Raw genomic sequence first — 72089 nt, 5'->3', positions numbered from 1 at the left:
TTTTGACTTATTTTATAGACTAGCACATTATTTAAAGAATGTCACATGTTGAATATATTCTATGGTTGGTAGAATGTTCAATAATTGTGATTAATGTTTAAGTCTTCTAAATTCTTGCCAATTTCCTCAAATTATTGAGAATAGGGTGCTGAAGGGGGTGTTGAAATCTCCATCTTATTAACTATTTTGTCCTCCAATTTTTTGTTTCATGTATATGGTGTCTTGTTTTAGGGGCATATTTGTTCACACTTTTTAATTTTACTGGGGGAGTTACCCTCTTATCATTAAAGAATGTACCGCTTTATCCTTAGTAGCTTTTTAAAGGCTATTTCACCTTGTATTAGTATAACCATCCCTGCTGTCTTGTCACTATTTGAATGGTTTATTTTTTCCTTTCATTTTCCATCCATTAATTTCAGCCTCTTATTGGTTATTAACAAGGCTCAATTTATTATGTCTGCATTTTGCTATTTGTTGTACATGTCTCATGTCTCTATTTCCTGTTCTTCCCTTATTGTCTTCTTTTGTGTCTAACTAGCATTTTACAGTGCATCTTCTGTGGGGGTGTGTGTGGTGCTGGGGGAACGAACCCAGGGCCTCATACATGCCAGGCAAGGGCTCTACCTCTGAGCTACACCCCCAGTCCTTTAGTTCTCTTTAACTTTGGGGTAAAGTTACGTTCTTCATGGTTACTTTAGGAATTTCAATATGTACATTATCTTAAAAAAAAAAAAAAAAAGAAAACAAATTTTGGCTCCTGTTTAGCTCCCTTGCTTCCTCTCCTTTCTGCCATCACTAATAACAAATGTGACACAATTCCATCTTGATATATTAAGGGTCCAATAATTTCATAATTACTTCATGGTATTGTTTTTACCAGTCACGAATATGGCTATATTTGTATTTTCTATTTACCTAAGTAATGACCTTAATAAATCTTCTTTTCCTCATGTGGATTCAAGTGGCTATCTATTAGTACCTTCTTTCAGCCTCTAAAAATTTTTTGATAACTTAATTTTCCTTGTTAGGTGTGTCTGAGAGCAACAAATTAGTTCAGTCTTAATCTGAGACTGTCCTTAGCTCTTCTGTATTTTGGGAGTTTGCTGGATATACATTTCCTGGTTGGCAGGTTTTTCCTTCTTCAGTGCCTTAAGTTCATTCCACTGCTTTTTGATCAGTTTCTGATCAGAAACTGACATTCTTATTAAGAATGTTATGAGAGAGTTTTTCTCTTGCTGCTTTCACGATATTCTTCATCCCAGGATTCTGACAGTTGGGCCTTGTTGAGATGCTTGTGTGTGTAGGTGTGTGTGCAGGTGCGTGTGCTTAATCAGCTTTGGGAAGGTCTGGCCACTATTATTTTGGTGCCGAGGATTGGATGCAAGTCTTCCCTAAGCAGGTGCTTTACCACTGAGCTTCACCCCCAGCTGGTATTATTTTTTCAAACTTTTTTTTTAAAACTTTTCCCTCTACCTTGCCCTTCTACTATGTACATGTTGTTATGGCTGATGTCTTACAAGTCTTTGAAGTTCTGTTCATTCTTTATTCTTCCTATTTTTCAGACTGCATAATTTCTATTCACCTATTCTCATGTTTACAAATTCTTTTCCCAGCTCAAATCTACTGGTGAGAACTTTAGTGAGTTTTTCCTTTTCAGATCCTACACTTCTCAACTCCAGAATTTCTATTTGGTTCATTTCTGAATAATTTCTATTTGGTTTCATTTTGAATTTCTATTTTGGTTCACTAATTTGTCTCTCCATCTACATTCTCTATTTAGTGAGATATCGTGGCTCTACTCTTTAGTTCTTTACACATGGCTTCTTTAGTTCTTTGAAGATATTTGTAACAGCTACTTTCAGGTCTTTAACTTAATTCAATACCTGCGTACTCTCAGAGGAAGTTTCTTACTGCTTTTTTTTTTTTTTTTTTACTGTGAATGAATTGTATGATGCTCCTTGACTTACAATGGGGTTGCTTCCTGATAAACCCATGGAATATACCACAAGTTGAAAAGGCATTTAATATACCTAAGCTATCAGACACCATAGTTTAGCAACACTACAATACACAGCACTGGTTGTTTACCACTGTGAACAGTGTGGTCAATGATTTGCTAAGGCTCACTTCTGCCCAACATCACGTCAAAGTACAGTCATATCTGGCTAGCCTAGGAAATGGATCAAAACTCAAAATTTGAAACATAAGTTCTATTCAATACATATCACTTGAACACTATTGTAAACTGGAAAAATTGTTTGGGGCTGTCGGTACCTCACAACTCTGGAATCTGTCCACACCCACCCACACCCACCATATACACCCAGGAACTGTTTTCATTTTTGTTCTTTAATGGCTTTGCTGAATCAATTCTATAGTATTTCTTGCAGTGTGTGACCACAGACATTTCTGCTATTATGTTATTTTTTTATATTCCAGGGATTCTGACCTGATTTCCTGTAAGTCACCTCTACATCAGCATAGCTAAGTGGTCACCTTCAGATATGAAGTGTCTCAGGAAAAGTTCATGCGTTTGAAACAAGGTATTCTCTACGGGAATGTTTGTAGGTGTAGTGATTAGATTATGAGAGCTATAACCTCATCAGATTAATCCACTTGATGATAATGTGAATGATTGCTGCGTGGTAACTACAGACAGGTGGGGCATGACTGGAGGAAGTAGGTCACTGGGGGGAACGATTTGGGGAATTATATTTTGTCCCTGGCTATTTGTTGTTTTTTTTTTTTTCTCTCTCTCTCTCTCCTCCCTGGCTTTTATGAGCTGAGTATCTTTCTTCCACTACATCCTTCTGCCATGATGTCCTGCCTCCCCTCTGTCCCACAGCAATGGAGTTGGTTAAACATGGAATGAACCTCTGAAACTGTGAGCCCAAATAAACTTCCTCTTCTAAATTGTTCTTTTCAGATACTTTGGTCATAGCAATAGAAAGCTAACACATTGCCCAATAATTAGTTTTCTTTAAGTGTCTTGAGCCAGTAAGTCTCCCCCGCCCTTGGCTGAGGGCATCTAAGATTGGGGCATACCTTTCAAGTTCATAATTTTCAAGTGTGCCAGAGCAGAGAAACATGGTAATTATAGAACCAAGCATTTCAATGATCTATTTCTGTGTAACAAAATGTTCCAAAACTTAGTTTCTTAAGGCGATATTTATTTCATCTATGCATCTGTAATTTGGGCAGGCAGGGGAATACTGTCTCTGTCCCACTTGGTACCAGTTGGGCTGGTTTGAAGGTTTAGGGTTAGAAGCATCTGGAGGTGTGCACACTCACATACTTGGTGCTTCATGGTGTCTGTTCTCTGGGACATTAGCTAGGCCTCTAGTCAGAACTGTTATCTGGGCCTTTCTGAGGGCTCTACCATCCCAAGCACGTCAGTCAGAAGCTCTATTGCCTCTTGAGAATTAGTCTTGGAAACCATGTAGTGTCACTTCTGTCACAAACACAGGCCTGCATGCCCAAATTCAAAGGAAAGACCAAGGACCCTCCCTCTTGATGGGGGAGTGCACTGTCACATGGTAGGTGAGCATGTAGAATGGGATGCATTGGTGTGGCCATCTTTGGAAAGTACCTTCTGCTACTTCAAGTGAATCAACGAAGGAGAGTGTAGTGGTGTGACACTGTATGCCACTAATGGGTCACAACTGAAATACAAATGTCATCTTTGAAGTATTCCTGCTGAAATATACAATCTGAACCTGAGTTTCTAATCCTAAATTTCAGTTCATGAGAAATAGTGGGGATAAAGGAGCACATTAAAAACACTTTGAAAAACAATGAGAAAAATTTAGAATATAATATTCTATAAGACAACTATTCTGAACTTTAAAAAAAAAAGTCAATGTGATATCTTTGGGGAAAAGGACTGTTATTGAAGTGTTCACACAAATGAAAAAATATAGACTGAATGTTAGAGATTATAGAATTATTAAGTGATTAATTATTAATTAAGTGATTAATTATAGAGATTATAGAGTTATATAGTGATTAGGAGGCAGCTTTTACTCTTGAGAAAGGTTGACATGCCATGATATCCATAATTTATACTCAAATATTACAACAAAACATGTAATTATTATATTGAAACAAACCAAACATGATTATATATTAACAACTGCTGAACCTGGAGAAGACACACCAGGGTTCACTGTACTATCTCAATTTTTCCAAATGAACAGTAGTCTTTGGGTGGTTTCTAATTTATCAAATAAGGGGCAGAAATTACAGATCCTAGCCTGCTTTTTTTTTTTTTTTCCCCCCGCGGTGCTGGGATTCGAACCCAGGGCCTTGTTTGCAAGGCAAGCACTCTACTGACTGAGCTATCTCCCCAGCCCACCTATCTGCTTTTTTAGTTTATGAAAAGACATTATAGGTTTCCTGATTCTTTAAAAGCTTTATTCTTATAATCTTTATGCTCATGAAATCTAGAGATTTCTTTCTTATATTTTTATAAGAAAAATAAGAGCTCTGATTTATTGGATTTTATCTGGGTTATTCATTTAGAGAGTGAAAGGTAATGGAGGGTTCTTAAGTCCACCCAAATAGTATTCCTCTCTTGTGAATTTACTGAACAGTATGATTAGTGATTAAAAATAACTACAGTGGAGCCTGGGGTTGTGGCTCAGTGGTACAGCGCTTGCCTAGCATGTGTGAGGCACTGGGTTCGATCCTCAGCACCACATAAAAATAAATAACAAAAGGTATTGTGTCCATCTGTAACCTAAAAAAAAAAAAAGAAAGAAAAAAACCTATATTAAGCACACGCTGTGTGTCAAGTACTCTTCTAAAAGTTTCAATTTTTATTAATATTTCAAACTCACAAAAATGCTGTTAAGGTAAATATTATTACTGCCATTTGAAAACAGGCACGGGGGGAAGTGTCTTGCCAAATGCCACACAGGCAGAAGCGGAATCGGGAATGAGACCAGTGGTGCACTGTGGAGAGATCCTTCCCACACTCCTTTCACTAACAGAATCATCTTGTTCTGTGGTTCTGAAAGAAGTGTGGACCCTGTGCTGACCGGTCCACACATTGTTTGCTTCTGGTCTGCCATGAGTTAAGGTACAGATGCTGGGAGCAAGTATTTAAAAACTTTTATAGTAATTCGACAGATGATTTATGGCATTAAATAAGAAAAATGGAGCTTTTAAAGTGTTTCTTTTCATTTATTTCCCCCCTCGGGAACCCAATGTTCTTGCATTTTACAGAAGTACTGCTCAACATCGGTTCGTGAGGGGAAACAGTTCTTGATGGCTTGAGATGCACTGCACCAGAATCAATCTGCTGAAATTGAACCACACCCAAAGTGATGCTATAGTTCTGAAACTTTTGAAACCAACATGTAAAACCATTTGTTATGAGTATGAAGCAAAACTGATTCCTACATGTTCCCGAACATGTAAAAACATATTATGAGTTCTTGGTGTAAGAGGCATTTCCAAGAGGCCCTCATATCCTCTACATCACGCACAGTGTTTCCTCACTAATATGATTTCTCTGATGTAAAGTAAGTTGGTCACTACGAATAAAGGCCTTCCCACACTCTTTACACTTATAAGGCTTTTCACCAGTATGAATTCTGTGATGTCGAGTAAGTTCTGAGTTAACACTAAAGGCCTTCCCGCAATCTTTACATTTATAGGGTTTCTCTCCAGTATGAATTGTGTAATGTCGAGTAAGTTCTGCTTGAAGGCGAAAGGCATTTCCACATTCCTTACACCCATAAGGTTTCTCACCAGTAATGAAGTCTGAATGTTGAGTGAGATGATAACGACGACTAAAACGTCTTCCCACACTCCTTGCATTCATACGGAATCTCGCCAGTGTGACTCCTTTGATGTAAGGTAAGCTGGTAACTACAAATAAAAGCATTCCCACATTCATTACAGATGTAGGGCTTCTCGCCAGTGTGGATTCTGTGATGGTTGAGTCAGACGATAGTGACGACCTAAAGGTCTTCCACACTCCTTACATTCATAGGGTTTCTCGCCAGTGTGGATTCTGTGATGCTGAGTAAGATGATTGCTACGAACAAAGGCTTTCCCACATTCTTTGCATTTATAAGGTTTTTCGCCAGTATGAATTCTGTGATGTTGAGTAAGTTCTGTCTGAAAACGAAAGGACTTTCACATTCTTTACAGTCATAGGGCTTTTCAACCAGTGTGGATTTTATAATGTGAGTAAGATTATAACGACGACTACAGATCTTCCCACATTCTTGACATTCGTAGGTATTGTCATTAGTGTGAATTCGCTGGTGTGAAATAAGTTGACTGCTACGAATAAAAGCCTTCCCACATTCCTGACATGCATAGGGTTTCTCACAAGTATGGATTCCTGAAATGCCGGTTAAGCTCCTGCCTGAAGACGGAAGGCTTTTCCACAGTCATTACACCTGAAGGGTTTCTCACCAGTGTGAATTCTGTAGTGTTGAGTAAGATGATAGCGACTACTGAAGGTCTTCCCACATTCCTTACATTCATAGGGAATCTCGCCAGTGTGAGTTCTCAGATGTAAAGTAAGTTGGTAGCCACAAATAAAATGCCTTCCCACATCTTTACACTCATAGGGCTTCTCACCAGTGTGAGTTCTGTGATGCCGAGTAAGTTCTGTTGGAGACGAAAGGCTTTCCCACCAGTCTTTACATTCGTAGGGCTTCTCACCCGTATGAATTCTATGATGTCGAGTACGTTTCTGCATGAAAACTAAAGGACTTGCCACAGTCCTTACATTTATAGGGTTTTTCACCAGTATGAATTTCTGATGTTGGACAAGGTATGAACTATGACTGAAGGCCTTCCCACATTCATTACACTTATAGGGTTTTACACCAGTATGGATTTCTGATGTTGACTGATGTGTCGTTGTACCCTAAAGGTCTTTCCACAAACCTTACATTCATAAGGCCTCTCACCAGTATGAATTCTTTGATGTTCAGTAAGTTGATAATTAAGTCTAAAGGCCTTCCCGCATTCTTTACATTCATAGGGTCTCTCCCCAGCGTGAATTGTCTGATGTACTCTGAGGTCCCTAACACGACTAAAGGCCTTCCCACATTCCTTACACTCATAGGGGCTCCACCAGAATGTATTCTCTGATGTTCAGTAAGGTGATAGTGAAGTCTAAAGGCCTTCCCACATTCTTTACATTCATAGGGTCTCTCTCCAGCATGGATCGTCTGGTGTACCCTAAGGTCTCCCACTCGACAAAAGGCCTTTCCACATTCCATACATTTATAAGGTCTCTCACCAGTGTGAATTCTCAGATGTTGAATAAGGTAAGACTGCTGTCTGAAGGCCTTCCTACATTCTTTACATTCATATGATTTCTCTCTAGGATGAAGGTTCTGATGTAGAGGAAGAGATATTTGGTTTTGGATTATTATTTGACTAATGCAACCCATCTGATGTTCTTCTTTTCTCTCAAATTCATGTTTGTTCTGTAAACCATTTCTGAAAATGGTATCCCCAGGGATATAGGTTTTACTTTTTTCCATTGTCTGCAATTGAGATAAATACATTTCACAAACATCCTTTTCTGGAAATAACTTCTTGGTAGCATATTTGTACTCCAAATCTGTTAAAAAAAAAAAAAGCAAACAAAGATAAAGATATTTTCTGTGTTGAGGGTGCAATGATGGACTACATCCTTCAGTAGAAATAAAAGGTGGTCTGAAGGAACAGACATTAGAAGGAAAAGGTTTAAAGCAGACTCAGCAAACTTTGCTGTAAAGGGTCAAACAGTGAAGATTTTGGGTTTTGTGAGGCATGTTGTATCTGTCATAATTACTTAGCTCTGCTGTCACAGCTCAAAGGCAGTCACAAACAGTCTATAATTGAATGACTATAGCTGTGGTAAAATAACCCACTTGAATTTTTTTAAAAATTAAGTCTAAAAAACACCTTTTCTCAAACATTTAAAAACATAAAAACCAGTTATAACTCATGAACCCCAAAGCAGGCAGAGTGCTATTTGGCCCATTGGCTGGAGTTTGCTGGCTCTTGGTTTGGAGAACTCTACGTTATTGTAAAGCAATCATCTGCAATAACAGGTGTACTTAGGAGTGTGAGATGGAGATTAGACACCAGACACAAGGGAAGATGATGTAAAGATGAGAAAGCCAGGCCAAGGAACACCAAGGCTTGTCACTAACCACCATGCATTTCATAAATTGTCAGATTAACAGGGCTAATATTTTGTTCAGAATTTCTGCATCTGTTTACAAAGGATATTGATTTTTTAGATTTCTCATAATGTCTGGTTTGGGTATGAAAGTAACACTGGCCTTGTAGAGTTTGGAAGTATTAATCTTCAAGTTTCTGGAGACGCTTGTGTATCATTGGTACACAAATATAAAAACCTACAACTATAAAATTTCTATAACATTCCTCCAAAAGGAAGAACCGAAGCAACAGGTATATAGTCTGAATTTGACTGTTCTAGAGGACAAACCCTTGCATATTTCCATCTCTGGGTCCCCACAAACATTCCACTGAAATGGCGTTGCAGATAGCTGCCTCACAAACCAAACCCCTCAGTAACTTCCACACAAACCTGAGTGTGTCACATTGTAGGGAATGGGTATTATAAAATAGAGGGGAACAGAGGCTGCAAGACTCAAGCAAAGGGGGATCTGGGCGCCTGTTCTCTAAGACCAGGGGTGTGGCCAGTCATATGGTTTTACGTGGGTACCAAGACAAGACTGAAGGCAATTACATGATTCCTGCTAGCCCTCCCCCTAGCACCACATACAGGGGTCTGTCACTAACAAGGAAGGGAAAGAACTCTGGTTCCAATGCTTCTCAGTGCCCCTGTGAAGCACTGGGCCTGCACCAGTGTCTAATCAAAGGGTGAGTGCTTTGGGCCAGGACCGACGAGCAACTGAGGCAACAGCACCAGTGCCTGAGGAAACTCCCATTGCCTGATGGGGCGACCACCCCATTGCAGGAGCAGCGCACCGTTGTCTGCACCCCACCTGCCTGACTGCCTCATTGTCCCCGACTCTTCCAGACCCACAGAGTCAGTCTCTGACTCCAATATGGTACTTGCTGTGTATGAACTCACTAGTTAGTCAAGAAGCTACAGGGAGGTGACACTATAGTTCCCAGCTGGAACAAACACTTGCGTAACCAATATCCCCAAACACATCTTCAGAAGAAAGCTGCTAGGAAGGCCATCCCATAAAAGCAGTAGAGAGATCTGTTCTACCAGATGCACAAATCTCAAAAAAAAAAAAAAAAAAAAAAAACAAAAAAACCCAAAACCCAGAAACACTGAAAACTCCTGAAGATCATAATGCTCCAGTAACAGGTTTCAAAAATACTGAAGATATATTGCCTGATAAAGAATTCAAAGAATGACTTTTAAAAGCTTGATGAAATACATGAAATAGAAACAGTTAAATGAATTAGGAAGACAATGCAGGATAATGAATGTGAAATCCAACAAAGAATAAAGATTGTGATAACAATAAAATCTCAGAAACGAAGAGTTCAATGTTAAATTCAGCTGAAAACTTCGAAATAAGACTAGAGTCCTGACGATATAGCCCATCACATAGAGTGCCTGCCTCTCATGCACAAGGCCCGGGTTCGAGTCCCCAGCACTGTGGGACTGCGGAAATAACAAACGAAACCAAAATAAGACTAGAGAAAGTGGAAGAATATTGGAACTTGAATTCATGTCTCCTGAAATATCAGATTCAGACAGGAAAAATGAGTGCATTCAAGATCTTTGGGACACCATTAAAGTATCAGACACATGAACATATCTAAGGGGAAGAAAGAAAAGTTAAGAGCATGGAAACCTATTCAAAGAGATAATAGAGAACTTCCCTAATCTTGGAAAGACATGGAGCAAGATACTTACAGAACCCAAATAGACATGACAGAAAAGATCCTCACCATGACATAATCAAACTGTCCAATGGTACAAAATAAAGATTTTAAAATCTGCAAGAGAGAAACAAGTCACATTTAAGAACAACCCCATTTACATTTCTCAGAAAAAAAAACCCTCCAGGACAGGAGGGCATGGAATGATGTATTTCAAGTTCTGAGGGAGTGGGGAAAACCTGCCAACCGAGATTACCATACCCAGCAAGTTATCCTCTAGAAAAGGAGAAATAAAGATCTTATAGGATAAGCAAAACTGAGGGAATTCATGGTCCCCAGACCAGCTGAACGAAAGGTGCTTAAGAGATTCCTATATCCAGAAGTAGAAAAACGGTAATGTGAAAGTATAAATCCTACTAGAATAGTAGATATATAAAAGAGAAATAGAAAAGAAACACTACAATAAGCCATCAAACACAAAAAATGAATAAAAGGAAGAAACATGGAATATTAAAACTATAAAAATATCAACAAAATGCCAGGTACACATCCATACTTTTCAATAATAACTCAATGTAAATGGTCTTAATTCTCCAAATAAAAGGGTACAGGACTGGGGTGGGTTATGGCTCCGTGGCAGAGGGGCTTGCCTAGCATGTGTGAAGCACTGGGTTTGAACCTAAACACCACATAAAATAAAGGCATTCTCTCCTGCTACAACTACAAAAATAAATAAATAAAAAGATACAGACTGGCTGACTGAATTAAAAAACAAGACCCAACATATATTGCCTACAAGAAACACCTCACCAATAAAGATAGGCTAAAGTGAAAGGATAGAAACAATATCCAAGCAAGAGAATCCTAAAGCAAGCAGGAGTAGCTATACTTATAGCCTTTAAAACAAACAGAAAGAGACAAGAAGTTTGCTATATAATGACTAAAGGATTACTTTTTCAAGAAGATATGATTATAAATCCATATGTACCAGCCAGACATGGTGGCGCATCCCTGTAATCCCAGTGGCGCAGGAGGCTGAGGCACTGTGGCTCAGTGGTTGAGTGCCCCCTGAGTTCAATCTCTGGTACAAAAAAAGAAAAGAAAGAAAAAATCCATATGTACCCAATGTCAGAGCACCCAGTGTTATAAATAAGCATAGACCTAAAGTGAAGGAGATAGGCTCAATAACTCCAATAATAGTAGGGGATCTCAATACCTCACTCTTATCAATGGATAGATCACCCAGACAAAATATCAAAGACACATCAGAGTACCTGGAGATTAAAGAGGAAATGTTACAACTGCTAGCACATAAATCAATCAGGGATTATTTTGAAAAACTATATGCTAACAAGTTATAAAATCTAGAAGAAATTGGACAAATGTGGGGATACATATGACCTACCAAAATTGAACCAAGAGGATAAAAAACAACTGATCTAGACCAATAAGTAATGAGTTGAATCAGTAATAGTTTCCTAAAGAAAAACAAAGGACCAGATGGGTTTACTGCTAAATTCTACCAAACTTTTAAAGAACTAACACCAATGCTCATCAAACTGTTCCACAGAATTGACAGGGAGATAGTCCTTCAAAACTCATTCTACAAGGTTAATGTTACTGTATCAAAACCTGGCAAGGATACATACACACCCCAACTGTAGACCAATATATACATAGATGCAAAAATCCTTGTTAGCACAGTAGCAAATCGAATTCAACAGCATATCAAAAAGATCATACCCATGATCAAACTGGTTCCATTCTAGGGATTTAAGAATGGTTAAAATAATACATAGAATGAAGGATAAAAATCAAAACCTCAAAGGATGCAGAAAAGCATTTGATAAAATTCAAGATCACTTCATTGATAAAAGTCTTGAATAAATTAGATAGGGCAAGATCATATCTCAAAATAATAAAGGCTACATATGACAAATGCATAGCTAATATCATGCTAATGGGGAAAAAACAAAGCATTTCTTATAAGGTCAGAACAAGAAAAGAGTGTTTACTCTCTCAGACTGGGGTTGTGGCTCAATGGTAGAGCACTCGCCTAGCATGTGTGAGGCACTGGGCTTCAATCCTCAGTACCACATGTAAATAAATGAATAAAATGTCTATCAACATCTAAAATATTTTAAAGAAGAATGTCTACTCTCATTGTTCTCATTCCATATATCCAGAAATAAACTAGTACTAGAAATTTTAGAGCAATTTGGCACGAGAAATAAAAATATACAAATATGAAAGAATGTCAAATTATCCCTGTTTGCAGACATGATTCTATACATAGAAAAACTTAAAAATGACACCAAAAGACTGAGAATTGATAAATGAATCCAATATAGTAATAGTACACAAAAAATTCCAAAAAATCAGGAGCTTTTCTGTACCAATAATGAATTTGCTGAGAAACAAATCGTGAAAGCAATTCTATTCACAATAGTAGTATCCCCCACCAGAAAATACACAGAATAAATTAAAGAAAACAAAAGACCTCTACAATGAAAATTACAAAACACTGAAGATGCCACAAGGTGGAAAGACTTACATGCTCATGGATTAAATAATTAATATTGTTAAAATGTCCATATACCCCAAACAACTCTAGATTCAATGCAATCACCATCAAAATACAAAATGATATTCTTCACAGAACTAGAAAAGACAATCCGAAATTTATTTGGAAACACAAAGACCCCATAATAGCCAAAGCAATCTTGAGCAAAAAAGCACAAAACTAGAGGAATCATGATACTGATTTCAAGACATACTATAGGGCTGTAGTAATCCAAACAGCATGGTATGGACAAACCAAGGGAATGAAATTGAGAACCCAGAAATAAACTACACATCTTCAGTTAACTGATTCTCAACAAAGCTACTCAAAACGTACACAGGTGAAAGGACAGCCTCATTAGCAAATGTTGCTGGAAAACTGGACATCTACCTGCGGAAGACTGAAACTAGATTTCAATCTCTTACTCTGTACAAAAATCAAGAACTTTGATCCATTTTGAGTTAAGACTTGAAACAAAGTACTAGAGGGAAACACAGGGGAAATACTTTAAGGTATTTGCATAGAAAATTATTTTTCATACAGGACTCCAAAAGCATGGGAAATAAACAAAAATTTAAAAATGGGATTACCTCAAATTAAAAAGCTTCCACACAGCAAAGGAAACAATGGTGAAGAGACAAACTCTTCAGCAGAAAATATTTGGCATCTATTCATCTAGCAGGGTTAATATCTAGAATATATGAATAACTCAAAAAACTGAAAAAACCCAGTTTAAAAAATGGGCAAATTATCTGAACAGTTCAGAAGAAGAAATACAAAAGACCAGTAAATGTATGAAAAAATGTTCGATCTAGCCATCAGAGAAATACAAATCAAACTACAATAAGACACCAGGTCACCCCAGTTAGAATGGCTATGATCAAAAACACAAAAAATTACTAATGCTGGTGAGGACATGAAGGAAAAGGAACTCATAAACAATTGGTGGGAATATTAAATGAATACAGCCACTGTGGAAAACTATGGCGGGTCCTCCAAAAACCAAAAATAGGGGCTGGGGTAGCTCAGTGGTAAAGCACTTTCCTAGCATGTGTGAGGCACTGGGTTTGATTCTCAACACCACATATAAATAAATAAATAAAAGTACATTGAAAACTTTAAAAATATATTAAAAAATAGAACTACCATACAACCCAGCTTTCCCACTTCTGAAGAAAATGAAGCCAGCATACAAAACAGACACCTGCACATCCATGTTTACTGCAGCACACTTCACAACAGCAAAGGTAAGGAATCAGCCTGCGTGCATGCTGACAGACGAATGCATGAAGAAAATACAGCATGCATACACAATGCAGAATTATTCAGCCATAAAGGAGAATGACCTGTCACTGGCAGCAAAAGGTGAAAATGGAGGACATCATGTTAAGTGAAAGAAGTTAGACACAGAAATCTGACGAGAATTACACACTCTCCCTTGTGTGGAAACAAAGCCGCCTGAGAGTAGAAAAGTGATTACCAGGGACTGGGAAGGGTGGCAGAAGCTAAAGGTAGAAGGATGCATGGGTATGATCAATGCACCTGTATGCACATATGGAAATGTCTCAGTGAATCCCAGTAATCTGTACAATTAATGTGTGTTTTTAATAAAGCTCAAAAGAAAACAGAAAAGCTTTGTAATTTGAGGGTGCCTAGATATCCTACTGAAAGCACAGTCAGTGAAAGAGCAAAGTAATACACTGGACTTACGGGTTCGTTTTTCAAGAGACAAAAATATTCCAGAGAAAATATTTACAAATGGATAAAGGACTTGTTCCTGAAAACTCACTAATAAGGAAACAACTCAATTAGAAAAAAGGCAAAAGATTCTAATAGATACTTCATCAAAGAAGACAGGGGATGAGAAATTAAGCAATGAAAAGTTGTTCAAAATCATTAGGCATTAGGGAAATAAAAATTAAAACCGCAATAGGAAGGCTGACAAGAATATAGAGGTGCCAGAACTCATAAACTTCTGCTGGGAATGAAAATGATTATAACTCCCTTCAGAAAGTGTTGCAGTTTTTTTAAAAATTAAATGTGTATTTTCTGAATTATTCACCCATTCCATTCCAGACATTGGCCCAAGAGTAAATAAAATATACACCCACATAAGGACTGTTACAGGAATGTTCCTAGAAGCTTTATCTGTAATAGCCAAACTCTGGAAATAACAATGTCCATCAATATGTAAACAGCTAAATGAATTAAGGTACATTCATTCAATGAAATACTTCTCAACATTAGAAAGGAATGAAGTACTGATACATGCAGCAATAAGGATGAATCTCAAAATAATTATGCTGAGTGGGGCTGAGACAAAATGAATAATCACTATGTGACTCCATTTATACAAAATTCTAGAAAATGCAAACTAATCTGTAGTGACAGATCAATGAACAGTGGTTGCCTGGGCAGAGGGGATGGAGAATAGCATGAAGAAGATTGAAGAAGATTGTTTTTGGAAGAATTGGATATTTATTATTTTGATTTTGTAATGTTTTCATAATATACCTGCCAACTTATCAAATTTTATACTTTAAATACACAGTTTACTGTACACCAATTATATTTCAATGAACCAATTTTAAAAAATTAGACACTGACACTTAAAGTGGGTACGAGTTTTTATGTTATTTGTACCATATATATATGATTAAGAAAATACATTTGGGGCTGGGGCTGTAGCACAGTGGTAGAGTGCCTGCCTAGCACGTGTGAGGCACTGAGTTTTATCCTCAGCACTGCATAACAATAAATGAATAAAAAAAAGGTATTGGGTCCATCTATAACTAAGAAACAAAAAAATTAAAATAAAAAAAAAAGAAAAGAAAAGAAAATACATTTGGCCAGTGAGGTGGCATACACCTGTAATCCCAGCAGCTCAGTAGGCTGAGGCAGGAGGATCACAAGTTCAAAGCCAGCCTTAGCAGCTTAGGCCAGGTGACTTGAGGGAGAGCATTCTGAGACCTTACTTCATATCTCTGCTCAATGATCATCAACTGGGATGTCCTTTCCTGATCTTATCTAAAGCAGCCCTGACAATGCCCCAGTATTGTCCCCTTATCCAGCTTAATTTTCTTCAAAACACATGTCTAAACCTGATATTATCTGTTTACTTGTTTTCCACTATAATATCAATATCTCTAAGACAGTAGGAACATTTGTCAGTAGCACCTAGACTCTAACACAGTGAGTGCCTGGCTTAAGTCAGATAAATAGGAAATACTTGTTAAAATAATTCTAGAAAATGGAGACATTAATATAAATCTACATGTAAAAGAGGACCTGGAAATTGGTAAATGGCTATCAAAGGTAAGAAAGAAAGCATCCCTCTTTGAGATGGGAAGCAACCAGCTCTTAAAATTTATAGGGGCTGGGGATGTAGGTCAGTGATAGGGCTTGCATCCCCAGCACTGCAAAAAAAAAAAAGAAAGAAAGAAGAGAGAGAGAGAAAACATGACAGGAGAGAGAGGATCCTAATCTTCCCAGGCTGCACACCATTTCTCCACAGGCTCTGGCCTTTGAAAGGAGATTTCAAACATCTCAGCGATGTGCCTCTGCCCTGAGCCAGTGAGCCACAGCTTATGCTGGCAGCCCTGCCTGGCCTGCCATCACTCACCTGAGTACCACCTCCTCGTTCCTTCCCTCATTTCCATCCAGGGTTCTTTCTCTTGCTCCAATAAAACAATCACATCTGGCTTCGGAATGATACATCCTGCACACAAGAAAAGACATGCGTGTTATAGGGGGAAAAAACCCCAGAACCCAACCACAGCTTCAAAATGACTACATGTTGACTTGGTTACATTCACAATCAACTGTAGGGCAAATGGTATTTGAAAAAGCCTGCACAACAAAGAAGAAAAAGGCCACTGAATAGTCACATTAAGATGGACTCATGAGTATGGGACTAAAGAGATCAGGTAAGAGAGAAAAAGGTCTGGTCTGCTTTCAAAGGGACTCTACAGAGGCACTGTGAGCACACCCTGCACAGCTGCATGGTCAAGTTCAAACCTTCCATCCCTACCAGCGATGTGACCTTGAAAAGCTACCTTCCAGTGTTGCACTTTTATCAAATGCCCTACTTCATAGGGCTGATGTGAGAATTAAATGTATGTGTGTGTATACGCACACACATACACACACATGCTTAAGAGGATGCCTAGAATATATACTATTGTTTTGTTGTTACTAGTTTGCCAAAAGAAATACACTTTTTGCTAAAACACTTTCGTGTTCTCCTTTAGACATTTCTTCAATGGAAAAAGCAAAATTCACAGACTAGCTTTCAACCATAAAGCAGGTTAAAAAGAATATGTCTCTTCTAGATAGGTGTGTTTGTTTGATTTTAAATGAAATTTGCTAACCAAATCCTCCAATATATAATCCAGAGATGCTCTTTTGATAATCTAAGAAAAGCAAACTCTAATTCCAACTGTTCTCTCGCAGGTGGGCAGGGCATTAACACACAGCCACTGCAGGAATCTGGGGTACACACAGTAGATGAAACCTGGTTTCTGAAAATGTCAAAACTCAAATCTAGGAATCACTAGAAAAACAGGCAATAACAAGAAGGGCTGAGGGAGGGACGAGTGTCAATAAAGGGTGGGAAGACAGGTGCCATTTCCATCCCAACAATGGGCAAACCATTTCTTTAGAAATAGGGGCAGAGATTTAACGGGCTTCTTAAAACAAAGCTCTGGGGCTGGGGAGATAGCTCAGTTGGTAGAGTGCTTGCCTCGCAAGTACAAGGCCCTGGGTTCAATACCCAGCACCGAAAACAAAACAAAACAAAAAACAAAAAACGAAGCTCTGAAGTCCAACAGTGGGGAAAGCTGATGTTCCAGAACGCAGAGTGTGCGTGATTCGGTGGGTATCTTACCCAGTGAGATGAGGTTGCTGTAGTTCTCCAGCATCACATCCCTATACAAGTCCCTCTGAGCAGGGGCTAGGCATTCCCACTCCTGCTGAGAAAGGTCGATGGCCACATCACTGAATGCCAAGGACACCTGAAATAACAAATCCATGTACTATAAAAATTTTTTAAATACATTTTCAGTTTGAAACTGGCAGGAAAGAAGCAGCACAGCAAGCAAGTAAACTGGGGCTTGAGTTTGCAACGTGTGGAAAAATAAGGAAATGAGTATTTTTGAAGTTGAGTGCTTACATGTTTTTAGAGAATATTGTTGATGCAGACAAAATGTCCTGTGTGCCATCAGATAACAAAATTATCCAAAGTGCTGGGAATGACAAAAATAACCCAAGCTTCCCACTTCAATGAAACAGCATACAAAAGCACACACGCCTATTATGTACTCGCATTTTAAATTCTGAATAAATATCAGTTTCTTCATTCTTTCCCTTCAAGGAATTAGGAAAAAGACATTTTTCTCCAAAAGTACTCTCAAATCTCTTAGAAAACAGAACTTGAGTGACACAGTTTCATCAAAATTCAAGCTCATCTTTATAAAGAGAATGTCATAAAGTCATTGGTAAATATATTTATTGGTTAGTTAATCATATTATCTATTGCTATGAATTGAATATGGTTTAAGTACGTCCCTCAGGGATATGTGGAAATTTAATCCCACCAGGAGGGTGGATTAAGAGGGTGGATCTGGGCAGAGTGGTGCATGCCTGTAGTCCCAGCTTCTCCTGTGGCTGGGGCAGAAGGATCAGTTGAGCCCAGGAATTTGGGGCCAGCCTGGGTAACATAGTGAGACCCATATTTAAAGAAGATGGAAACTTAACCTGACTATGGTATTCAGAGGTGGGACCTTTGGGAATTGATCAGAATTAGATAAGGTTATCAGGGTAGAGAACCTATGATCAATTTCTAGTGGCTACATAAGAAAGAAATCAGAGAACATGGGCATGCAGAGATGTGCCCTGTCTCTTGCTATGGGATTCCCTGAACTGCTTGGGGACTCTGCCAGTAATAAGGTCATCATCAGACGTGGACCCTTGACTGTCTTGGATGTTTCCTTAGAGAAACAGAAAACAAACACATCCATCTTGTGGATATGTCAGATTAATCTTTCTTTTATACTTAAGGGTTCACGTTGGATAAAATGTTGAAGCCTTCCCCGCCCAACCTTATCATCCTGTTTCCATCCATCATTAGGAATCTGGAGGACCTTCCTGCCTACAATCTCTCCATTCCTCAATAATACCTGCCTTGTTCCTGGGCTAAGGACGCTGATGTCAAGAGACCAGCACAACACCCTCAACCACAAAACTGACTTTTGTCCTATTATTCATCCCCTGGAGAATCCCCTGACTAGATCCCTAGACCCCCAAACATGGGCCCCAATCACACTCCCACCTAGACCTCTAAGCCCCCCAACACATGAGATCTTGCATCTTCATCTGGGATGGAAAAACGCTCAACAGTATATTCTATCAGCCTGCAAAACCGGGTCTGTGAAGTCGAACGGGACCATCTGTTTCACAGAATCATGACTGATGACAGAAGTGCAAGTATTTCCCTTGAGGGACTTCATCTTTCACTGCTCCAACAATGCTCTTGGGAGAAGACTGGGCACCCAGATGAGGGATGGATAGGTGAGCATGGGTAAGAGAAAAGAAGGGCAAAGGAGGAGGACACCAGGCAGTGGCACCATCCTTCACTGTGGTCACAAAAACTGGGGAGCAGGTTTAACAGGGCTGTCTTAGGATAATAAAAACAAACTCATGAGGGCTGGGAGTATAGTTCAATGGTGGAGTGTTTGCTAGAAAGTGTGAGTTCCTGGCTTTGATCCCAGAACCACAAAATAAATAACAATGATCACATGAATTTTAAAGTACAGTATTTCAAGAAGAGAAGCAGGAACTTACATGGGCCATGATTTTAGAACTGCAAGAACTTGACAGTCCTCTGTGGATTCCCTCCACTGGAGAAGCACAGTCCAGAGAAGCCAGGCCTGCAGGAGGAACAAGTGACTTTGAGACTAGGTAGGTACGTCTCAGAACTCTGCATGACTTAATGTCAATATGAAGCTGTTTTCCCTTCATTTCTATTTTCAACCCCACCAAGCTGCACACACAAATGTGGGGAGACAAGTAGGAGTATGGATGAAGCCTAGCACCTCCCTATGCCACAAGAACTACCTACACAAGTGTAATACAGAACAGAGACCTCTTGCAGGAAGTCACACCAGGCATTCCAGCAGAAGGGCCTCTGGCCCAACCCAATTTCTGATGACATTGATCTGTAGCTGAAACTGAATTAAGTCCCTAGGCAGATCATCTTTGGCCATCCCATGCAAAGCCCATTATCAATCATGGCTTGAATATGTGCCTGGATTCTGCAGACATGAGGCAGAAAACAGCAGGCAGTGTTTCCTATTGCAGAATTGCAGTTTCCCCAATGGAGTTCTTGTTCAGCCAGAACTACAGCCCCCAGAATCCTCTGTGCTGTTTTCAACTAGCCTGTTTCCTATCAGGATTGTCTATTCTGCTTTCCTGTATGAAGGCACTGAACACACACACACACACACACATACCCATCTCAGTATCAAGCCTCGGGAGGTGAGAATTCATGCCCACATTTGCCAAGTGAGAACAAAATGAGACATCTTTGGTGTGAAGGTCCCTCAGTACATTAGTATTTCATCATGCAATGCAGTTATCTCTAACAGAGGAGGCGAGGAAGCTCAAAGCAAAGTGCCTTGCCAAAATTCACAGTAAGAGGAAGAGCTGTTTTTTTTTGTTTTGTTTTTTGTTTTTGTGGTACTGGGGATTTGAACCCAGGGCCTTGTGCTTGCAAGGCAAGCACTCCACCAACTGAGCTATATCCCCAGCCCAAGAGCTGCATTTTTAATAAGCCAATTCTCTTTGAACTATGGCTTTTGCCAGGATTTCTTACCTTGAGTGAAATCTGAGCATTGATAATTCACTAAATACATCACCCACTGAATTTCTTAAATTTCAACACGATTAAGGAAATCTTGTTAAAGTAAAAAAGAAACAGTTTACCATTGTTACATTGGAAGATTTAAAAAGAAATTGCTCTATGAGCAAAGGAGGGGAAATGGATACTTTGTAGACATTACAGATTTGTACAACCTTTTAACAGGGCATACAGAAGTATATGAAAGACTTCAGCCATGCAAACCTACTTCTGGGATCTGTTTAAAGCAAATCACGAGTTGAGGTTGTAGAGTACAATGATAATTTGTCAGGTACGTACAGACCAGGCTAGGAAATTGTGCCAGAAATCCCAACAGTAATTGCAGGCAGTTCAAGGATTTATTTTTTTATCATGGAGAAAGGGGACATTTAATAAAGTATCCAATTTGTCTAAAAATAATATTGTTCATTGGGTTCACAAGTGTAAGGGCAAAAAGATTAGGAGAACTTTTGAAATAAACTGGGTGAGAGGGGATGATGGTTGTAATAAAGATGATCAATCATGAAGACGCCCCTATGGGCTTGATGATTCCTTTAGGAGGAGGTGTGCACTGAACTTGGCAATGACCTTCTGAAGAGCCTGAGGGATTCTGGAGTGGACGGTGACTGACCAGCCTCACTTGAGCACTGGACTGATGGCGGTGGTGGTTCTTGATACTGAGAAACAGGGAAGCTGTGGCTTTGGGGTACAGATGACACACACACACTTCAGCTCTGTTTATCTCCAAGGCACCTGCGTTGCGCTTGGCGTGTGTCACACGTTTGCACAGGTAGAGCTCAGCAGGAGGACTTGTTTTGGGAACACTCCTTTGGCTCTCAACCAGGTAGTAAGAGGAAATAAGGCTGAACGAAAAGAGAAACTGAGAGAAACTTGAGAGTGAAGAGAAGAGGCCTGAGACCTAGTCACTCGCTTGCGCTCCTACCTGCTCTGATTATTAAATGAAGCCATGTCGTTTCAGACGGCGATAAACGTCCTGTCGAAAGGCAATGGAGTGCAATGAAGGAGGGCCCTGGGGCATTGGTTTCAAATAATCTGTCCAGGAAATCTCTTCCTCAGACTGATATTTGAGCAGAGTGTAGGATGACTTGAGGGAGCTGAGTAATGCATGCAACCCTTGGCTGGAATACAGAGGGCAGAGGGACTGGGCAGAGAAATCATTGAAGAAAGCTATTTTTTTGTGTGTGCATGTGGTGTATAGCAAGGTGACCAGTATAGCTGCAGGGAACAAATGGGTGTTAGGAAGTGGCAGGATTTAAGGGTGGAAGCTTGTGTAAAGTGTTGTAGTTAGTATGATTATTTTGGCCTTTTCCCTAAAAAAGATAGGGAGCCAGTGGGTTTTGAGTAGAGGAATGACATGACATGACTTATTTGTTTTGAAAGGATGCCTGGTGGTCTTATACCATGTGACTTGGCTAAACTGGAACTATGTTTCCAGAACTTCTTCCTGAATGGTTTTGGGTCTGAGCCGGCCACAGAGATCGGTACTATATTTAGGAGTTGGAAGTGAAGCGGCAGCCACGTGCTCTGAAGGTCAGGGTGGACCCCTGGTGTGGCTGTGACGCTTGGCACAGGGCGCTCATTGCTGACTCACATGGTTGGCATGATGTCCCAGTTGTATCTGTGTCACCACGGCCCCTGCCAGATCTCATTCAGCTTCTCCTGTTGCTGGACCAGACTTGTGTGTCAGCCACTGCAGGCCTTCAGCTTCTGCAGGTCACCCACATGACAGAAGTCAGAGGTGGCAAGAGATGGACACAGGGTCCAGTTCACATTTACTTTCTCCCATTTCACGTCCAGCCTTTCTTCCTAACTGGCAGGCTGCCAGTTTATGGTGATTTCGGGCGATCGCCAGGGCAAAGTCGGCAGCATCCCATCGACTTCCTTACCAGCTCCCGTAATTGCAGTTCTGATCTTAGAATGAATCCCACGTTCCATCCAAGACCTTCCCAGGGGTTCTTCCGCTGATTGACTCCTACCTGACATAAATGACCTTCGCAGTCGGGCTCTTGCTCAGCAGAACAAAGGGAAGATGAGAGACTGTTGAGAAGGCAAATTGCAGAGTGTCACATGAGGCATGCTGGTGGCTTGAACTGGTGTCCTAACAGTGAATGTGGTGAATGCTGTTTAAATTCTCAATATTTTTCATACATTTGCCTTTTTTCTTTTCTGAGATAATTATAATCTCCAGCAAATATATCTTTTTTTTCTTTTTTGGTACTGGGGATTGAACTCAGGGTACTCAACCACTGAGCCACATCCCCAGCTATTTTGTATTTTATTTAGAGACAGGGTCTCACTGAGTTGCTTAGCACTGCCATTGTTGAGGCTGCCTTTGAACTTGTGATCCTCCTGCCTCAGCCTCCTGACCCACTGGGATTATGGCTCAATATGTATCTTTTACACATCTCTTCTCCATCAGCTTCCAGGGCAGATGAGATTTATGATGGTTCAAGGATCTTACTATTTGACTTCCTGTTTTCCTCTACTTTTTATTGCAGTATAACGTTAATTTTTAAAAAATGGTCCAAAGCTTAAGTGTACAGAGCATTACATGTTCACAATTTGAGCACTCTCCTGAAAGCAAATTCAGAAATAGAAAGATACCAAGGTCTCAGGATCTATTTTTATGTCACAATGAAGTCACCAATCCAAAGGTCACCACTATCCCGACCTCTACTGCCTGGGCTAGTTGGACTGTTTGGACCATGATGTACAATTTCTTGTGTTGAATTGGACTTACTAATATTTTATTAGGATTTTTTTGCATCAGTGTTCATGAGGGATATTGAGTTGTAGTTTTCTTTGAAATATCCTCTGGTTTTAGTATTGGGGTGATACTGGCTTCCTAAAATGATTCAGAAAAGTAGGTTCTACCCTTTTCTACTTCATGGAATAATTTAAGAAGCATTGACATTAGTTCTTCTTTTAAAGACTAGTAGAATTTAGCTGAGAATCCATCTGGTCCTGGGCTTTTCTTTGTTGGAAAGTGGTGTGTGTGTGTGTGTGTGTGTGTGTGTGTGTGTGTGTGTGTGTGTTTGGGTGTGTGCTAGGGAATTAACCCAGGGGTGCTTTACCACTGAGTTACATCCCTAGTCCTTAAAAAAATTTTTTTTAAATTTTGAGACAGGGCCTCATTAAATTGCTGAGGCTGGTCTTGAATTTGCAATCCTCCTGAGTCACTGGAATTATAGGTGTGTGCTACAGCACTTGGCTTGGAAGGCTTTTTATTAGTGCTTCAATCTCATTGCTGGTTATTGATCTATTTAAGGTTTTCTGTATCTACTCGGCCCAATTTGGGTAAGTCCATGTCTATAACTTTATCCATTTCTTCTAAATATTCTAATGTATTGGTGTATAAGTTTTCAAAGTAATTCCTAATGATTTACTGGATTTCAGAGATATCTGTGGTGATCTCTCCCTTTTCATCTCTAATTTTATTAATTTGCGCCTTCTTCTTGGTTAGTTGGTTAAGGGTTTATTCATCTCATTCATCTTTTCAAAGAACCAACTCTGTTAGCTTGATACTTTGTAGTTTTAGTCTCCATTTCATTAATTTTGGCTCTGATATTTTCTTCCTTTTACTGGTTTTGAAATTTTTTTGCTCTCCTAAGTAAAATACATTATTAGGTTATTTGGCATCTTTCACATTTTTTTAAAATGTAGGAACTCATAGCTATAAACTATTCCGTTAGAACTGCCATATTATATTTACATTCTTGTTTGATTCTAAGAATTTTAGAAATTTCTCCCAATTTCTTCTATGACCATTTATCATTCAAAAGTGTGTCTCCACATGTTTAGATAGTTGCTGTATATTTTCTTGCTACTGATTTCTAAGTTCATTCCATTAGGATCTGATAAGATGCAAGGAACTATGTAATCTTTTTCTAATTGTTAACACTTGTTTTGCAGCTTAAAATAATGTCTATTATGGAGAATGTTTCATGAATACCTGAAAAGAAGGCGTATTCAGTGTTGTTGGATGAATTAGTCTGTAGATGTCTGGTAAGTCCATTCAATTTATAGTATTTTTTTGGTCTAAACTGTCTTTGCTGCTCTTATGTCTGGATGACCTCTTTATTGCTGAGAAAGGTGTATTGAAATCACAAAGTACTATCATATCAGTATCTGAGACTTTGATATAAAGTAGCATTTGTTTATATATAATTTACCAACATTTGGGCATAAATATTTACTATCACTTCATCTTCTTATTGGACTTTTCCCTATACCAGTATGTAATTTTGTCTATTCTGATTAATTTTGACCTGGTTGCTGCTCTTCTTTGCTTCCAGATTCCATTTACATCAGATATCCTTTTGCATCCTTTTGCTTTCAGCCTGAGCATGTCCTTGCCTATGAGGTGTCTCTTGAAGGGAGCATGCAGTTGGGACTTGTTTTTTTAATCATGTCTTCCTGTCTATGTCCTCTAATTGGAGAGTTGAGGCCATTAGTTCATTGTTATAGAGATGTGTTTATTATTTCCTGACATTTTGATTTCTAATATTTAAACTCTCATTTAACTCTCATTTGTTTACTGCTCATCTAAGAGATTTTTCTTCCCCGAGATCTTTCCCCCGCCATCTTCTGTGTGTAGATTTCTTTAAGAATCATGTGCAATTCTGTCTTAGTAGTCATGAGTTACTTTAGTTTACACTTATCTTGGAAGGTTTCTATTTCTCCTTTGGTTCTGAAGAAAAGTTTTGCTAGATATAGCAATCTTGGTTGGCAGTTATTTTAAGGTCTTAACATATATTGTTCCAAGTCTTCCTGGAATTTAGGATTTCTGTTGAGAATTCAGATGTTTCTCTGATTGGGTTATCTCTAAATGTGACCTGACATTTCTTTCTTGAGACTTTTAAAAATTGTATCTGTATTTTGCATATTTGTCATTTTAATTACAGTGTGTTGTGGAGAGATTCTTTTCTGGTCTTATCTGTTTGGGGTTTTAAGTGTGCTCAGTGTCTGGACGTCCATCTCATTCTCAAAATTCAGAAATTTTGATTTTATTATTTCACTGAATAGACTATCAATGCAATCAACCCATATCTCTGCTTCTTCCTCTGTATTATGCAACTGCCTTGCATTCAAGCTCTGAAATTCTGTCTCCATTTGATCTAATCTGTTGGAGAGTCTCTCAATTGAGCTTTTTAAAACTTATTGTGCTTTACATTTGCAAAATTTGATTCTTTTTCAGAATCTCTTTATTAAAATGTATTTTCATAACCTGTATTTCCCCCTTCATTCTTTCTTTAGATCTTCTTTTAATTATTGATCATTTTAACAGTTTTTGAATTTTTTCTGACATTTCATTTGCTTCAATATCTGTTGAGTTTATCATATTTTGAGGGTGATGTCTTGTTTCCTTGTGTTTTCTGAGATCCTATATTTGTGCATCTGTTGTGATGGATTCTGTTTTTAGGTGACGGTCTTTAGTGATCATCTCTTTAAAATAATCACTGGGCTGGAGGCATATTTTAGTATCAATATATCCAATCAGCATTAAAAAAGTGCTAAGTTCAACTACCTGCACCACTTTTGAGAGGAGAAAATAACTGACAGTAACAATGATAATTTAAGAGCAAACCAAATATCAAAATATGCCATAAAAGTGGGTGTAAATATAGAAATAAGATAAAAAAAAATCAAACATTAATGATACTATACTTCATACTAAATTATACTAGAGGAAGGAAAAGAAAGGGAAAAGAGGGTGAGAAAGGGAAGGGAGGCAGAAAAAAGGAGAAGGTAGGGGAATACACGTGAGAAAGAAGGAAGAAATAGCAAGAAAACCCCAATTAACTCAAAGAATATATCAAATTAGTTGGAATCATGAAAAACCAATGAGGGAAGACACAACAAAACACAGAAAACAACTAATGCAATAAGAGTTAGAAATATTTTCTCATTGCTGAGATTTCAAATAGAGACACTTGGAGATCCAAGATGGTGGACTAGTGTTCCTTGTCGCTCCATAACTCGGGTTTCAAGCAGAGGATATCTGTTTCTCTGTGAGGCAGTTTCTGCTGCTTATTGATCCCCTGCTGTTTACCCCATTTGTCCACTGTGATCACCTGCATATCAACTACTTTTTGGGTGCAGATTGCTCACTGTCTGGTGCCTACCATTCACCATTTGCCTGCCTCTTGTTTGTCCATCACTTACCTTTTACCTACCCATCACCACCACCTGAGGTTCACCTGTGGATCATCTGCTGATAGCAAGCAGACGGACTGCAGACCATCAGTGGATCGCCAGCTACCTGCTGTTATCTGAAAGTCCACTGTCACGGTACCTGCAGGTTTGGTTACACATGGCTGCTGCCATTTTGAGATAACAGCCAGGAACTGTAGGACCCCCAGCTGGACTAACTGTCTCCAGGATCCCTCGGCCTGAGTAACCACTCCCTGCCTCCAGGACCCCCAGACTGACTGACTGTGCCCTGACTCCAGGACCCCTCAACCAGACTGACCACACTGCCTTCAGGACCCCTGTCCGACCAACTGAACCCTGCCTCCAGGACCCCTGGCTGACCATGCCCACACCCTGAGCTGCAGCTCCCCATTTGCCAACACATTTGGAAGCCAGAATCACCAACTTAGATAATCCTGAAAGCTGTACCTCTGATCTTTAGGTGGGGCAAATCCCATCCTGAGACACCTGCTGGAGACTGGCAGCTCATTGTCATGTACCTCTCATACATCAGGCTACTGAAGACTGGGAGGTTTGAATATTATATGACTGTTATAGTGCAGATTTTTTCTTTTTCTTCTCCTTTTAAAATTTTTTAAAGCTTTTATTTCTTTACTTTTCTTGCTCTGCTTTCCTTTTGTTAACCCATTTCCTCAGTCTTTTTCTCCCATTTCTCATGCTAAAACCAACTTCTTTTGATTACATTTTCACTTTTTCTATGATCTAGAACTTCTATATACCCTATCCTTATCCCATTAGCAGTTACATCCTACACTCCTCCCCATTCTCTTTGTCCTCCATTAGAAACTGTGACCTTATTGCAGATATTTGTTGTGCTGTAGATAATAATTGAATTCATTCTATGTATGACAATATTGTTAATGTCTTCATAGGGGCTGTTTGGTTCAGGGCTGCATATTGTCTGTACTGGGCACTGCTAAGATTGATCTTCCCCTTAAAGAAAAGGTTTTGGAAATCTTTAGGGTCACTATAAGCCTATAGGGGGAAAATTGCAATACCCCAGTACTGCTAGAGGGGAATATACATGAACAACATGAAAAAACAAGGGAAGAAAATTATCCAAACAAACCTAGATTCTATATTAATAGAATCCAGTGACAGCATGGTAGAAGAAATGTCAGAAAAGGAGTTCAGAATATACATAATTAAAATTATTTGTGAAGCAAAGGATGAGATAAGAGAGCAAATGCAGGCAATGAATGATCACTCCAATAAGCAGTTGAAAGAGCAACTGCAGGAAGCAAAAGATCGTTTCAACAAAGAGATAGAGATTCTCAAAACAAACAGAAATCCTTGAAATGAAGGAAGCAATAAACCAAATAAAAAACTCAATGGAAAGCATCACCAACAGACTAGATCACTTGGAAGACAGAACCTCAGACAATGAAGACAAAATATTTAATCAAATGGAGACACTATTTTCCCATACTCTTATATAAACAGGTGTGGGCTCACCTTTGTAGTGCTTTGAATAAGGTGGCACACAGAGGTGTGGTGTAGCCTGGCAGAGGTGTGGGGTGGCAGCTGGTGGTTAGGAGCTTGTAGAGCAGTGGCAAAAGGCTGGGATGCGGGGCTGTGGCTAAGGGCCAAGCATGGGACCGTGGCTAGGGTGTGGAGGGTTGGTGGTAGGGTGTGATGGCGGCCAGGAGTGGAGGTGTGTACTGCTCCCTAGGCACTACCCTGCCTGAAGGAGGCTCCTGATGGAGAAGAACACAGTGGGTGCTGGCATTCCCTGCTCCTGAGGAACTGAACTCCTTGGAAGTGTCGTACACTCTGCTCATCCTATCCCACTCCCGCTTCAGACTCTGGTGTGTGTGTCAGAAGGGACTCAGAAGCCTAAGCTCATAGTCTCATTACACAGGTAACTGGGCCAGCCTGTGGAAAAGGCATTCCATAATTATTAGGTGGTATCACTGGGTGGGATGAAGCTGTAGAGATTTACTTGCTTCCTCATCTGTAATGTTAAACGTGATCTCTGCACAATGGCTGCCTGCCACCTTTCTCCACGAGCAAACTGAGCAAAACAGCACTTCATGTTTGCCTGGCTTTGGATCTCCTGTTCCCGCCTAACTCGGTCTGACTTTCTTCCTCAGCTGTTTTCAAAGTAAGCTTGTCCATTCTGCCTCTTCCTCTTATTCCCTAGACTTACCTGATGGAGCCGGTGCTGGTTCTGGGTTAACAAATTATTTCCTGTTTTCTGTTCCAGTTACCAGAATTTGAGTTCCTACAAGTCTCTGACCTTCACTATTGGGAATTAGTACATTCCTTGCATCACTTACCTAATAACTGCTTTCTCAGTCCTTTGTTTCCAAATTCAACTTAACATCACTTATCCCATAAACAGTTTTTTTTTCATTCGACATAATTTTCCAATTTTTTTCATTTTTTTCTTGATTCATGTGGCATTCTTTGATTCATTTAGCAACATGTTGGTTAATTTCAAAATATTTTTGAATTCCAAAATTTCCTGATTAGGATTTGTAATTTAATTTTACTGTTGATCAGAGAATATACTTTTAATGTCTTCATTAAAAATTTTGACTATTTTATAGACTAGCACATTATTTAAAGAATGTCACATGTTGAATATATTCTATGGTTGGTAGAATGTTCAATAATTGTGATTAATGTTTAAGTCTTCTAAATTCTTGCCAATTTCCTCAAATTATTGAGAATAGGGTGCTGAAGGGGGTGTTGAAATCTCCATCTTATTAACTATTTTGTCCTCCAATTTTTTGTTTCATGTATATGGTGTCTTGTTTTAGGGGCATATTTGTTCACACCTTTTTAATTTTACTGGGGGAGTTACCCTCTTATCATTAAAGAATGTACCGCTTTATCCTTAGTAGCTTTTTAAAGGCTATTTCACCTTGTATTAGTATAACCATCCCTGCTGTCTTGTCACTATTTGAATGGTTTATTTTTTCCTGTCATTTTCCATCCATTAATTTCAGCCTCTTATTGGTTATTAACAAGGCTCAATTTATTATGTCTGCATTTTGCTATTTGTTGTACATGTCTCATGTCTCTATTTCCTGTTCTTCCCTTATTGTCTTCTTTTGTGTCTAACTAGCATTTTTACAGTGCATCTTCTGTGGGGGTGTGTGTGGTGCTGGGGGAACGAACCCAGGGCCTCATACATGCCAGGCAAGGGCTCTACCTCTGAGCTACACCCCCAGTCCTTTAGTTCTCTTTAACTTTGGGGTAAAGTTACGTTCTTCATGGTTACTTTAGGAATTTCAATATGTACATTATCTTAAAAAAAAAAAAAAAGAAAACAAATTTTGGCTCCTGTTTAGCTCCCTTGCTTCCTCTCCTTTCTGCCATCACTAATAACAAGTGACACAATTCCATCTTGATATATTAAGGGTCCAATAATTTCATAATTACTTCATGGTATGTTTTACCAGTCACGAATATGGCTATATTTGTATTTTCTATTTACCTAAGTAATGACCTTAATAATCTTCTTTTCCTCATGTGGATTCAAGTGGCTATCTATTAGTACCTTCTTTCAGCCTCTAAAAATTTTTTGATAACTTAATTTTCCTTGTTAGGTGTGTCTGAGAGCAACAAATTAGTTCAGTCTTAATCTGAGACTGTCCTTAGCTCTTCTGTATTTTGGGAGTTTGCTGGATATACATTTCCTGGTTGGCAGGTTTTTCCTTCTTCAGTGCCTTAAGTTCATTCCACTGCTTTTTGATCAGTTTCTGATCAGAAACTGACATTCTTATTAAGAATGTTATGAGAGAGTTTTTCTCTTGCTGCTTTCACGATATTCTTCATCCCAGGGATTCTGACAGTTTGGGCCTTGTTGAGAGTGCTTGTGTGTGTAGGTGTGGTGCAGGTGCGTGTGCTTAATCAGCTTTGGGAAGGTCTGGCCACTATTATTTTGGTGCCGAGGATTGGATGCAAGTCTTCCCTAAGCAGGTTGCTTTACCACTGAGCTTCACCCCAGCTGGTATTATTTTTTCAAACTTTTTTTTTAAAACTTTTCCTCTAACCTTGCCCTTTCTACTATGTACATGTTGTTATGGCTGATTGTCTTACAAGTCTTTGAAGTTCTGTTCATTCTTATTCCTTCCTATTTTTCAGACTGCATAATTTCTATTCACCTATTCTCATGTTTACAAATTCTTTTCCCAGCTCAAATCTACTGGTGAGAACTTTAGTGAGTTTTTTCCTTTTCAGATTCCTACACTTCTCAACTCCAGAATTTCTATTTGGTTCATTTCTGAATAATTTCTATTTGGTTTCATTTTGAATTTCTATTTTGGTTCACTAATTTGTCTCTCCATCTACATTCTCTATTTAGTGAGATATCGTGGCTCTACTCTTTAGTTCTTTACACATGGCTTCTTTAGTTCTTTGAAGATATTTGTAACAGCTACTTTCAGGTCTTTAACTTAATTCAATACCTGCGTACTCTCAGAGGAAGTTTCTTACTGCTTTTTTTTTTTTTTTTTTTTTACTGTGAATGAATTGTATGATGCTCCTTGACTTACAATGGGGTTGCTTCCTGATAAACCCATGGAATACCACAAGTTGAAAAGGCATTTAATATACCTAAGCTATCAGACCACCATAGTTTAGCAACACTACAATACACAGCACTGGTGTTTACCACTGTGAACAGTGTGGTCAATGATTTGCTAAGGCTCACTTCTGCCCAACATCACGTCAAGTACAGTCATATCTGGCTAGCCTAGGAAATGGATCAAAACTCAAATTTGAAACATAAGTTCTATTCAATACATATCACTTGAACACTATTGTAAACTGGAAAAATTGTTTGGGGCTGTCGGTACCTCACAACTCTGGAATCTGTCCACACCCACCCACACCCACCATATACACCCAGAACTGTTTCATTTTTGTTCTTTAATGGCTTTGCTGAATCAATTCTATAGTATTTCTTGCAGTGTGTGACACAGACATTTCTGCTATTATGTTATTTTTTTATATTCCAGGATTCTGACCTGATTTCCTGTAAGTCACCTCTACATCAGCATAGCTAAGTGGTCACCTTCAGATATGAAGTGTCTCAGGAAAAGTTCATGCGTTTGAAACAAGGTATTCTCTACGGGAATGTTGTAGGTGTAGTGATAGATTATGAGAGCTATAACCTCATCAGATTAATCCACTTGATGATAATGTGAATGATTGCTGCGTGGTAACTACAGACAGGTGGGGCATGACTGGAGGAAGTAGGTCACTGGGGGGAACGATTTGGGGAATTATATTTTGTCCCTGGCTATTTGTTGTTTTTTTTTTTTTCTCTCTCTCTCTCTCCTCCCTGGCTTTTATGAGCTGAGTATCTTTCTTCCACTACATCCTTCTGCCATGATGTCCTGCCTCCCCTCTGTCCCACAGCAATGGAGTTGGTTAAACATGGAATGAACCTCTGAAACTGTGAGCCCAAATAAACTTCCTCTTCTAAATTGTTCTTTTCAGATACTTTGGTCATAGCAATAGAAAGCTAACACATTGCCCAATAATTAGTTTTCTTTAAGTGTCTTGAGCCAGTAAGTCTCCCCCGCCCTTGGCTGAGGGCATCTAAGATTGGGGCATACCTTTCAAGTTCATAATTTTCAAGTGTGCCAGAGCAGAGAAACATGGTAATTATAAGAACCAAGCATTTCAATGATATATTCTGTGTAACAAAATGTTCCAAAACTTAGTTTCTTAAGGCGATATTTATTTCATCTATGCATCTGTTAATTGGGCAGGCAGGGGAATACTGTCTCTGTCCCACTTGGTACCAGTTGGGCTGGTTTGAAGGTTTAGGGTTAGAAGCATCTGGAGGTGTGCACACTCACATACTTGGTGCTTCTGGTGTCTGTTCTCTGGGACATTAGCTAGGCCTCTAGTCAGAACTGTTATCTGGGCCTTTCTGCGGGCTCTACCATCCAAGCACGTCAGTCAGAAGCTCTATTGCCTCTGAGAATAGTCTTGGAAACCATGTAGTGTCACTTCTGTCACAAACACAGGCCTGCATGCCCACATCAAAGGAAAGACCAAGGACCCTCCTCTTGATGGGGGAGTGCACTGTCAATGGTAGGTGAGCATGTAGAATGGGATGCATGGTGTGGCCATCTTTGGAAAGTACCTTCTGCTACTTCAAGTGAACTCACGAAGGAGAGTGTAGTGGTGTGACACTGTATGCACTAATGGGTCACAACTGAAATACAAATGTCATCTTTGAAGTATTCCTGCTGAAATATACAATCTGAACCTGAGTTCTAATCCTAAATTCAGTTCATGAGAAATAGTGGGGATAAAGGAGCACATTAAAAACACTTTGAAAAACAATGAGAAAAATTTAGAATATAATATTCTATAAGACAACTATTCTGAACTTTAAAAAAAAAAGTCAATGTGATATCTTTGGGGAAAAGGACTGTTATTGAAGTGTTCACACAAATGAAAAAATATAGACTGAATGTTAGAGATTATAGAATTATTAAGTGATAATTATTAATTAAGTGATTAATTATAGAGATTATAGAGTATATAGTGATTAGGAGGCAGCTTTTACTCTTGAGAAAGGTTGACATGCCATGATATCCATAATTTATACTCAAATATTACAACAAAACATGTAATTATTATATTGAAACAAACCAAACATGATATATATTAACAACTGCTGAACTGGAGAAGGACACACCAGGGTTCACTGTACTATATCAATTTTTCCAAATGAACAGTAGTCTTTGGGTGGTTTCTAATTTATCAAATAAGGGCAGAAATTACAGATCCTAGCCTGCTTTTTTTTTTTTTTTCCCCCCCGCGGTGCTGGGATTCGAACCCAGGGCCTTGTTTGCAAGGCAAGCACTCTACTGACTGAGCTATCTCCCCAGCCCACCTATCTGCTTTTTTAGTTATTGCAAAGACATTCTAGGTTTCCTGATTCTTTAAAAGCTTTATTCTTATAATCTTTATGCTCATGAAATCTAGAGATTTCTTTCTTATATTTTTATAAGAAAAATAAGAGCTCTGATTTATTGGGATTTTATCTGGGTTATTCATTTAGAGAGGGAAAGGTAATGGAGGGTTCTTAAGTCCACCCAAATAGTATTCCTCTCTTGTGAATTTACTGAACAGTTATGATTAGTGATTAAAAATAACTACAGTGGAGCCTGGGGTTGTGGCTCAGTGGTACAGCGCTGCCTAGCATGTGTGAGGCACGGGTTCGATCCTCAGCACCACATAAAATAAATAACAAAAGGTATTGTGTCCATCTGTAACCTAAAAAAAAAAAAAGAAAGAAAAAAACCTATATTAAGCACACGCTGTGTGTCAAGTACTCTTCTAAAAGTTTTCAATTTTTATTAATATTTCAACTCACAAAAATGCTGTTAAGGTAAATATTATTACTGCCATTTGAAAACAGGCACGGGGGGAAGTGTCTTGCCAAATGCCACACAGGCAGAAGCGGAATCGGGAATGAGACCAGTGGTGCACTGTGGAGAGATCCTTCCCACACTCCTTTCACTAACAGAATCATCTTGTTCTGTGGTTCTGAAAGAAGTGTGGACCCTGTGCTGACCGGTCCACACATTGTTTGCTTCTGGTCTGCCATGAGTTAAGGTACAGATGCTGGGAGCAAGTATTTAAAAACTTTTATAGTAATTCGACAGATGATTTATGGCATTAAATAAGAAAAATGGAGCTTTTAAAGTGTTTCTTTTCATTTATTTCCCCCCTCGGGAACCCAATGTTCTTGCATTTTACAGAAGTACTGCCTCAACATCGGTTCGTGAGGGGAAACAGTTCTTGATGGCTTGAGAGCACTGCACCAGAATCAATCTGCTGAAATTGAACCACACCCAAAGTGATGCTATAGTTCTGAAACTTTTGAAACCAACATGTAAAACCATTTGTTATGAGTATGAAGCAAAACTGATTCCTACATGTTCCCGAACATGTAAAAACATATTATGAGTTCTTGGTGTAAGAGGCATTTCCAAGAGGCCCTCATATCCTCTACATCACGCACAGTGTTTCCTCACTAATATGATTTCTCTGATGTAAAGTAAGTTGGTCACTACGAATAAAGGCCTTCCCACACTCTTTACACTTATAAGGCTTTTCACCAGTATGAATTCTGTGATGTCGAGTAAGTTCTGAGTTAACACTAAAGGCCTTCCCGCAATCTTTACATTTATAGGGTTTCTCTCCAGTATGAATTGTGTAATGTCGAGTAAGTTCTGCTTGAAGGCGAAAGGCATTTCCACATTCCTTACACCCATAAGGTTTCTCACCAGTATGAAGTCTGAAATGTTGAGTGAGATGATAACGACGACTAAACGTCTTCCCACACTCCTTGCATTCATACGGAATCTCGCCAGTGTGACTCCTTTGATGTAAGGTAAGCTGGTAACTACAAATAAAAGCATTCCCACATTCATTACAGATGTAGGGCTTCTCGCCAGTGTGGATTCTGTGATGTTGAGTCAGACGATAGTGACGACTAAAGGTCTTCCCACACTCCTTACATTCATAGGGTTTCTCGCCAGTGTGGATTCTGTGATGCTGAGTAAGATGATTGCTACGAACAAAGGCTTTCCCACATTCTTTGCATTTATAAGGTTTTTCGCCAGTATGAATTCTGTGATGTTGAGTAAGTTCTGTCTGAAAACGAAAGGACTTTCCACATTCTTTACAGTCATAGGGCTTTTCACCAGTGTGGATTTTATAATGTTGAGTAAGATTATAACGACGACTACAGATCTTCCCACATTCTTGACATTCGTAGGTATTGTCATTAGTGTGAATTCGCTGGTGTGAAATAAGTTGACTGCTACGAATAAAAGCCTTCCCACATTCCTGACATGCATAGGGTTTCTCACAAGTATGGATTCTGAAATGCCGGTTAAGCTCTGCCTGAAGACGGAAGGCTTTTCCACAGTCATTACACCTGAAGGGTTTCTCACCAGTATGAATTCTGTAGTGTTGAGTAAGATGATAGCGACTACTGAAGGTCTTCCCACATTCCTTACATTCATAGGGAATCTCGCCAGTGTGAGTTCTCAGATGTAAAGTAAGTTGGTAGCCACAAATAAAAGCCTTCCCACATTCTTTACACTCATAGGGCTTCTCACCAGTGTGAGTTCTGTGATGCCGAGTAAGTTCTGTTTGGAGACGAAAGGCTTTCCCACAGTCTTTACATTCGTAGGGCTTCTCACCCGTATGAATTCTATGATGTCGAGTACGTTCTGCATGAAAACTAAAGGACTTGCCACAGTCCTTACATTTATAGGGTTTTTCACCAGTATGAATTTTCTGATGTTGGACAAGGTATGAACTATGACTGAAGGCCTTCCCACATTCATTACACTTATAGGGTTTTACACCAGTATGGATTTTCTGATGTTGACTGATGTGTCGTTGTACCCTAAAGGTCTTTCCACAAACCTTACATTCATAAGGCCTCTCACCAGTATGAATTCTTTGATGTTCAGTAAGTTGATAATTAAGTCTAAAGGCCTTCCCGCATTCTTTACATTCATAGGGTCTCTCCCCAGCGTGAATTGTCTGATGTACTCTGAGGTCCCTAACACGACTAAAGGCCTTCCCACATTCCTTACACTCATAGGGTCTCACACCAGAATGTATTCTCTGATGTTCAGTAAGGTGATAGTGAAGTCTAAAGGCCTTCCCACATTCTTTACATTCATAGGGTCTCTCTCCAGCATGGATCGTCTGGTGTACCCTAAGGTCTCCCACTCGACAAAAGGCCTTTCCACATTCCATACATTTATAAGGTCTCTCACCAGTGTGAATTCTTCAGATGTTGAATAAGGTAAGACTGCTGTCTGAAGGCCCTTCCTACATCTTACATTCATATGATTTCTCTCTAGGATGAAGGTTCTGATGTAGAGGAAGAGATATTTGGTTTTGGATTATTATTTGACTAATGCAACCATCTGATGTTCTTCTTTTCTCTCAAATTCATGTTTGTTCTGTAAACCATTTCTGAAAATGTTTATCCCCAGGGATATAGGTTTTACTTTTTTCCATTGTCTGCAATTGAGATAAATACATTTCACAAACCTCCTTTTCTGGAACTAACTTCTTGGTAGCATATTTTGTACTCCAATCTGTTAAAAAAAAAAAAGCAAACAAAGATAAAGATATTTTCTGTGTGAGGGTGCAATGATGGACTACATCCTTCAGTAGAAATAAAAGGTGGTCTGAAGGAACAGACATTAGAAGGAAAAGGTTTAAAGTCAGGACTCAGCAAACTTTTGCTGTAAAGGGTCAAACAGTGAAGATTTTGGGTTTTTGTGAGGCATGTTGTATCTGTCATAATTACTTAGCTCTGCTGTCACAGCTCAAAGGCAGTCACAAACAGTCTATAATTGAATGACTATAGCTGTGGTAAAATAACCCACTTGAATTTTTTTAAAAATTAAGTCTAAAAACACCTTTTCTCAAACATTTAAAAACATAAAACCAGTTATAACTCATGAACCCCAAAGCAGGCAGAGTGCTATTTGGCCCATTGGCTGGAGTTTGCTGGCTCTTGGTTTGGAGAACTCTACGTTATTGTAAAGCAATCATCTGCAATAACAGGTGTACTTAGGAGTGTGAGATGGAGATTAGACACCAGACACAAGGGAAGATGATGTAAAGATGAGAAAGCCAGGCCAAGGAACACCAAGGCTTGTCACTAACCACCATGCATTTCATAAATTGTCAGATTAACAGGGCTAATATTTTGTTCAGAATTTCTGCATCTGTTTACAAAGGATATTGATTTTTTTAGATTTCTCATAATGTCTGGTTTGGGTATGAAAGTAACACTGGCCTTGTAGAGTTTGGAAGTATTAATCTTCAAGTTTCTGGAGACGCTTGTGTATCATTGGTACACAAATATAAAAACCTACAACTATAAAATTTCTATAACATTCCTCCAAAAGGAAGAACCGAAGCAACAGGTATATAGTCTGAATTTTGACTGTTCTAGAGGACAAACCCTTGCATATTTCCATCTCTGGGTCCCCACAAACATTCCACTGAAATGGCGTTGCAGATAGCTGCCTCACAAACCAAACCCCTCAGTAACTTCCACACAACCTGAGTGTGTCACATTGTAGGGAATGGGTATTATAAAATAGAGGGGAACAGAGGCTGCAAGACTCAAGCAAAGGGGATCTGGGCGCCTGTTCTCTAAGACCAGGGGTGTGGCCAGTCATATGGTTTTACGTGGGTACCAAGACAAGACTGAGGCAATTACATGATTCCTGCTAGCCCTCCCCCCCTAGCACCACATACAGGGGTCTGTCACTAACAAGGAAGGGAAAGAACTCTGGTTCCAATGCTTCTCAGTGCCCCTGTGAAGCACTGGCCTGCCACCAGTGTCTAATCAAAGGGTGAGTGCTTTGGGCCAGGACCGACGAGCAACTGAGGCAACAGCACCAGTGCCTGAGGAAACTCCCATTGCCTGATGGGGCGAACCACCCCCATTGCAGGAGCAGCGCACCGTTGTCTGCACCCCACCTGCCTGACTGCCTCATTGTCCCCGACTCTTCCCAGACCCACAGAGTCAGTCTCTGACTCCAATATGGTACTTGCTGTGTATGAACTCATAGTTAGTCAAAGAAGCTACAGGGAGGTGACACTATAGTTCCCAGCTGGAACAAAACACTGCGTAACCAATATCCCCAAACACATCTTCAGAAGAAAGCTGCTAGGAAGGCCATCCCATAAAAGCAGTAGAGAGATCTGTTCTACCAGATGCACAAATCTCAAAAAAAAAAAAAAAAAAAAAACAAAAAAAACCCAAAACCCAGAAACACTGAAAAACTCCTGAAGATCATAATGCTCCAGTAACAGGTTTCAAAAATACTGAAGATATATTGCCTGATAAAGAATTCAAAGAATGACTTTTTTAAAAGCTTGATGAAATACATGAAATAGAAACAGTTAAATGAAATTAGGAAGACAATGCAGGATAATGAATGTGAAATCCAACAAAGAATAAGATTGTGAATAACAATAAAATCTCAGAAACGAAGAGTTCAATGTTAAATTCAGCTGAAAACTTCGAAATAAGACTAGAGTCCTGACGATATAGCCCATCACATAGAGTGCCTGCCTCTCATGCACAAGGCCCGGGTTCGAGTCCCCAGCACTGTGGGACTGCGGAAATAACAAACGAAACCAAATAAGACTAGAGAAAGTGGAAGAATATTGGAACTTGAATTCATGTCTCCTGAAATATCAGATTCAGACAGGAAAAATGAGTGCATTCAAGATCTTTGGGACACCATTAAAGTATCAGACACATGAACATATCTAAGGGGAAGAAAGAAAAGTTAAGAGCATGGAAAACCTATTCAAAGAGATAATAGAGAACTTCCCTAATCTTGGGAAAGACATGGAGCAAGATACTTACAGAACCCAAATAGACATGACAGAAAAGATCCTCACCATGACATAATCAAACTGTCAATGGTACAAAATAAAGATTTTAAAATCTGCAAGAGAGAAACAAGTCACATTTAAGAACAACCCCATTTACATTTCTCAGAAAAAAAACCCTCCAGGACAGGAGGGCATGGAATGATGTATTTCAAGTTCTGAGGGAGTGGGGAAAACCTGCCAACCGAGATTACCATACCCAGCAAGTTATCCTCTAGAAAAGGAGAAATAAAGATCTTATAGGATAAGCAAAACTGAGGGAATTCATGGTCCCCAGACCAGCTGAACGAAAGGTGCTTAAGAGATTCCTATATCCAGAAGTAGAAAAACGGTAATGTGAAAGTATAAATCCTACTAGAATAGTAGATATATAAAAGAGAAATAGAAAAGAAACACTACAATAAGCCATCAAACACAAAAATGAATAAAAGGAAGAAACATGGAATATTTAAAACTATAAAAATATCAACAAAATGCCAGGTACACATCCATACTTTTCAATAATAACTCAATGTAAATGGTCTTAATTCTCCAAATAAAAGGTACAGACTGGGGTGGGGTTATGGCTCCGTGGCAGAGGGCTTGCCTAGCATGTGTGAAGCACTGGGTTTGAACCTAAACACCACATAAAAATAAAGGCATTCTCTCCTGCTACAACTACAAAAATAAATAAATAAAAAGATACAGACTGGCTGACTGAATTAAAAAAAACAAGACCCAACAATATATTGCCTACAAGAAACACCTCACCAATAAAGATAGGCTAAAAGTGAAAGGATAGAACAATATCCCAAGCAAAGAGATCCTAAAGCAAGCAGGAGTAGCTATACTTATAGCCTTTAAAACAAACAGAAAGAGACAAAGAAGTTTGCTATATAATGACTAAAGGATTACTTTTTCAAGAAGATATGATTATAAATCCATAGTACCAGCCAGACATGGTGGCGCATCCCTGTAATCCCAGTGGCGCAGGAGGCTGAGGCATGTGGCCTCCAGTGGTTGAGTGCCCTGAGTTCAATCTCTGGTACAAAAAAAGAAAAGAAAAGAAAAAATCCATATGTACCCAATGTCAGAGCACCCAGTGTTATAAATAAGCATAGACCTAAAGGAAGGAGATAGGCTTCAATAACTCCAATATAGTAGGGGATCTCAATACCTCACTCTTATCAATGGATAGATCACCAGACAAAATATCATAAGACACATCAGAGTACCTGGAGATTAAAGAGGAATGTTACAAACTGCTAGCACATAAATCAATCAGGGATTATTTTGAAAACTATATGCTAACAAGTTATAAAATCTAGAAGAAATTGGACAAATGTGGGGATACATATGACCTACCAAAATTGAACCAAGAGGATAAAAAACAACTGATCTAGACCAATAAGTAATGAGTTGAATCAAGTAATAGTTTCCTAAAGAAAAACAAAGGACCAGATGGGTTTACTGCTAAATTCTACCAAACTTTTAAAGAACTAACACCCATGCTCATCAAACTGTTCCACAGAATGGACAGGGAGATAGTCCTTCAAAACTCATTTCTACAAGGTTAATGTTACTGTATCAAACCTGGCAAGGATACATACACACCCAACTGTAGACCAATATATACATAGATGCAAAAATCCTTGTTAGCACAGTAGCAATCGAATTCAACAGCATATCAAAAAGATTCATACCCAGATTCAAACTGGTTCCATTCTAGGGATTTAAGAATGGTTAAATAATACATAGAATGAAGGATAAAAAATCAAAACCTCAAAGATGCAGAAAAAGCATTTGATAAATTCAAGAATCACTTCATTGATAAAAGTCTTGAATAAATTAGATTAGGGCAAGATCATATCTCAAAATAATAAAGGTACATATGACAAATGCATAGCTAATATCATGCTAATGGGGAAAAAACAAAGCATTTCTTATAAGGTCAGAAACAAGAAAAGAGTGTTTACTCTCTCAGACTGGGGTTGTGGCTCAATGGTAGAGCACTCGCCTAGCATGTGTGAGGCACTGGGTTCAATCCTCAGTACCACATGTAAATAAATGAATAAAATGTCTATCAACATCTAAAATATTTTAAAGAAGAATGTCTACTCTCATTGTTCTCATTCCATATATCAGAAATAAACTAGTACTAGAAATTTTAGAGCAATTTGGCACGAGAAATAAAAAATATACAAATATGAAAGAATGTCAAATTATCCCTGTTTGCAGACATGATTCTATACATAGAAAAACTTAAAAATGACACCAAAAGACTGAGAATTGATAAATGAATCCAATATAGTAATAGTACACAAAAAATTCCAAAAAATCAGGAGCTTTTCTGTACCAATAATGAATTTGCTGAGAAACAAATCGTGAAAGCAATTCTATTCACAATAGTAGTATCCCCCACCAGAAAATACACAGAATAAATTAAAGAAAACAAAAGACCTCTACAATGAAAATTACAAAACACTGAAGATGCCACAAGGTGGAAAGACTTACCATGCTCATGGATTAAAATAATTAATATTGTTAAAATGTCCATACTACCCCAAACAACTCTAGATTCAATGCAATCACCATCAAAATACAAAATGATATTCTTCACAGAACTAGAAAAGACAATCCTAAAATTTATTTGGAAACACAAAAGACCCCAAATAGCCAAAGCAATCTTGAGCAAAAAAGCACAAAACTAGAGGAATCATGATACTTGATTTCAAGACATACTATAGGGCTGTAGTAATCCAAACAGCATGGTATGGACAAACCAAGGGAATGAAATTGAGAACCCAGAAATAAACTACACATCTTCAGTTAACTGATTCTCAACAAAGCTACTCAAAACGTACACAGGTGAAAGGACAGCCTCATTAGCAAATGTTGCTGGAAAACTGGACATCTACCTGCGGAAGACTGAAACTAGATTTCAATCTCTTACTCTGTACAAAAATCAAGAACTTTGATCCATTTTGAGTTAAGACTTGAAACAAAGTACTAGAGGGAAACACAGGGGAAATACTTTAAGGTATTTGCATAGAAAATTATTTTCATACAGGACTCCAAAAGCATGGGAAATAAACAAAAATTTAAAAATGGGATTACCTCAAATTAAAAGCTTCCACACAGCAAAGGAAACAATGGTGAAGAGACAAACTCTTCAGCAGAAAATATTTGGCATCTATTCATCTAGCAGGGTTAATATCTAGAATATATGAATAACTCAAAAAACTGAAAAAACCCAGTTTAAAAAATGGGCAAATTATCTGAACAGTTCAGAAGAAGAAATACAAAAGACCAGTAAATGTATGAAAAAATGTTCGACATCTAGCCATCAGAGAAATACAAATCAAACTACAATAAGACACCAGGTCACCCCAGTTAGAATGGCTATGATCAAAAACACAAAAAATTACTAATGCTGGTGAGGACATGAAGGAAAAGGAACTCATAAACAATTGGTGGGAATATTAAATGAATACAGCCACTGTGGAAAACTATGGCGGGTCCTCCAAAAACCAAAATAGGGGCTGGGGTAGCTCAGTGGTAAAGCACTTTCCTAGCATGTGTGAGGCACTGGGTTTGATTCTCAACACCACATATAAATAAATAAATAAAAGTACATTGAAACTTTAAAAATATATTAAAAAAATAGAACTACCATACAACCCAGCTTTCCCACTTCTGAAGAAAATGAAGCCAGCATACAAAACAGACACCTGCACATCCATGTTTACTGCAGCACTATTCACAACAGCAAAGGTAAGGAATCAGCCTGCGTGCATGCTGACAGACGAATGCATGAAGAAAATACAGCATGCATACACAATGCAGAATTATTCAGCCATAAAGGAGAATGACCTGTCACTGGCAGCAAAAGGTGAAAATGGAGGACATCATGTTAAGTGAAAGAAGTTAGACACAGAAATCTGACGAGAATTACACACTCTCCCTTGTGTGGAAACAAAGCCGCCTGAGAGTAGAAAAGTGATTACCAGGGACTGGGAAGGGTGGCAGAAGCTAAAGGTTAGAAGGATGCATGGGTATGATCAATGCACCTGTATGCACATATGGAAATGTCTCAGTGAATCCCAGTAATCTGTACAATTAATGTGTGTTTTTAATAAAGCTCAAAAGAAAACAGAAAAGCTTTGTAATTTGAGGGTGCCTAGATATCCTACTGAAAGCACAGTCAGTGAAAGAGCAAAGTAATACACTGGACTTACGGGTTCGTTTTTCAAGAGACAAAAATATTCCAGAGAAAATATTTACAAATGGATAAAGGACTTGTTCCTGAAAACTCACTAATAAGGAAACAACTCAATTAGAAAAAGGCAAAAGATTCTAATAGATACTTCATCAAAGAAGACAGGGGATGAGAAATTAAGCAATGAAAAGTTGTTCAAAATCATTAGGCATTAGGGAAATAAAAATTAAAACCGCAATAGGAAGGCTGACAAGAATATAGAGGTGCCAGAACTCATAAACTTCTGCTGGGAATGAAAATGATTATAACTCCCTTCAGAAGTGTTGCAGTTTTTTTAAAAATTAAATGTGTATTTTCTGAATTATTCACCCATTCCATTCCAGACATTGGCCCAAGAGTAAATAAAATATACACCCACATAAGGACTGTTACAGGAATGTTCCTAGAAGCTTTATCTGTAATAGCCAAACTCTGGAAATAACAATGTCCATCAATATGTAAACAGCTAAATGAATTAAGGTACATTCATTCAATGAAATACTTCTCAACATTAGAAAGGAATGAAGTACTGATACATGCAGCAATAAGGATGAATCTCAAATAATTATGCTGAGTGGGGCTGAGACAAAATGAATAATCACTATGTGACTCCATTTATACAAAATTCTAGAAAATGCAAACTAATCTGTAGTGACAGATCAATGAACAGTGGTTGCCTGGGCAGAGGGGATGGAGAATAGCATGAAGAAGATTGAAGAAGATTGTTTTGGAAGAATTGGATATTTATTATTTTGATTTTGTAATGTTTTTCATAATATACCTGCCAACTTATCAAATTTTATACTTTAAATACACAGTTTACTGTACACCAATTATATTTCAATGAACCAATTTTAAAAAATTAGACACTGACACTTAAAGTGGGTACGAGTTTTTATGTTATTTGTACCATATATATATGATTAAGAAAATACATTTGGGGCTGGGGCTGTAGCACAGTGGTAGAGTGCCTGCCTAGCACGGTGTGAGGCACTGAGTTTTATCCTCAGCACTGCATAACAATAAATGAATAAAAAAAAGGTATTGGGTCCATCTATAACTAAGAAACAAAAAAATTAAAATAAAAAAAAAGAAAAGAAAAGAAAATACATTTGGCCAGTGAGGTGGCATACACCTGTAATCCCAGCAGCTCAGTAGGCTGAGGCAGGAGGATCACAAGTTCAAAGCCAGCCTTAGCAGCTTAGGCCAGGTGACTTGAGGGAGAGCATTCTGAGACCTTACTTCATATCTCTGCTCAATGATCATCAACTGGGATGTCCTTTCCTGATCTTATCTAAAGCAGCCCTGACAATGCCCCAGTATTGTCCCCTTATCCAGCTTAATTTTCTTCAAAACACATGTCTAAACCTGATATTATCTGTTTACTTGTTTTCCACTATAATATCAATATCTCTAAGACAGTAGGAACATTTGTCAGTAGCACCTAGACTCTAACACAGTGAGTGCCTGGCTTAAGTCAGATAAATAGGAAATACTTGTTAAAATAATTCTAGAAAATGGAGACATTAATATAAATCTACATGTAAAAGAGGACCTGGAAATTGGTAAATGGCTATCAAAGGTAAGAAAGAAAGCATCCCTCTTTGAGATGGGAAGCAACCAGCTCTTAAAATTTATAGGGGCTGGGGATGTAGGTCAGTGATAGGGCTTGCATCCCCAGCACTGCAAAAAAGAAAGAAAAGAAAGAAAGAAGAGAGAGAGAGAGAGAAAACATGACAGGAGAGAGAGGATCCTAATCTTCCCAGGCTGCACACCATTTCTCCACAGGCTCTGGCCTTTGAAAGGAGATTTCAAACATCTCAGCGATGTGCCTCTGCCCTGAGCCAGTGAGCCACAGCTTATGCTGGCAGCCCTGCCTGGCCTGCCATCACTCACCTGAGTACCACCTCCTCGTTCCTTCCCTCATTTCCATCCAGGGTTCTTTCTCTTGCTCCAATAAAACAATCACATCTGGCTTCGGAATGATACATCCTGCACACAAGAAAAGACAGGATGCGTGTTATAGGGGGAAAAAACCCCAGAACCCAACCACAGCTTCAAAATGACTACATGTTGACTTGGTTACATTCACAATCAACTGTAGGGCAAATGGTATTTGAAAAAGCCTGCACAACAAAGAAGAAAAAGGCCACTGAATAGTCACATTAAGATGGACTCATGAGTATGGGACTAAAGAGATCAGGTAAGAGAGAAAAAAGGTCTGGTCTGCTTTCAAAGGGACTCTACAGAGGCACTGTGAGCACACCCTGCACAGCTGCATGGTCAAGTTCAAACCTTCCATCCCTACCAGCGATGTGACCTTGAAAAGCTACCTTCCAGTGTTGCACTTTTATCAAATGCCCTACTTCATAGGGCTGATGTGAGAATTAAATGTATGTGTGTGTATACGCACACACATACACACACATGCTTAAGAGGATGCCTAGAATATATACTATTGTTTTGTTGTTACTAGTTTGCCAAAAGAAATACACTTTTTGCTAAAACACTTTCGTGTTCTCCTTTAGACATTTCTTCAATGGAAAAAGCAAATTCACAGACTAGCTTTCAACCATAAAGCAGGTTAAAAGAATATGTCTCTTCTAGATAGGTGTGTTTGTTTGATTTTAAATGAAATTTGCTAACCAAATCCTCCAATATATAATCCAGAGATGCTCTTTTGATAATCTAAGAAAAGCAAACTCTAATTCCAACTGTTCTCTCGCAGGTGGGCAGGGCATTAACACACAGCCACTGCAGGAATCTGGGGTACACACAGTAGATGAAACCTGGTTTCTGAAAATGTCAAAACTCAAATCTAGGAATCACTAGAAAAACAGGCAATAACAAGAAGGGCTGAGGGAGGGACGAGTGTCAATAAAGGGTGGGAAGACAGGTGCCATTTCCATCCCAACAATGGGCAAACCATTTCTTTAGAAATAGGGGCAGAGATTTAACGGGCTTCTTAAAACAAAGCTCTGGGGCTGGGGAGATAGCTCAGTTGGTAGAGTGCTTGCCTCGCAAGTACAAGGCCCTGGGTTCAATACCCAGCACCGAAAACAAAACAAAACAAAAAACAAAAAACGAAGCTCTGAAGTCCAACAGTGGGGAAAGCTGATGTTCCAGAACGCAGAGTGTGCGTGATTCGGTGGGTATCTTACCCAGTGAGATGAGGTTGCTGTAGTTCTCCAGCATCACATCCCTATACAAGTCCCTCTGAGCAGGGGCTAGGCATTCCCACTCCTGCTGAGAAAGGTCGATGGCCACATCACTGAATGCCAAGGACACCTGAAATAACAAATCCATGTACTATAAAAATTTTTTAAATACATTTTCAGTTTGAAACTGGCAGGAAAGAAGCAGCACAGCAAGCAAGTAAACTGGGGCTTGAGTTTGCAACGTGTGGAAAAATAAGGAAATGAGTATTTTTGAAGTTGAGTGCTTACATGTTTTTAGAGAATATTGTTGATGCAGACAAATGTCCTGTGTGCCATCAGATAACAAAATTATCCAAAGTGCTGGGAATGACAAAAATAACCCAAGCTTCCCACTTCAATGAAACAGCATACAAAAGCACACACGCCTATTATGTACTCGCATTTTAAATTCTGAATAAATATCAGTTTCTTCATTCTTTCCCTTCAAGGAATTAGGAAAAAGACATTTTTCTCCAAAAGTACTCTCAAATCTCTTAGAAAACAGAACTTGAGTGACACAGTTTCATCAAAATTCAAGCTCATCTTTATAAAGAGAATGTCATAAAGTCATTGGTAAATATATTTATTGGTTAGTTAATCATATTATCTATTGCTATGAATTGAATATGGTTTAAGTACGTCCCTCAGGGATATGTGGAAATTTAATCCCACCAGGAGGGTGGATTAAGAGGGTGGATCTGGGCAGAGTGGTGCATGCCTGTAGTCCCAGCTTCTCCTGTGGCTGGGGCAGAAGGATCAGTTGAGCCCAGGAATTTGGGGCCAGCCTGGGTAACATAGTGAGACCCATATTTAAAGAAGATGGAAACTTAACCTGACTATGGTATTCAGAGGTGGGACCTTTGGGAATTGATCAGAATTAGATAAGGTTATCAGGGTAGAGAACCTATGATCAATTTCTAGTGGCTACATAAGAAAGAAATCAGAGAACATGGGCATGCAGAGATGTGCCCTGTCTCTTGCTATGGGATTCCCTGAACTGCTTGGGGACTCTGCCAGTAATAAGGTCATCATCAGACGTGGACCCTTGACTGTCTTGGATGTTTCCTTAGAGAAACAGAAAACAAACACATCCATCTTGTGGATATGTCAGATTAATCTTTCTTTTATACTTAAGGGTTCACGTTGGATAAAATGTTGAAGCCTTCCCCGCCCAACCTTATCATCCTGTTTCCATCCATCATTAGGAATCTGGAGGACCTTCCTGCCTACAATCTCTCCATTCCTCAATAATACCTGCCTTGTTCCTGGGCTAAGGACGCTGATGTCAAGAGACCAGCACAACACCCTCAACCACAAAACTGACTTTTGTCCTATTATTCATCCCCTGGAGAATCCCCTGACTAGATCCCTAGACCCCAAACATGGGCCCCAATCACACTCCCACCTAGACCTCTAAGCCCCCCAACACATGAGATCTTGCATCTTCATCTGGGATGGAAAAACGCTCAACAGTATATTCTATCAGCCTGCAAAACCGGGTCTGTGAAGTCGAACGGGACCATCTGTTTCACAGAATCATGACTGATGACAGAAGTGCAAGTATTTCCCTTGAGGGACTTCATCTTTCACTGCTCCAACAATGCTCTTGGGAGAAGACTGGGCACCCAGATGAGGGATGGATAGGTGAGCATGGGTAAGAGAAAAGAAGGGCAAAGGAGGAGGACACCAGGCAGTGGCACCATCCTTCACTGTGGTCACAAAAACTGGGGAGCAGGTTTAACAGGGCTGTCTTAGGATAATAAAAACAAACTCATGAGGGCTGGGAGTATAGTTCAATGGTGGAGTGTTTGCTAGAAAGTGTGAGTTCCTGGCTTTGATCCCAGAACCACAAAATAAATAACAATGATCACATGAATTTTAAAGTACAGTATTTCAAGAAGAGAAGCAGGAACTTACATGGGCCATGATTTTAGAACTGCAAGAACTTGACAGTCCTCTGTGGATTCCCTCCACTGGAGAAGCACAGTCCAGAGAAGCCAGGCCTGCAGGAGGAACAAGTGACTTTGAGACTAGGTAGGTACGTCTCAGAACTCTGCATGACTTAATGTCAATATGAAGCTGTTTTCCCTTCATTTCTATTTTCAACCCCACCAAGCTGCACACACAAATGTGGGGAGACAAGTAGGAGTATGGATGAAGCCTAGCACCTCCCTATGCCACAAGAACTACCTACACAAGTGTAATACAGAACAGAGACCTCTTGCAGGAAGTCACACCAGGCATTCCAGCAGAAGGGCCTCTGGCCCAACCCAATTTCTGATGACATTGATCTGTAGCTGAAACTGAATTAAGTCCCTAGGCAGATCATCTTTGTGGCCATCCCATGCAAAGCCCATTATCAATCATGGCTTGAATATGTGCCTGGATTCTGCAGACATGAGGCAGAAAACAGCAGGCAGTGTTTCCTATTGCAGAATTGCAGTTTCCCCAATGGAGTTCTTGTTCAGCCAGAACTACAGCCCCCAGAATCCTCTGTGCTGTTTTCAACTAGCCTGTTTCCTATCAGGATTGTCTATTCTGCTTTCCTGTATGAAGGCACTGAACACACACACACACACACATACCCATCTCAGTATCAAGCCTCGGGAGGTGAGAATTCATGCCCACATTTGCCAAGTGAGAACAAAATGAGACATCTTTGGTGTGAAGGTCCCTCAGTACATTAGTATTTCATCATGCAATGCAGTTATCTCTAACAGAGGAGGCGAGGAAGCTCAAAGCAAAGTGCCTTGCCAAAATTCACAGTAAGAGGAAGAGCTGTTTTTTTTTGTTTTGTTTTTTTGTTTTTGTGGTACTGGGGATTTGAACCCAGGGCCTTGTGCTTGCAAGGCAAGCACTCCACCAACTGAGCTATATCCCCAGCCCAAGAGCTGCATTTTTAATAAGCCAATTCTCTTTGAACTATGGCTTTTGCCAGGATTTCTTACCTTGAGTGAAATCTGAGCATTGATAATTCACTAAATACATCACCCACTGAATTTCTTAAATTTCAACACGATTAAGGAAATCTTGTTAAAGTAAAAAAGAAACAGTTTACCATTGTTACATTGGAAGATTTAAAAAGAAATTGCTCTATGAGCAAAGGAGGGGAAATGGATACTTTGTAGACATTACAGATTTGTACAACCTTTTAACAGGGCATACAGAAGTATATGAAAGACTTCAGCCATGCAAACCTACTTCTGGGATCTGTTTAAAGCAAATGACTGTAAATGTGTATTAAGATGCATGCAGCTGTGTCAGAATTAAGGATTCTGAGTCCAGCAACAGCTGACAGGTTAGATAAGTACAGAACATCTATGTAATGGAATATTAAGTGGGAAATAACTACCACATGAAATTGAAAAAAAATATTTAGAGAATGTGAAAAATATCCAGGACATATTACAAACCGAAAAATTAGGTTAAAAATCAGAATGTATAAATATAAAACAAAATCAAATTAGTTTACATTTGTAAAACACACACACACACAGTGAAGGACAGATAGGCAGAAATCTAAAGAGAAAAAAATCCAGAATGTGTACATACCCATATTTCAACACTACTGCTTTACCTATAATGACACTTTTTGTTTAAGTATAATCCATAAAATTCAAAAACAATTTAAAATGTACTCACAAGCAGATACAAGATTTATTTCATTTTAATAAGAGAAAATTCCTCCTTCTGTAAACAGTTCTCTCTTGAATTTGGAGAAAATGTTCAAAATAATCTAAAAATAGCTGTTATGTTTTTATTGGATGTCTTTTTCCTGTTAGCTCTTAATGCTTCAATCTGAGTGTGTTTTGTTTTGTTTTGCAGTGCTAGGGATTGAACGCAGGGCCTCAAGAATGCTAGGCAAACCAGGCACAGTGGTATATGCCTGTACTTTCAGCAAGTAAGGAGGCTGAGGCAGGAGGATCACAAATTCAAGGACAGCCTCAGCAATTTAGCAAGAGTCTAAAAACTTAGTGAGACCCTGTCTCAAAATAAATAAAAAGGGCTGGGAATGGGCTGGGGTTTTGGTTCTGTGGTGGAGCACTTGCCTAGCGCATGTGAGGCTCTGCATTTGATCCTCGGCACCACATAAAAATAAGTAGATAAAATAAAGGTACTGTGTCCATCTATAAAGGGGCTGGAGATGTGGCTCAGAGGTTAAGCATTCCTAGATTCAATCCCTGGCAGCAAGAAAAAAAAAAAACAGTCCTTATCTGTAAAACAGAGGCAGTAATAGGGCCCTGTATCACAGGACTTCTATGAGCAACTCAGTCTAAGAACCATGCCTGTCACCCAGTAAACACCCAGGAAGTATTAAGTCTTATTATAGAAAAGTGCATGTTATCTCCTCAACTAGATATACTCATCACAGAAAGCTGATTTCAGAGATTAGAGGTCAATCATTTATTGCAATTAGATTTTACTAATCTAATCTGTATAAGCAGCCTTGTGCAAATAAATCTTCTGGCATGCCTGCTAGCTGTTACTGAAGGCAGTCATTGTGTAATTTTAGTTGATTTTTAATTTTTTTCCATAGCAGGAATTGAAGCCAGGGAAACTTTACCACTGAGTCACATCCCTAACCCTTTAAAAAGATTTTTTAGGGGGTGGGAACAGAAAAATAGTAGAATGAAACATAGTATTACTCTGTGTATATGTATGATTACACGAATGGTGTGAATCTACATTGTGTACAACCACAGAAATGAAAAGTTGTACCCCATTTGTGTACAATGAATCAAAATGCAATCTGTAAAAATAAAAAAGATTTTAATAAAATAAATAAATATTTTTTTTAGGTTGTAGAAGGAAACAATACCTTTATTTTATTCATTTATTTTTATGTGGTGCTGAGAAAGGAACCCAGTACCTCACACATGCTAGGCAAGTGCTCTACCACTGAGTTACAACCCCAGTCCAGGTACAGTTATTTTTAATTAACAACATTAATAAAATAGATTATCAGAAAGATAACCAAGACATTTCCCTTTGTCCTTTAAACTACTGAAGGGAGCTAACATTAAACATAATACTAGCTAACTTTAATATGAGGTTCAATTTTGGACTCATATTCTAAGAATATATATTTTCATTAAAATTTTAGCTATTACTATCTTACTTTGTTTTTTTTTTTTTACTATTACAAATGGGTCCTATAAAATGTTATTGGCGAAAAGGAGCCTTAAAACACACCTTGATAAGAGAAAGTAATGTTGGGGTTATTTTAAGCTTCCTTTTTATTTTATTTTATTTTTTTTTAACAAGTCCCCTATGCAATGTAACTGAATAACTGATCTTTTGCAAAAAGTGAGCATTAATTCCATAATCAGAAGCATACAGTAAATCTAGATTCAATTAAAAAAATAATTGTTTTATTTATTTATTTTTATGCAGTGTTGAGGATCGAACCCAGTGCCTCTCACACTAGGCAAGCGCTCTGCCACTGAGCCACAGCCCCAGCTTTTTTTTTTTTTTTATTGTATTTTATTTTGACCGTGTTCCTGTTTACAAAGTCCTGAGATTATATTTTGAAATGTGAACGCTGTGACTGGAGCAATATTTGGGAATAAACTAATGACATCCTACTAAGAGGACCTTTGAGACTTTTTGGAATCCCAGGAATGAATACTCACTTTAAATAGTGATTACTTAATAGGTGAAGTAAGCAACCTGTTTATCTTCCACTATTGACATTTGTAAGACATTCTGCTACTTATGGAAAAGGCGCCTTCTGGAAGCCCCAGCTCTTATATCCAATTTTTTTTTTTTAATTTAACATGTTGGAAGCAACATGTTGCTTGACATATGTGGAAACAATAAGGAAATCAGTACAACTGTTATAAATAATGCCTACCAGTTCTTGAATATTCTACTTTACTATAACAAGACCTTTTTACTGTCAAGATTCTTTGAGGGCAGCAGAAGTGACTCAATGATAGAGCACTTGCCTAGCAAGTGTGAGGCACTGGGTTTGATCCTCAGCACCGCATAAAAAATAAATTAATTAAATAAATAAAAGGTATTACGTCCATCTACACCTAAAAAAATTTAAAAAGAGATTCTTTGAGTGAACAAAAGTCAAGTGAGGAGCATCTTCAGAATGAATTACAATTTTGTGTGTGTGTAGGGGGTGCTAGGGATCAAACTCAGAACCTCAAAAGTTTGTGCAAAGAAGACAGAATAGCATTTGGTTCTCCATCAACTGAGGTATCTTTTGGATATGCTCCTTACAAAAATGTTTTTAAATCTCAACATTAATAACTTGAAATTTAATTATTGTTCATCGTTAGGAATGTAAGCCAAATTCATAAATGGTTATGACCAAATCTATAAATATAAAATCAACTAATTCCCTGGGGGGAAGGGAACCCTGCACATGTTGACACAGATTTCCATGTTCAGATTTCTAACAACATTCCCACTTTTTTTTTTTTTTATAACATTCCCACTTCTAAAACACATCATAAAGCAGAAGGAAGGCCATATGACTTTTCTGATACCAATCAAATATCTCTGATATTTCCTTACTTTTAAGCTAGGATCATGGAAATCAATATTGCCATTCTACCTAAACATTAATCTTAGTAAAGAAAAGTTTTAACACTAGATTCCATGATATGCATTTCTCTACTCCGTTAACAATTGAGTGCAGAGGAATGATTTGAAAAGCGAGGAGGAATCTGGAGGCCAAGGAGGAGGGGAAGGCAGGCCAAGAACAGGTCCCCAGACATTTTAATAAGAAAAAAGCAAATGTTTCCACGTCTTAAAAACACAAACCCCATTTTATGAATGAAGAGGAAACAAACGCACCTGGAACTAGATCTAGATTTTTAGATGTGCTACAATAATTTTTATTTTTCCCTCTTTTTTTTTTTTTTTTGTTTTGTTTTTTGTTTGTTTTAGAACGGAGAACTAGGAAAAAGGGAAATAATGAGATATTCATCGTGCATATTTTAGAGCACAGGCCTGGGGGCCTGGAGAATCTCCAGGGCTACATCTGCCCTGGTCTCACAACCAGATGTGAGAGAAGGCTGGAATTTGAATTCACAGCAGATTCCTAGGTCAGAGGCACCCGAATGATGGGTTCTGAAAAATGTAGCTGCCGAACAGCGCCCCCAAGCGGGAACGTCCCATCACGTTGTCCCGGGGTCAGTCTCAGCGACCCTTCTAGCTCCATGAAGTCCTACCCCAAGCCCAGGTCCTTCTGGGAAAGCTTCGCGCCAAGGCTCAGTATCTGCCGCCCCTCTCGCGGACCCTGCGGTGAAGGCAGAAGAACCGGGCGCGGGTCAGTGACACACGCCGCACAGCCGAGCGCCGCTCTCAGCCTCACTCCGCACCCACCTCCACGGTCCCAACCCGGCCGTGACAGGCACACAGTACGAGCGAGCGCGTTCTGTCACACCTGGACACACAATCGCCCCACTCCGCTCCTCACGCCCGCACGGGCCTGAGGCTCGGGCACGACCTGCCACGCCCGTGCCCCGGGGCTCCTCACTTCGGGAGGCAGCCGGGTCACTTTCCTTCTCCCGTGAGTTCCGCCCCACCTCACCTAGTACAGACTTCTTTCTAGGGCGCGACTAACTCCTCCGGAGGCTGAACCCTCAAGAACGCACCGGAAGGGCTCTCTAGATCCAGGCTAAGCCCCCTGTGGGGCTTCTGGGATATGTAGTCCAGGGCCGGACGCTGGTCGGCTTGGACTCTGATTGCGCAGGCGCAGACCCGTCGGCCCCTTGCCTGGTCCTCAGGAGCCGCGCGGGAAGCTGAGAACTCCAGCGTGAGATCTGTCTCGGATGACGAAGCTTTGCCAGAATGCCAGCGTACGGGGCCTCGAGTAGCTCCGAGAATTCGAAACCTAGGCCGCGAGCGTGCGGGACTGAGCGCAAGCCCCGTAAAGCGGAATTGTGTCTGTTTCTTCCCCTCGGTTGTCCCGGCACCTGATACACAGCAGGGACTCGATATGTATATTTTAAAACTGAGTGTGTGGCCTTTTGCGCCTGGCCTTATGATCGCGTGTGTGTCACTGCGAAGATTATGGGGTCAACCGCGCTTCTCTGGCCGTGTGTGGGTTGCATTTATGCTTGTAATTCTTTGCATGCGAGACAGCGTGCAGTGAACATAAGGAAATTATCTTAGACCGTGCAGAGTCCATCAGAGAACTACTTGGCTATTTCAGATAACACATTTTGCTCTTCCTCTTCCCTTTCCGAAAATTACTGTTCTAGAACCACAAGATAAATCACAGCAGCAGCTCAGAGTCTTAGGACAAGGATTTTCATGCAGGTGATGGCTTGGTGCAGGGTACCAGAGCCTAATAGGGGACAGTCCAAGTGATGGAATAGCCCAGCTCAGCATGAGGTGTCAACCTGGGTAGTATCAAGGAGGGTGTTACAGGACTGCCCAGAGTGGGATCTGAGTCCAAGCAGGTGAAGAAGGCGGTTGGCTGTGAGGGCTGCACAGCTTTGGGTGTTGGGGCCCACAGGGCGAATGAGGGGTGGCGAACATCAAACCCAAGCAGGGTGAGAACACATGCAGTGTTGAGTTTAACTCACAGGGGAACTGATGCACAAGGTAAATATATTAAGGGCAATGGGAATCAGACTTGTCCCTGTCAGACCAGGGAGTTAGACATGGAAAGGGAGACTAGAAATGAGCCTTATGATACTAGATTGAAGCTAGATGTAGTGATATAAGCTTACAGTTATCTGTATGGGTTGATATAAAAATATAAGCAGGTGCTAGGCCCCTATTAACACCAGACTCAGGTCTGAGCCTTGGGTCGCCCTGCTTTCCTTTATAGGGTTCTGGGTTTCAAGCCTGGCCTAACCTGACATGTCCCTACCTCAGCAAGAGGGGCTACAGTGCTGATCTACTCCACTTGGGCCCATATGCACCTTAAGGTCCTGCTGAAAAGGCAAAATGTCCCACTAGTGTTTAGGGATAATTTTAGGGCAAACCAAGGAAATGATGCAGTCGTTAGGACATTGAGCACCACCTTCTGGCTGAAAGTTGTACTTCATCTTTCTCTTTCTCCAAGGCTGATGGGGAAGACCGTATTTGATGTGGTCTGTGCAGGCTTCCTGTTGGTGTCTGTCACACTGCTGCTCTGGTAATGTGAATGACAGTGGAGTGGTACACTGTCACCTCACCTGAGATATGCTTACTGACCCTGGGTAGTTAGTATCTGTGTCAGTCAGCTTTCTGTCAGTGACAAAATACCTAAGAAAAACAACCGAGAGGAGGAAAGATTCAATTTGGCTCAGTTTCAGAGGTTTCAGTCCATGGTTGGCTGGCTCCACTGCTAAGGGCCTGTGGTAAGCAGGGCATCATGTGGAAAAGGAGTGGCGGAGCGGAGCTGCTCACCTCACAGTGACAGGGAAAACAGAGGAAGGGGCAGGGACAAAATGTGTCCTTCAAATCCATGCCCCCAGTCACCCACCTCTTCCAACTAGGCCTACATGCTCAGGTTCCCACCACCTCCCACTGGTACCATCAGCTGGGACTAAACCTTCAACACACAAATCTCTGGGGGACCGTCCAGATCCAGACTGTACTACTACTACCCAGAAAGCACAGTGTCCTCCAGGTTCATCCATGTCACAAGTGCAGGACTTTCTTTTTTGAGACTGGACATTTCATGCTCATATATTCATAAAACATCTTCCTTACTCCCCACTGACATTTAGGGGATGCAGGCATCTCTAAGGAACACTTGATTGCATTTTCTGTAGATATACACACGGTGGGATTGCTGGGTCACATGGTAGATCTTTTTTTTTTACTTTTTGAGGATCTTCCATACTGTTTTCCATAGTGACCCCATCAGTTTACATGCCCATCAACAAGTATACAAAGGTCCCTTTTCTCCACACCCTCTCCAACACTTGTTATTACCCCTTGTCTTTTTGATAATGGCTATTCTAATAGGTGGGAAGTGATGTGTCACTGGTTTAATTTGCACTTCTCTGATAATGAATGTGGGTCTTTTTTTTTCATACAAAAAATTTTAAGAGTACCTTCAGAGGTACTTTGCAAAAACATTAACATCTGTTTCCTCATCAAACTCAATTTTTTCACTTATCGTACCATTTTGGACTCATGACTCCCTATTTTATGGAATGGATCTATAACCAGCATTGTTAGTTCTGATGATCAAAGCATGCCAGGTTTGCTCAGTGGAAGCCCCTCTGAACAGTCTCCACATCCTTTTAAAAGTCCCTACCACTCTTTCGGCACTTCTTACTTTCTAGCACAGGGTGTCTGTTTTGAGCTTTCTCTTCCCCAGTTCTTCCTTCTCTGGCAGGACAGGTTAGAGTAGTCTCCCTACTATATAAGATTACTGCTCAGTTTTTCCTTCACAGCACTTACCGCAGTTAAATTACATTTCTTTGAGATTGTTCCTCCTTTAAAGAGTTCTTAAAGGGCAGAGACCATTCTGATTTTGGTTCTTTCCAGGGCATTTGGATAAAATTAGCAAATGGAGAAAGTAACAGAGAAGAACACCAAGTGTATGAGACTTGCGATTTTTTTTACCTTAGGAGGGGTGGATGATGGTTGAAGAGATGGCAAATAAAGCTGATGGCATCTCATGCACACTGTATGGAAGTGGGCCTGGCCAGCATCTTTGAGGAATCCAGAGCAGCCAATTCTTGTGGAGTACAAGACTCAATTCTTTGGACCCTCTTCCCTGGAGGAAAAAGTAGCTGCCCTCCAGCTGCCACAGAACCTTCCTCTGCTTGACTGAAATTTTCAGGACCTCTGATCTTCCTGTGGGATGGGCTGGGTTCCAATCTAGTCCCTCCACAACTGGGTGAACAAAGATGGGATGGAGTCCTTCAGAAAGACCTCCTTGTTGGGCATGAGGTAGAGGGGAGGGGTGCTGCCTACACACCCTCACCTGAGATAGCACCCAAAGCTTATGGCTCAGACCACCTGGTGTTGAGGGACTTTCAAGTCCCGTGCTCAGTCCACTGTGTTGGAAATGGAAAACAGCATACAAAAACACAAAAGCAGAAAAGTCATCTCAAGTCACACTTGGAGAATCAACCTATGTCCACTTTTGGAGTGTGAGATGCCTTAATAACTGTGTGAATCTCTGGAACTTGGAAATCATTTTGCTTTCCCACCCCCACACCCTGCTTTCAAGGCAACTACTTCATTTTTTCCTAGTGGCTATTCAACTCAGAGGATTTCAGTGGAAATCACCTGGTCTTTGGGTGATCACTCAAGCATTAAATTTACAATAAATTGCTTCAATAAGTTTATATTCTGGGGGCTGAGGTTGTGGTTCAGTGGTAGAGCACTTGCCTAGCATGTGTGAGACACTGGGTTTGATCCTCAGCACCCCATAAAATTAAATAAAATAAATGTACTGTGTCCATCTATAGCTAAAAAATATTTTTTAAAAAAAGTTTATATTCTGGGTACCTCTGCATGTTATTTTTTACAATTAAAAACAAGGTATCTAAAGATTTCTTCCCCTTGTCTTTGCAGACTGGAAGAGAGAAAAGAGGTGTATGTTTCCCAATGGCAGGGAAACCCTTGCTTCAAAGACTCCACTTTTGAAGTGTAAGAGAGCACTCAGGCTGTTCAGCAAACCAGCCACACTTGAACATATAGCATGTGACTTAGAATAAAAATAGCCCCAGGTACCCAAGAACTAGATTGACAGGTAGGCCCCAGTGGTGCTAAGAGCTGGCCTGGCACTCAGAGCGAAGCCACATTATTCTCGTTGGACACAGACAATCTTGCAGATTGCCTCTGAGACCACAGAGAAGCCAGAGGAAAACAAGGTCAGTTCATAATTCTAAGCATAGACAAAAATGAGTTCACTGCACAATCCCCAAAATACCAAGTATTCCCCTCTCCTAGCTAACATGAGGGACTGCTACTTCTTCATCAATGACAGCTTCAGCCTCCTTCATTATAGTTTAGATTTACTACAATGCCCAGTCGTAAACTTACCCTTGCTTCCTGACACCACCCAATCCTGATCAAAGTTCTGCTTCCTTGAATCATCCTCCATATCAGGCACACATTCCTTGGTAAATCTTTTCAACACCCTCTTCCTGAGACACCCATAGTTTCCCATCATGCATGTTCTCCCACATTGTAATGAGTAGTGAGCTAATTCAGCTACAGCTGTGTTCCTGGGGACTCTGGCTGGAAGGAATCAATGTAACAAATGTTCAACTAATCATAACAATATTGAGGCAGCTTTTGCTCTCACAGGTCTTGGTCGATCCTTAATTACTTTCCAAAAGGAGAAATTAATTTCAAAATGCAGAGCACTTCTCAACTACAGATCCCTAGAACTGTATTAACCAAAGTCCCTGTTGGCCAGTAATTTGGGTTATTTTGCCTAAATGCAATGGTATAAGGCCCTGTGAATGGATATCATGTGAATGGAAAAAAGAAGAAAGGACAGAGTTTCCACCTTTGGGATCTCCACATCTTCTCAAAAATTCTCCAGGAGCTTTAAGATGGATGAGTGGTCAGGCAATTTTTAAAAATGACCAAAATTTGTATACCAAAGGACATTCTATCCTAATCATCTTTCAGATTCCTTATTTTTCAGAGACCCCAATCAAATGGCAACTTCCTCAAGAAAAAGCAGATCCTCTATGCCATTAAAATATAACTTTGAGGGATAGTAGGAACATATCTGAACATTGTAAAGGCTATTTATGCTAAGCCCATGGCCAACATCATTCTTAATGGAGAAAAACTGAAACCATTTCCTTTAAAAATGGGAACAAGACAGGGATGTCCTCTTTCACTACTTCTATTCAACATTGTCCTCGAAACTCTAGCCACAGCAATTAGGCAGACTAAAGAAATTAAAGGGACACAAATAGGAAAAGAGGAACTAAAGCTGTCACTATTTGCTGATGACATGATTCTATATTTAGAGGATCCAAAAATCTCCAGAAAACTTCCTCATCAATCTTCCTCATCAAAACTTCCTCATCAATGAATTCAGCAAAATAGCAGGCTATAAAATCAACACACATAAATCTACAGCATTTTTAAACGCAAGTGATGAAACAGCTGAAAGGGAAATGAGGAAAACAACTCCATTTGCAATAGCCTCAAAAAAAAAAAAAAAAAAAAAAAAAAAAAAAAAAAAAAAAATTGGGTATCAATCTAACCAAAGAGGTAAAAGATCTCTACAATGAAAACTACAAAACACTGAAGGAAGAAATTAAGGAAGACCTTAGAAGATGGAAAGATCTCCCATGTTCTTGGATAGGCAGAATTAATATTGTCAAAATGGCCATACTACCAAAAGTGCCATACAGATTCAATGCAATTCCAATTAAAATCCCAATGATGTACCTCATAGAAATAGAGCAAGCAATCATGAAATTTATCTGGAAGAATAAGAAAACCAGAATAGCTAAAGCAATCCTTAGCAGGAAGAATGAAACAGGGGGTATCGCAATACCAGAACTTCAACTATACTACAAAGCAATAGTAACAAAAACAGCATGGTATTGGCACCAAAATAGACAGGTAGATCAATGGTACAGAATAGAGGACATGGACACAAACCCAAATAAATACAATTTTCTAATATTAGACAAAGGTGCCAAAAATATGCAATGGAGAAAAGATAGCCTCTTCAACAAATGGTGCTGGGAAAACTGGAAATCCATATGCAACAGAATGAAACTAAACCCCTATCTCTCACCCTGCACAAAACTCAACTCACAATGGATCAAGGACCTTGAAATCAGACCAGAGACCCTGCATTTTATAGAAGAAAAAGTAGGTCCAAATCTTCACCTTGTTGGCTTAGGATCAGACTTCCTTAACAGGACTCCCATAGCGCAAGAAATAAAAGTAAGAATCAATAACTGGGATAGATTCAAACTAAATCGCTTTCTCTCAGCGAAGGAAACTATCAGCAATGCAAAGAGAGAGCCTACAGAGTGGGAAAATATCTTTGCCTCTCATACTTCAGATAGAGCACTAATTTCCAGAATATATAAAGAACTCAAAAAACTCTACACCAAGAATACAAATAACCCAGTCAACAAATGGGCTAAGGAAATGAACAGACACTTCACAGAAGAAGATGTACAAGCAATCAACAGATATATGAAAAAATGTTCAACATCTTTAGTAATAAGAGAAATGCAAATCAAAACTACACTAAGATTCCATCTCACCCCAATTAGAATGGCGATTATCAAGAACACAAGCAACAATAGGTGTTGGAGAGGATGTGGGGAAAAAGGTACACTCACACATTGCTGGTGGGACTGCAAATTAGTGCAGCCACTCTGGAAAGCAGTGTGGAGATTCCTTAGAAAACTTGGAATGGACCTACCATTTGACCCAGCTATCCCACTCCTCGGCCTATACCCAAAGGACTTAAAATCAGCACACTACAGAGATACAGCCACATCAATGTTCATAGCGGCTCCATTCACAATAGCCAGTCTATGGAACCAACCTAGATGCCCTTCAATTGATGAATGGATAAAGAAACTGTGGTATATATATACCATAGAATATTACTCAGCTATAAAGAATAATAAAATTATGGCATTTGCAGGCAAATGGATGAAATTGGAGAATATCATGTTAAGTGAGATAAGCCAATCTCAAAAATCCAAAAGAGGAATGATCTCACTGATAAGCAGATGATGACACTTAATGGGGGGTGGGAGTGGGACAAGAATGGAGGAAGGAGGGACTGTATAGAGGGAAAAGAGAGGTGGGAGGGGTGGGGGGGAAGGAAAAAATAATGGAATGAATCAAACATCATTACTCTATGTAAATATATGAATATGCAAATGGTATGCTGTTATTCCATGTACAAACAGAAACAACATGTATCCCATTTGTTTACAATAAAAATAAATTAAAAAAAAAGAAACATCCACTGAATGTCTACCATGTACAGGTGATAGTACTTGAACTGTGATCAATTCATACCCCCTGACTATTCTAGAGGAGATTCAGTGCAAAAGGGAATAAGAAAGTCTAATGGGAATATAAGCCTTGCTGAGCAGAGTATGGACTGGTGCCAGGGAGTCCAGGGAAAGGACTCCTTCCTCACTTCAGGTGGCAGGGAAGCTGTCCAGAGGGAGATGTGCTAAGTGATATCGAGAGAGGGGACGTTAGTCCAGTACGCAGGGATACAAAGTCTAAGCAGTTCAAGGAAGATCATATGCAAAGGCTTAGACAGGAATCTGCACCTTCAGGGCCCTGCAAGACCAGGAGGCCTTGACAGGGTTTGGATGAAGGACCCTGAGATGAGGTGAGCAGAGGCTAGTTCACACAGAGTGCTGTAAGTCCACATTAAACTGATAAATGGTCACAGTACATAATGCAGCAAGCCTGACCTAAAGGATATCAAGGAAAAGTTGCCACAGGTAAAGCTGGGCCAAGCTTTAACCAGAAATCAAACCCCAGTAAACACCAGTCCACACTAAAGAGAAAGCCACAGGCATTAAGAAACCTTGGAAAAGGATTTTGCTCAAAGGATTTTCAGAGAAAATCCTTATTTGTTTGGGGAAAAGTACTTTTAGCCAGAAGTTACAATTCTTTATACATAAGCAACATGTTCAGAGGAGATTCTTTGTTCCAGACAGCGCAAAGAACTCCTCAGTGACTTACCCCGAAGCAGATGGACAAGACACACACACTCATGTGCCCTGGATCATCAGTGACATTTGTGGAAAACTGTTCACTTGGCAGCGAATGCATCTGTGCTCTGACACAAACACAGAACCCACACTCGGCCTGCTCCCTCACCCCACACAGATGTCTGCTCTGGGGGACTCTGAGGGGCTATCTCTCTGTCCCTGATACTCCCTCTGAGTGTGAGGAAGGCAGGAATCATGGAAAACCTAAATGGTCTACCTGTAGAAAATGGGAGTGGGGGCTTTATTCTGCAGCCAAGGGCTTCTGTCTGAGGTTCATTTTCCAAAACTTTCTCCAAATTTCTAAAGTCAACTGTTCTGAATTCTTTGCTTCTCTCTCAAGCTGCAATCCAGGACATGTACCTTACCCACTGTCAGATCAGGAGGGACTCAGTGGACCCTATTCACGATCCAGGTTCTCCAGAGGAGTCGAACTTCTAAGATGAAATTAAATGGATTCAATCTTATCCATTTATTGAATAAACCAAACCTTGGTAAAGAGAAAAGAAAACTAGGTTTTGGGACAGAGGTACCTGGAGAGGTGAGAGAAGCCCCTGCCCCTGAGTGGTGTGGGGTGTGTATGGGTGGGGGTGGGGGTCACTTGTAAAATTCATGCTCCTGCTCATCCTTCTTGATGACGGTCTTGTACGCTTTCTCAAAGTCCTTGGCCAGGACAATGTAGCGGTTCTCACGGACAGCCAACATTCCACTCTGTGGAGGGATAAGAATTAAATACTCTGAGTACTCTCCACAGCCACCCCCCAGTGATGGGAGGCAGTGGGGGAGGGGGGAGGGAGAGAGAGAAAGAGAAAGAGAAATTGAGAGAGAGAGAGAGAGAGAAGGAGAAGAGAGAAGAGAGAAGAGAGAAGAGAGAGACAGACACAGGGCCCAAGATCCCAAGAAGGTAATAAGGGGACAGAAGGACTGCAGCAGAGTCATCTCAGGAAAGAAGTCTCCCCCACATCCCCTGCCCCAATCAGAGAGAAACCATCACTCACCTCCTGACAGATGGAATTGATATCAGCTCCTGAAATCTTATCTGGTCGGGCCACATCTGCAGTGGATGAGTTAAGGACACCATTCCCTGTGTGACGGGGTGAATGACTGGAGGAAGAAGTCATCCTAGGGCTGTCTTTGTCACCACCCTCTTCCCTAAACCTTGGTGCCTCCTGCAATCTGCTTATGGTAGTGGCAGAGGTGGAAATGAAGACTGCGGCACCCCATACCCTACGGTGGTCCACCCCTCACTTCCAGAGCAGGATACAATCTTCCAAGTCAACCTCTTCAGAGAGGTTCATCTTGCTGGTGATAGTGGAGAAAATCAACCTCTTCTGGCGGCGATCAGGGAGTGGAAATTCAATTTTTCGGTCCAGGCGTCCTGGCCGTAGTAGGGCTGGATCCAGGGTGTCTGCTCTGTTGGTGGCCATGATCACCTGGCACCGGGAGAGGCTGGCTCAGACCTTTGTCCCTCCCTACACTCTCCTTCCTGTCATGATACCTGCCCCTCATGAGCCAGCCCCTACCTTTCCCTGATTCCTACACCATATCTCCACTTGCCCATTCTGAGCCCCAAACCTTGACATTGACATTCTGGTCAAATCCATCCATTTGATTCAGCAGCTCCAGCAGGATTCTCTGAACCTCCCTGTCAGCTAAGAGTGTACAACAAAGTCAGTCCAGAGCACTGGTTATGACAAGCTGCCCAAGACCCCAGACCTATCTGGGCATCACTCACCTCCTGTCTGGGCATCAAATCTCTTGGTGGCAATGGCATCAATCTCATCTATGAAGATAATGGCAGGTGCGTTCTCCTTGGCCAGGCGGAAAACATCCCGGACCATGCGGGGGCCCTCGCCCAGGTACTTCTGTACGAACTCTGAGCCCACGACCCGGATAAATGCAGCTGACAGCAGGATGACAAAGTTAAAGATGAGCATCCTGTGGGGCCCACTCTGCTTTAAATGAAACTGAGAATTCCTAAAGGCATCCTTTCACTTGGACTCTCGCAAGCCCAGGGCTGGGTCCCAGTTCTAGCCTTGAGGACCAGCCATCTGCTCATGTCCTGCAGCAACCCAACAACCCCAGGCATGAGTTCTATGTATACAGATCAAATTCTGGCCCAATGCATTAAAAATCAGAACATTCAATAAAACGAAAAACTTAGAACACCTGGTTTCCAAGATACATGTAATATCTGTCCATACACCAAGACATCAACACCTGACCAAGCTATGAATCACATTTTAATACACTGAAAGAGTCAGAGAGCAGAGAGCAGAGGCCATCTTCTGGTATAACTGACATCTGGCAATGAGACTGAAGCAGGTTTGTTCAGGGCTTTCCCTTTAGACTTCTTATTTATTGTTTGTTTGCTTTTTGTGATACTGGGCATTTCATTAACTCCTCACAATCACCCTATAAAATTAGCTTGTTATTAAAGGAAGTCGAGGCACAAGGAGGTAGTTGCCTGGTCATACTACAGAGTAAGGGGCACACTGGGCTAAAACCCCAGAGGCCATGTTTAGGAGCACCATGCTGTGTGATTTCCTGGGGAGCATGAGCAAGCAGGGAGCGAGGGAAGGCCCAAACCTCAACGCATAGGGGAGGGGTAGAGAGGCTTACCCGTCGTGTGATGCGCCACAGCCTTTGCCAACATGGTCTTCCCACAGCCAGGTGGGCCATACATGAGGACGCCTCGGGGAGGATCAATGCCGATCTAAAACCCAGAGGTGGGCAAAGAAAGGATAAGGTAAGGAGTCAGTCACCAATCCCAGACCCAGTGATGCCTATCCCTGCCCTGCTGCCTCCAAGCCTCACCTGCTTATAGAGCTCAAAGTGTGTAAGCGGGAGCTCCACAGCCTCCCGCACCTCCTGTTTTTGGATGTCCATGCCACCAATGTCCGCATACATCACGTCTGGCTTCTGATCTGATGGGAGAGCAGAGGTGGGGCTCCCAGCCTGGCCTACGAGGTCCCATCAGGCCTCCTGAGCCCCAGGCTCCCCCCTCACCTGAGGTGAGCATCATGATGCTACTGTCAGCCTCAGGAGGCAGCACATCCACCAGGGCGTTGCTGTGCTTGTGGAGGGCAACCGAGGCATTGGGCTTGAGCAGCTCCCGATCAATGGTGCTCAGGATGCGCACATAGTAGTTGGAGCCTTTGAGAAAGGGACAAGAAGAGAGGAGAAAATTAGAAGTACCTGAGTCCTGCTGGGCACAGTGGGGCACACCTGTAATCCCAGCTGCTAAGGCAGGAGGATTGCAAGTTCAAAGCCAGTCTCAGCAACTTAGTGAGACCCTGTCTCAAAATAAAATACAAAAAAGGGCTGGGGATGTGACTCAGTAATCAAGTGGCCCCGGTTCCACCCCCCCAAAAAAAAAGTACCTGAGTCCTTAAACTGTCTGCCCCTCTTTCCCTTCCTTCACAGTTACACCCTCCAGGCCACTAATCCCTCAGCAGCCCCAGAGGCCCCCTCGACCTTCAGTCTGTCTTGTCTCCTCCAGTCCACCCCCTGCATTCACACTAATGACTTTCCTGTCTGTCTACAGCCAGGACTCTCTCTTGAGCTCCAGGACTGGGGGTGCTCAGCATGCCTCCCCCTGGATATTCCCCCAGGTACTTCTCACTCACTGTCCTAACATGATCTCACTGTCTTTCCCCCAAACTGAACTGCTCCTCCTGGATCTATCTGAAGGAGACGTACTATCCCAGTCAAAGTCCCAAGCCTCATCCTGAATCTTCTCCCCCTTCTCTCCATTGACCATCAGTCACCACAACTTCTACTCAGCTTCCCAACTCTCTCTTCAAGCAGTCCCCTCCTCCTCCCCCTGCCTGATCCAGCCCCATCTTCTCCTGTCTAGGTCTCTGCATGATTCCTCCCTGGTTACCCAGCCTTTATCTCTTCTCTCTAATCTACCTCCTACATTCATGTTAGTAATGCATAGCAATTTCTCTCCTGACCATCAGACCTGACTGCCCAGCAGCCTGCTGGATACCTCCCTGTAATGTCCTTGACTGTCTCCCTCTAAACCTACACTTCTGCCCTCTTGCCACCTCAGAAAGAGACCCACTGCCCTCCTAAGTCTCAGAGTCAAAGATACAGGTTTCACTCCTTCCTTCACTTTCTTATAGCCTGTAAGTAAGTCCAAATCTTTTCCCAGAACCTTTGCAAAAGCATGGCTTGCTCTAGAAGAGTAGAGGCCAGAAGCAGGAAAAGACAAACAGGTCATTAGAAACAATGACGATTCTAAGGGCAGGGCCTGGGTCCATGTTAGTAACAGCAGCTACTACATACAGAGTTCTTAGCACAGATGAGCGTTTCAAATGGTAGTCAGGGAGTCAATGGGGGTTAGGGGGTGACCAAGTTTTTGTTTAAATCAAAACAGATGAGAACAAAATAAAAAACATCAGAGTACATCACACATGGTACGTCTAAATACCCTTTGGTGAAATTTTTATGTTTTACACATACATATTTAAGCATTGACAGAGACAGATACTCAAGAGATATATTTCTATTTTTGGATCAAAATACCCTGAAGAGCACAATTATACCATCCTGCCTCATTTGCTGTTATTTAGCATGACAGACCCCAGTTTCTAGCACATGGCAGGAATTAGGTGTTATGTGGGCAACTCAATGAATGATGTGCCCCCATCCACTCACCTGTGGTAGAACCCACAATGGCTGTGTTCTGATCCACAGCCTCTAGAAACTGCCCAATGACCAGTGGAATGCTCTGGATTCGCTTCACCTCCTCCTGAGCATGGAGGAACTCCTTCTTTAGGTTCTTTTGCTCATCCTTGATGTACTCCTCCTGCACCTCCAGGAACTCCAGCTCTTGCTGCAGCTTCTGTGAGCACAGAGGAAAGGGATGGCTACAGGCTTTGCTGAGCCAGGGTGGAAAGTAGGGGGAACATGAGATGCTGAGCACTGTGTAAGGTTCAGGTTAGGTTGACTGTACCTTGTAGCGGCTATACAGGTCCTCCAGGTCCTCAGGCTCAGGTCCCAGGAAGGACAAGCCAGTCTGGGGCCGGGACACAGACAATGCTGGGATCTCATCCTAGTCCAAGTGGGAAAACCCAGGTTGGAAGAAGGGAATCACCTCACGAAAGCATCTAGAGCCACCACCACCACCACCACCAATTCGCAATTAAGTGACGCCAGACTGACATCAGTGTCTCTAACTAGAACCTGGAAAAATTCTCAGCCCCATAAATAGGCTTCTGATGTCACCATGTCTCCTAAAAAAAGAGCCCTTTATGTCAATTTGCACCCCAAACAGATCAGCTATGGTATGCAATTCCTAACATGCCCCAGGATCTAAAATATCACATCAACTTCTTACCATATCCCAGCATCCCCACCACCCTTCCACAGATTCCTAATGTTATATGGCTCTCCTGGACAGGCTGCTAAAGTTCCCATACATTCAAAGAGTCCCAGCATTCATTTCCCAGTCGCTTCCCCAAAGAGATTCCCATACGTCACTCAGACAAGTCACAGATACACTGATAAAACCACAACACCCTCCACTCCAGGCAAGCCCCGAACACATTAGTCCCCCTAGCCGCTTAATCCTTGACGACCAGGAGCCACAGGCCCATTCCACACATCACACACCATCTGACCTAACCCCAACCCCAACGGGCCGACGATGTCACCAAGCACTCCCAGCCAGGCCCCGAAATCCACCAACGTCAAAGACTGTCCCTCCCTTGGCTTGCATTCCCTCCCAACGTCACTCGACCACACAGTCAGGCCTCGGGGCCGCACAAAGTTCTCCACCGAAGCCTCTGAAATCACCCGGAGCCGCGCTGGGATCTCAAAGTCCACTCAGCTGCCCACTGAGGTCTGGCTTCAACCTCTCACCCAAGCCCAGCTCGCAATACAAGGCCCAAGTCCCCACCGCACCTGAGCCTTCTCCACCAAGATGCCTATCTCCTCCATAGTGACCAAGCCGGCCTCTGCGGGGCTCGGCCAGATCCAGTCACCGCTTCCGCTGACGCAGCCGGAAGCCTCCTACCCAAGAGGATCCAGGGAAACGTAGTGCAAGCTCTTTCAGAGAGCCGCCTGGATGGGCCCGACAGGACGCAGAACGGGGAAGTCTTCGCCCAGGGCTCCGCCCCCAAGATGCGCACATGCGCCGTGAGACCCCACTCCGCAGGAGCGCGGGCGGGCTCGGAGACGTGCGCGTGCGCAGTTGCGCACGGTGGAGGCACCTCGTGCTGGAGCCGCTCTACGGCTTTCTGTCCAGTAGGTGGCGCCAATTCACTGCTCTTTCAACAGTAAATTCTGGGCTCTGAGGGAAGAGTCTGGAGCCCATGGGCTCTTCACTCCCTTTAGTAGAGGGGTTGGAGAGACCTTGGGTGGGGTGCCACGGAAGTGGTTTTTCAGGGGGTCTCCGCGTGGGCTGCCCTCCCCCCCAGGATTCTATACTGGAAGGTAATACTCGGTAATCGGGCTCCACTCGAGGAGTGAGGACCCCAGAGTCCATGGTACAATAAGGAACGAATTGAATAGAATCTGGGCTGGAGAAAACAAGGCAGCAGGTGCCCTGGAGTTGTGTCATGTGGGAGACCAGCAGACCCATGCCACTTCTGTGCTTAAGCCATATAAGCATCATGCCTTGCAATCGCTTTTCACCTAAAGCTGGGGATTGAACCCAAGGCCTTAGGCGTGCTAAACAAGCATTGTACCACTAAGGTACACATTCCCAGCCTTAATCCTAGCGTTATGTTAATGTTTTCTTTTATATAGAAACAGGCTAAGCCATGAGGCCACTTGCCACAGTCACAGGGCCTGAAGTGGCAGAACAGAATGGGGACCCAGATCTGCCCGTTGCCAAAACCTCTGTTCTAGCACCCCTGGTACGCTGCTATCCTTCCTACCAGCTACAAATTAAAAAAAAAAAAAAAAAAATAGACACAACACCTTGATTTTATTTATTAATTTTTGTGTGGTGCTGCGGATCAAACCCAGTGCTTCACATGGGAGGCAAGTACTCTATTACTGAGCTACAATCCCAGCTCACAAATTTTTATTAAGTAAACTTCTATTGAAGTATAAACATATTCAGGTGCACAAATTCTTATTATCGATTACAAATCGATGAAACGCAAAAATAAACAGGCTACTAGATCAAGCAACCCAACAGAGGAAGTCTCCAAAGCTCCAAGAACTTCTTTTCTCCATGCCTCTAATGAATATAATTTGGCAAATTACAGCACAGATTACTTTTGTCTTTTGAATTCTTTCTCCCTCTTAAGATCCGTACACTCTCTGTAACAGTGGTCCACTTTATGCTTTGACTATGGCCCTTGCTGTTCTACCACTGTGACTTATTTTTAAAAGGACCTGTTTCTTTCTCATCTCTCCCTCCCCTCCCCGGTCTCTCCTTCCTCCCTAATCTCAGGGGAAACAGGATTGCCTTTCTTTCCCATTCCAGGCAGAATTATCTGTCCTTGAGCACACACCCACTGCAGGAACAAGGTAATTCAGACTTTGGGGATGGCACAAACATCACAGAAATGACTGTCTCCCAAATTAACACGTGAATTACGACTCCCACAGAGAACACTAGGAATGTGGCCTCTGAATCACCTCTTTAAAAGCCCCTGTTCCCTCTGATGGGCAGAATCACAGCCTGTGGGACAAGAGTCTCCTGTGCTTCTCCTTTGTTGGCAAAGCAATAACACCTTGTTTTCATTTTCTCAAAATTATGTCCTTATTATTGGATTGGTATTGGGGACATTGGTATTGAGCTTTGGGTGATAAATCTGGCACCCAGATGGGACCCAAGAGAAGCCTCACTCTGCCTTTCTTGGGCAGGCCTGGCACTCCAAGCAGCTCCTCTTCCTGTTGAGGATGTCAGGGGCTGAGAACTGACTGAGGAGAGAGGAGACAGGGAGTTAATTAGCCTCAGCTCAAACCAGAGGATGTTCCTAGAGGAAAGGGAGGGGCTGGGGGACCTCCCAGCAGCTGCCTAAGCTCCTTTTGCTTCAGGAGCTCCTCCTTCTCTTCCTGAATGGTACAGGTTGTTCCAACTTGGTCCACTTTGAGAAAAAGGAAACTGAACTCAGAAAAGTAACAACAACCTTGGCCATCTGGCAAGCCCCCCTGTAAGCATGCCGAGGCCCTTGTTTGCACACATCTGGTTCCATTTAATGGGGATGCTGGGTCCCTCTTTGTGGGGGCATCTGTGGCACTACTGTGTTATTGAAAGTCCAGTCCTTGTCCCCCAATGCCAAGCCAAAATAAGGACATGGTTTCCAGAAAATGAAAAAGAAGTTTCATTACTTTGCCAGCAAAGGAGAAGCACAGAAGACTCCTGTCCAGAGGCTGTGCTTCTGCCCATTAGGGGGAACAGGGGCTCTTAAAGAGGTGATTGAAAGGCTACATTCCAAGTGTTCTCTATTGGAGTTTTAATTCACTTGTTAATTGGAAGATAGTCATTTATGAGATATTCTGGTGCCATCCTCAGAGTCTGATTTACTTCATTCTCATGGAGGACAGATAATTCTGCCTAGGATGCAGAAGAAAGGTAATCCCTGAGATTAGGGAGGGGGAGAGAATAGGGAGGAGCAGGGAGAGAGCAAGAGAAAGAAACATGTCCTTTTAAAAAGAAGTCACAATGCACAGCAGCAAGGACTGTATTAAACCATACAGTGGACCACTGTTACACTGCCCCACTATCAATGCCTACATTCCATTTCTATGGAAAACGGGTGGCAACATCTTCAAGCTGATTCTTGCCGACAGAGGGACAAGTGGCAGGGGGGGGAGAAACCCACAGTCCTTGTTCTCTGTCAGGTGGGGCAGGGACAGTCAGGGCACTCAGCATCAGGGCAGTCCAGAGGTCCATGGTGGCAGTTGGCGGGTAAGTGGACAGGGCATACATAGGGCAGGGATCTCGCTCACACAACAATAAACGAGACAGCAAAATATTACGTTTTTTGTAAATGATGAGCACAAAAGCAGTTAATACTTCAGCCAGTCTCTGATAACCACAAAGACAGTAATTCACAATCATGTCAGTGAAGAACAGATGGAGTTTATCTATGTAGGAGGTTAGGAAGATTTGTAGGTCTGTGAGACCTGCCTGGCTAAAATTGACTCAGGACAAACTTGTGACTCTAGAGTCCTTTGTGATCGTTATTATTAGGCACTCCCATGTAAGAACCCTTTCTTTATAGCCTCCAGTTTTATTTACTTTTGGTAGGACTGAAACCAGTGTACATCTCAAGTCACACTGAAAGAGCCATTGTCTCTCCTAAATGTCTATGTAGGACTGTGCTTCGGTTATACTCTCCTGCCAGGTGCTTAAGACCACATTGATCAAATCGACCCTCTCCCTATCTTCTACTTACTAAGAGTCAGCTGAGATTCCTCAGAGATCACTCTCGGGAACTTGTGAGAAGGTTCTTGGCTCCTTTAGTCTTCCTCTACCAGTGGTGTTATCTGCCAGGAGGGGTCAGGGTCTTGCTGGCCATATGTGACTTCTCCTAGAAGCGTCATGGACATTTTCCTCTCCAAGGACCCTCCTCTTTGCAGAATGTGCAGTGGCTGGCTTCCCATTCTCTAGGGTCCTCTTGATCCCCCTGATCAGCAGAAGGGGTGACTAACTAGATTTGTAGGCCTGAGAGAGGGGGCCCATTGTTTTCAGGGTTCTGGCTGATCTTAGAGGACAAGGGCCAAAATATTGACTACTTTTTCCTTGGTCCTTTTATTTCCTTGACTGTGGTTCCCCATTTTTTGGTTTTAAACATCCATCAGGTCAGTTTTGCCAGTCTTGAAGTGAGAGTAATGGGTTTTAACTTCCATATCTATAATTTCATAGTCACCTCTTCCATATAGCTGGGGTCGGTATTGCTACTAGAAGTCAGCTTTGTATCCTGTCTGTCCTGTAGGTGATGGCTTATTACCTCAAATTAACTCAGGTTGATTTATTAGAAGCAGTACCTCTGAAAAACATGAACAAGAAACAGTAGTAAAATTTATAAGAGAGGCTGGGGTTGTGGCTCAGTGG

At 40.9% G+C, this 72089-nt stretch overlaps 3 protein-coding genes across 10 annotated transcripts; all 3 read right to left on the bottom strand.

The window, feature by feature from the left end:
• Positions 1-4329: 4329 nt before the first annotated feature.
• On the bottom strand, positions 4330-19618 carry LOC306647546 (zinc finger protein 546-like). 3 transcript variants are annotated; one of them, XR_013760121.1, is made up of 5 exons: positions 19256-19617; positions 17301-17427; positions 16038-16133; positions 4839-7594; positions 4330-4738 (listed from the first exon to the last, which is right to left on the bottom strand). XR_013760121.1 is itself a non-coding variant. In XM_079117017.1 (4 exons), exons 2-4 carry the CDS (start codon positions 17443-17445, stop codon positions 6834-6836), a joined length of 1002 nt encoding a protein of 333 aa, XP_078973143.1. In that variant the 5' UTR covers positions 17446-18955; positions 19256-19618; the 3' UTR covers positions 4330-6833. The 3 variants fall into 3 exon arrangements, 2 of the variants coding, with proteins under 2 accessions (XP_078973143.1, XP_078973142.1); XM_079117017.1 differs by having other exon boundaries at positions 4330-7594; positions 17301-18955; positions 19256-19618; XM_079117016.1 differs by having other exon boundaries at positions 4330-7594.
• Positions 19619-33773: 14155 nt separating this feature from the next.
• Positions 33774-55948, bottom strand: LOC306647783 (uncharacterized protein). Of its 6 annotated transcripts, none has more exons than XR_013760157.1 (6): positions 53959-55948; positions 48327-48412; positions 46374-46500; positions 45109-45204; positions 33895-36649; positions 33774-33794 (listed from the first exon to the last, which is right to left on the bottom strand). XR_013760157.1 is itself a non-coding variant. In XM_079117310.1 (5 exons), exon 5 carries the CDS (start codon positions 36300-36302, stop codon positions 34533-34535), a length of 1770 nt encoding a protein of 589 aa, XP_078973436.1. In that variant the 5' UTR covers positions 36303-36649; positions 45109-45204; positions 46374-46500; positions 48327-48412; positions 53959-55948; the 3' UTR covers positions 33880-34532. The 6 variants fall into 6 exon arrangements, 1 of the variants encoding a protein (XP_078973436.1); XR_013760159.1 differs by lacking the exon at positions 53959-55948 and adding an exon at positions 53751-53952; XR_013760161.1 differs by lacking the exon at positions 53959-55948 and adding an exon at positions 53812-53952.
• Positions 55949-62515: 6567 nt separating this feature from the next.
• On the bottom strand, positions 62516-68130 carry PSMC4 (proteasome 26S subunit, ATPase 4). The gene is made up of 11 exons (XM_079117309.1): positions 67976-68130; positions 67026-67124; positions 66728-66914; positions 65072-65218; positions 64880-64989; positions 64685-64778; positions 63798-63965; positions 63638-63714; positions 63327-63495; positions 63061-63116; positions 62516-62773 (listed from the first exon to the last, which is right to left on the bottom strand). Exons 1-11 carry the CDS (start codon positions 68009-68011, stop codon positions 62660-62662), a joined length of 1257 nt encoding a protein of 418 aa, XP_078973435.1. The 5' UTR covers positions 68012-68130; the 3' UTR covers positions 62516-62659.
• Positions 68131-72089: the final 3959 nt, after the last annotated feature.

Source organism: Sciurus vulgaris (genome assembly GCF_902686455.1).
Source record: "Sciurus vulgaris genome assembly, chromosome: 17".
Classification (NCBI taxonomy): domain Eukaryota; kingdom Metazoa; phylum Chordata; class Mammalia; order Rodentia; family Sciuridae; genus Sciurus; species Sciurus vulgaris.
Note: the sequence above shows the minus strand (reverse complement) of the source record. Positions and strands in the feature narration are given on the sequence as shown.

Coding starts and splice junctions, on each gene's coding strand:
- LOC306647546 (XM_079117016.1), bottom strand. CDS start 19,432: ATGAAGGGAAAACAGCTTCATATTGACATTAAGTCATGCAGAGTTCTG. Junction 17,428..19,255: donor GTTCTAAAATCATGGCCCAT/GTAAGTTCCTGC, acceptor TTGTTATTTCAG/GTGTCCTTGGCATTCAGTGA. Junction 16,134..17,300: donor CAGCAACCTCATCTCACTGG/GTAAGATACCCA, acceptor TCTTGTGTGCAG/GATGTATCATTCCGAAGCCA.
- LOC306647783 (XM_079117310.1), bottom strand. CDS start 36,302: ATGGAATGTGGAAAGGCCTTTTGTCGAGTGGGAGACCTTAGGGTACAC.
- PSMC4 (XM_079117309.1), bottom strand. CDS start 68,011: ATGGAGGAGATAGGCATCTTGGTGGAGAAGGCTCAG. Junction 64,990..65,071: donor CATCATGATGCTCACCTCAG/GTGAGGGGGGAG, acceptor CTCTCCCATCAG/ATCAGAAGCCAGACGTGATG. Junction 62,774..63,060: donor TCAATTCCATCTGTCAGGAG/GTGAGTGATGGT, acceptor ATCCCTCCACAG/AGTGGAATGTTGGCTGTCCG.